We start from the raw sequence: 72,089 nt of genomic DNA, 5'->3' as shown, positions 1-72,089 counted from the left end.
AACATTGGATATATTGAAAGATATGTTTGAAAAAAAAATTAAGAATCTCTGCCTCTGTGGATAGACTATGCTTTAAAGATATTATGAAACAGAAACACATTTTAGCTGATAAGATTGATATTGATCAGAAAGTGGATTTAAAAGTGAGTGACTATAATACTACTATGGAAAATGATGCTACACTGAACACACAAAACAAACAACTTATATCTTAATAATTAAATGATATACAAATAAAAAGCTAAGAGAGTGACTTGGGTAATTTTCCTATATTGGATTTACAAATGAAGCTTGTTAAGCTTTGAAGAATTTTATGAGAAAAGACAAAAAATAACATTTTAGGATGTTATTTCAATGAACTAAAATCAAGACTGTTAAAAGTAAAAGGAAAATAAAATAGAATAGAATAGAATAGAATAGTTATTGCCGAAGTGTGATTGGACACACAAGGTTCATGGTCTCACAAGGTCTTGGTTCATATGCTCTCAGTATACATTTTTATTATTTATTTATTTATTGTTTATATTTATATACCGCCCTATCTCCCAAAGGACTCAGGGCGGTTTACAGGCATTTAAAAGCAATAAATACAATTCTAAAAACAATTAAAAAACTTATTCAAAAAAAGAAAAGATACATTCATCAAGAATTCTAAGTACAACACTTAATAATATTCATAGGGTACAAATAAGCAATCAGGAAACAATCAATATCAATATAAATCGTAAGGATACAAGCAACAAAGTTATAGTCATACCTTCATAAGTGGAAGGAGATGGGTGATGGGAACGATGAGAAGATTAATAGTAGTGCAGACTTAGTAAATAGTTTGACAGTATTGAGGGAATTATTAGTTTAGCAGAGTGATGGCGTTTGGGAAGAAACTGTTCTTGTTTTATTTTTTATTTTATTTCATTTATTTGTTTATTCACCACAACTACAAGTTCTTCTTGTAGTTAAAACACAGCAAATGTTCTTGTCATATCCCATCTCTTATCTAAACAAATCCTTATAGCCTCCTTGTTTCAGTCCTTATCAACAAAAGTCCATTATGGGTTGCCAAAGATAATAACATATCTATTTTAACTTTGATCAAATAAACCAATTAGAACTGGAGAAAAAAAATTGCTACCAATCTGCCTTCCATGGAGGACCTGTATACTGCACGAGTCAAAAAGAGGGCTGTGAAAATATTTACAGATCCCTGACATCCTGGACATAAACTGTTTCAACTCCTACCCTCAAAACTATGATACAGAGCACTGCATACCAGAACAACTAGACACAAGAACGAGCTCTGTGACCATATTATAAGTAATTGTGTTCTCTTCCCCGATGATGTTAAACTATTTAACACTACCAACAATACAGCTACCCTTCAAAAAGACCTTGACTTTGTGTCAGAATGGTCAAAAATTTGGCAACTCCAAATCTCAACCAGCAAATGCTCTGTCTTACACATTGGAAAAAAGAATCAGAACACTAAATACAAGCTTGATGGACACTACCTTATAGATGACCCTCACCCCATCAAAGACCTTGGAGTTTTCATATCAAACGATCTAAGTGCCAAAGCCCACTGCAACTACATCGCCAAAAAGGCTTTAAGAGTTGTAAACTTAATCTTGTGTAGCTTCTTCTCCAGAAAGATTACACTACTAACCATAGCATACAAAACATTTGCTAGACCAATTATTTATTTATTTATTATTTTATTTATTTATTTTGTCACAACAATATATGTAAGTATCATACAAAAAGATTATATAGTATATAAACATATATATGAGTAAATATTAGGAGGTATAAGCATATATATTTATATATAGGAAGAAGAAAAGAAAAACAATAGGACAGGAATGGTAGACACGTTTGTGCGCTTATGCACCCCCTTATGGTCCTCTTAGGAATGGGGTGAGGTCAATAGTAGAAAGTTTTTGGTTAAAGCTTTTAGGATTATGGGACGAGACCACAGAGTCAGGTAAAGTATTCCAAGCACTGATGATTCTGTTACAGAAGTCATATTTTCTGCAATCTAGATTAAAGCGGTTGACATTAAGTTTAAATCTATTGGTTGCTCTTGTATTATTGCAATTAAAGCTGAAATAGTCTTTAACAGGAAGGACATTACAATAGATGATTCTATGAGTTAAACTTAGGTCTTGTCTAAGGTGACGGAGTTCCAAGTTTTCTAAGCCTAGGATTTCAAGTCTGGTGGGATATTTTGTTGTTTTCAGAGGAATGGAGAACTCTTCTTGTAAAATATTCTCAAATACAGCTTGTCTGTCTGGAACCCACACCTCATTTCTGACATTAATACAATTGACCGTGTCCAGAAATATTTTACAAGAAGAGTTCTCCACTCCTCTGATCACAACAAAATACCTTATGCCACCAGACTTGAGATCCTGGGTTTAGAAAACTTAGAACTCCGCCGCCTTCAGCATGACCTGAGTTTAACTCATACATAACTCATAACTCATACTCAGCATGACCTGAGTTTAACTGCTACAATGTCCTTCCTGTTGAAGACTACTTCAGTTTCAATCGCAACAATACACGAGCACACAATAGATTTCAACTTAAAGTGAACCACTCCAATCTTGATTGTAGAAAATATGACTTCAATAACAGAGTTATTAATGCCTGGAATGCATTACCTGACTCCGTGGTCTCTTCCCAAAATCCCCAAATCTTTAACCAAAGACTATCTACTATTGACCTCACCCCATTCCTAAGAGGTCTGTAAGGGGCGTGCGTAAGAGCACCAGCGTGCCTACTGTTCCTGTCCTAATGTTCCCTTTGATTATATCCCATTCGTATAGTTATTTCATGCTTATACTTATATATACTGTTGTGACAAATAAATGATCTGTATCTTTTCTCTTGTTTTTCGACTCAGACTTCTTAAATACTCCAACCTCAGTGTTCAATTTACTTTTATTATTTCCATATGACATATTATTTGTTATGACATATTCAAGTCTCAATTCCTTGTAACAAAATGCAGGCTAACATATCAAGCTAAATTTTTTCAACAAACATTTATTCCTCAAAACAGGCCTCAAACTGCCCACCACTTTTCTACCAGAATTTGCACATTTAAAATGTTTCCATATATTTCCCTCTTTTAATAAATATTTTATTTCTTCTTTAAGATCTCTTTTAAAGGATACATTCATGTAGACAGATTATTATTACATCAAGATCAAGGAGAAATCTATTGCTCTGTCTTCTCATTTTTACAAGATATAGACATTGTATTATATTATTTAATAAAGAACACATATCTCAAATCTACTCTTTGACACCAGGAGCATAAATTTCCTTCCATATCAATAAATAATACACTTTGTCAAATCGCATACTCTTGCTTCTGCTGACACAATTTTTTGCTATGGAGGTATCTTGGCCTGCTTCATTAACCATTGCAGGCAGAGTTGGAGCATAAGCCCCTATCTTCTGATTGCTGAGAAACACCCTCAGACTCAATTTTGGTTTGGTCTGGTGACACATCAGAGATATGCTCCTGTAACGCCTGCCTAGTATTTTCCTTTTTTAGTATAATTTCATTGAATAAAATTTTAGCAAGATAAAACAATGTGAATAATAGGGGAACCCCCCCCCCAAAATATTGAATAAGAAAGAAAACAGGAAACAGAAAAGGAAAGAAGAAAAAGAAAAAACAGAGAAAAGATTATAAAAAGTGATTTCCAATCTTTTTGACAGCAGATATACATTCATTTATATTTTACCCTCTCTCTTTAAAGTTGCGTCATAATTTCCCATCTAGTATAGATAGTCCTCGGCTTACGACCACAATGGATCCAAAAATGTCTGTTGTTTTTTTTGTAAAAAAAATTTTTTTCTTTAAAACAAACATTTCATCGTTCATTAATCAGTGTGTCATCTGAGTACAGATTTTTTGTGTCATAATAGTTATAGCTTACCATCGAATTCTTTATATACATCTATTCTTATTTTGACATTACAACTTAACATATCTTCTAGTTTTCTAACCAATGATAAAAAAAACCTATATAGTAAAATAATCAAATTGTTCCTTCCTTTCCTTTAATTGCTAGTTAATGTACTCATTTCTGCACAATCTAATATTTTCTTAATCATCTTTTCATCTTTAGGGATTTCTTCAATTTTCCAATTTTGTGCAATACAATTCTAGCTGCAGTTATTACATGAATAATCAAATATGCATTTTCTTTACTATATTTCCCTGGTAAGATACCCAACAAGAACTAACCAAAATATTAAGTGAGACATCTGTTACATGAATTTTGCCTCATTTTACAAACTTTCTTGCCACAGTTGTTAAGTTAGTGAATATGACTTCCCCATTGTCTTTGTTCATCAGAAGATTAAAAAAGGTGATCATATGGCCCCAGGACCCTGCAACTGTTATAAATATGAATCCATTGCCAAGCATCTAAATTTTGATCACGTGACTATGGGGATGCTGCAATTGTTAAGTGGGAAAAATGGTCATAATTCACTTCAGTGCCGCTGCAGCCTTGGTCACTAAATGAATCGTTGGAAATCAAGGACTACTTGTACTTTCCACAATGCTTACACAGCGTCATTGTAAACACAGATTATCACTCAAAAGAAAACTAAATCATTTTTATAAAGAAGTTTAGGATTCTTTCAAAAGATACTGTACAGAGGGTTGATTTCAAGTGGAAAATATTGTAGAGCTGGATTCTGGTCCCATATACTGCTAATTCTGGTTGCATTAAGGCTTCTGCTGATTCTGTTGACAAGGGGGGTTGTGTGGCTGTATTTTATGGCTTCTATTGTTTTTACTGTCTTTGACAATTTATGCAAAAGGATTGCAACTCTCGCCCTCACTGGGCAATGCTCCCCTGACTACTTTCATGCAGTTGCAATTTCTCTGGCTGCTTCTGCAATGCAGCACAATAATTTATGTCCACATTGGTGGTGTCATGTTGGTCATTCCTTTCTGGCTGTGGAAGCAGTAAGGGACAACCTGATAGTGATTGTTTTTATCCACAGTGAAATCTCAATTGCAGGATTCTACAAGTCCACTCTCTAATGTCGATGTTTGCCACAGCCATTCCTGCCTATTCTTGGGTGCTGCTGCCCACAAGGTCAGAACTGGATATCCTGATCACTTATCACCAAAACTATCATTCCCCTGCAACACTAATAGAGGAAGGGAAATGCATGAAGCAGTAACACTTTCCTTGTGCTTTGTTCTGTAAACTCACCTCTCCCACCTACCCATGTTCTTTCAAAATAATGATATGTATTTGAAAATACAATAGCCTGGTGAAAGAAGGCCTGGGCATGTCTCTGTAAAGAGCACCAGGAAAACTCTCTCACACTTCATCTCATACCTCTCCTCAGTAGCTGCCATCTTGTCAGACAACTTGACAAGAAACTAAACCTTTATTCTATGCTTTGGTCGATTAAGGAGAATGATTGATGGTGGCTTTTGTTCCCAACAGGTGATGCTTGGTCGAAGGGGAAATGAAGCTAGCAAAAAAGGCATCATTCCCTTTCTCTAACTTGGCACAAATAAATAGGTAAGGACACTGTAGCAGAAGAGGGACAGCACAACTTAGGCTAACAGGCTTTTCTGCTAGCTCAAGGAGCAGTGGATATTAATTTAATGTAGCTAGGTAGAAGACCTCTCAGTCTAGCTTCTATCAGGATCCCAGCAAGAGTTAATATTTTCATAATGAAACTAGGAAGGCAACTCAATTAAAGGGTAGAGAAGCTGAAATACAGCTAGTGACAAATATACTACAGAGAGAGATTAAATACTCTTTCCAACAGTTTAGTAAAGAAATATACTTTCACAATTCAAGGCTCATTCTCTTAACCTCCATCAGTACTTTCATAAATTGCCTAATAGATAATGTTGAGATTTATAACATTATTGCTATCATCGTGGAGAACCAAACCCTTCAAACCCCTTGTCTCTAAGGGAAACTCTGATAACTCACCAAGTTCAAGTGAGTTCAAAACTGTTCTGCATGCAGCTCTTTATTCATGCAGAAATAAAATGCAATTATTGACTCAAAGGTTAATGTAAGATTGACTGAGTATTGCCTACAAATGGTGTACCTTATTAAAACTTCACTTTACAATGGATTTTACCTCTCTGATTCAGCCAGTAATATTTTGTTCATCAATTCTTTGTTTCTACCACTCTTACTTCAGGAATACAAAGAGGGAGTCACACTGACTACTTAATTGGCCAAATACATCAGTTGAAATGTTAGCTTTTAGAAGCAGCACTATTGTTGTTTTTTTTCCTTTCAATTTATTTACTCTTCAAGATGGAAAAATAGCAATGTTACTATAGGATTCAATTAAATTTTCTCAGGTTAATGGGTTCTGTGTCAAGAATGAATAATCACAAATGCGTAGGCAATGAATACAATTCTAAAGTTCATTATTTTCACAGTATATTCTACTTCAGATTTCTTTTTGTCTCTCAAAGGAAAAACAAAAAGGAAATACTCTTTGTTTTCACTCTTTCATAGAGCAAGTGCTCCTGTCATTCTCTGTACTGCAAATTCCTTAAAATTATATCACTCATTTTTCTTTTAAGTGCCAGAGGCCTCTAGGAAGGGAATAAAATCTTTCAGTTGGGTTAACTTTAGTGAGTATATTTAGCCAGTAAATTATATGCCTTTTGAACTAGGAGAACCAATATACATTTATGTTCCAAGAATGAGTTGTTTTACTTACTTTATGAGTGAAGGCTGCAATAGTAGCTAAGTCAAAGAACATTTAATTAAGTTATATTTGTTTTTTCATGATCTCTTAGCTCCAGATTATAAATCAAGAATCAATGAGTACTTAATTTCCTCTTACAGCATTAAAAGTAATTGCTTCATAAATTCACTTTAGTAATCCAAATATTTGCACAAAGTACTGCACAAAGAAGTTGTTTCACTGATGAGATGCCTAGCCTCTCTCTATTCATTAGCAGAAGATGTGATTGCAAATTACAGGTCCAGCCTGTGTCCTAAAAAAGATATCATATTTTCACAAATATTGAGCTTTGCTTCATTTTTTATTTTTTAAAAAAGCTTGAGATGATTCTTCTGGATTCCACTCCCCTCCCCGGGCCTGGTTCATCTCTGCAAAATGTACTTCTAAGATAGCACTTTCTGGTTTTTTTTGCTCTTGGGCACAATTTCAACAGATTCATTTTGTTTCTTTGTTTCCTGTATATATTAACATGCCCAAGGAGGCTAACAAAATATAGAGAAAAAAATGCAAAAGAAAACAACCCGAACTAAGAGAATAAAAGAAGGCAGATAAGAATTCATGGGTGAAATATGATGGAAATAAGAAATTTAATAACTTAACAGACCAGATGTCTGTTGTGAGACAGAGAGAATATCCAGCCCTTCAAAATAGGCCAAATCAGGAAACCAACTCCACAACTTGGAATGGAATCATTTATAATTAATGTTATAGTATAGTGACAGAATCTTGAAGGCATGATTCTATTTCCCCGCCATCCCCTCCTGAACCCTATGGCCTATAGGACAGATACAATCTGAGTTTCTTCCTAAAGATTTATTTGCTTCCTGGATTTAAAGCCTGTTTTGTATGTGTTGTTGTAACCATCTAAGCAGAGTTTCTCCAGGATCATTTCTGTGGTGCTTTAAAAAGTGAGATCATAATTGAGCAGCCTATAGAAAGCTCACAGAAAAAAATACAAGATAGAATCCCTTACCAAGAACGATATACAGCATGGATGTGGAAAGGGTTGCAATCCATGGGAAAAATCATATGCCTAAGATGCACAGGGTCATAGGTGTATTCTCTAGCTCAGGGCTGAAAAATTCACGGCCTACAGGCCAGATGCTTCATGTGTTGGCCATGCCCACGCCCCATTTAGTGAAGGGGAGGGAAAGTTGCAATATGTCACGTGATGCCATGTGACAATGTGAGTTTGACACCCTTGCTCTAGCATTTTCAAGAATGGCTAACATCATTTCTGCCCCAAACTTGAAGGACTATTGCTAGCTATTGGCTTGCTTTATACAATCTTCTAAGCTACAATTTGATTTATCTGTTTATTATCTGGCTATTGGTTTGCAAACAATAATTAATTCTTTTGTAGCTACACTGCAATGAAAATATACTGGTAGCAAGTGTCTAACAAGTCCAGTTCTGACCTGATGGCTGGAACCACCTGGAACTAGCTGATAAATAGCCACAGACAAAGCACAATTGTGACTGGCATGTATGTAGAGATGAAACTCATCACTATGGCACCCAGTGTCACCAAAAATAAAATAGATTAGGAAAAATGGTGCCCCTCACAGCAAAGACAGCATAAATAATAGTAGTCCTGGGAACACCATTGCATGATACTGGCCATAAAACCATAAAACAATTAACCACACATGATATTTGTTGTGCTCAGGTATAGGTCCTCAGATATTAATAAGAGCAGTAAAAACAGTACAGGAAATGGGACCATATAAAATTCTATTTCAGCAGAAGAAGCAGAAAACTGGAAAATCCACCCAGTGTCTAAAATTATGTTTAGAAAAAAACTTGCATAAATACCCGAGAAGAATTACAGAAAGCATCAGACACTGCAAAGTCTAACTGTCTGATTTCACTAGTAGCCCAAGCCAAATGGTTATGGAAGATCATGTCTAGTGACCAGAAGAGAGGGGCTATATAAGGCCCACCATATAGCAAACTCCAGAGAAGTGTGCTTTTATTAAGATGGACTATTATAACAGAATTTTGCAGGTCAGATGGGTATTTTTCACTTCCTTCTCCCTCTTACACTTCTGTTGGGGTTGAGTTGCATTTTTTTGTCTGATTGCTCTGGGAATGGGTGTAGCTTATCTCCATAAAGATCACCATTTTTACCTTCTTTACGGTATCCCTGCAACTGTCTCTAGTGGCCAATAGAAGCTGGACTGATCTCAACTCCTGCCCGTGTCACCAAAGAGTCACTCAAACCTGACATATCATGACAAAAAGTAGTTTGGGCGAGAAGAGGAAAAACATTACTTTAAAACTAGACCAGCTAAGGACAGCTTTAAAGGCTTCAGGTATAATTTAGGGATGAGACAAAGGGAATATAGGAAAAAGTGATTAAAGGGAATGTTTATACCATAACCTGGGCAAGTAAAAGAATGCATGAATTATCAAAAGCTAGCTGTATCCTGTGTAGATGAGTTATGAAAGTCAGAACAATTACTTTTTTTTTCAAAAATTGAGAGTAATATCAGTTGTTGGAGTTTAACAGTAACAGAATGGTCTGATTCTTAGAATGGTCTAAGGATGAACAGATATTATTAGTTCAAGAATTCATCTTATTAAGTTTTCAATGACGTGCAGAATCTAGGCACATCAAAAGAAACCAAGCAGAATGAAGAGAAAATACTGGAAATGGGAAGTAGGTAAAATGTCATGAAAAAGGGCATTTGAAGGTAACATATTTTAGAATTCACATTATTTGTATACCATAATTTCTACATGACTCCAAATAAGGCTCTTGCTCAATATTCCTTCTAATTTGTGTGTAACACGTTTCCTTTAGTGACTTTTTTTTTGATACGGAGTTCAAGTGTGTGCTCCATGAGGTAAGCAAACCTAAGTGAATATAATGAAAAGGATATACAGACATTTTAAACATTTGCCTTACTTTGCATAAAAATATATTTACTACGTGTTAATAAATGCACATGAAGCTACAATAAATTATACTGAATATGCTGAAGTCTGCTAGTCTGTTATACAGGGTATTTTGCAGATCTGAATCAGAGATGGCAAACAAAAATGATATATTATTGTTTCTCTCTGCAATCTTTGGCATTTGCTCACAAAGAATAAACTTTAGCCAGATCTGTTAATCCTCCCTAACGTGAAACTCTTAATGCACATTGCATGGTTAAATACAGATAGTCTTTGACTTACAACTAAACTGAGCCCAAAATATCTGTTGCTAAGTGAGACAGTTTTAAAATGAGTTTTGCCCCATTTTACGACCTTTCTGGCCATCACTGTTAAGTGAATCTCTGCAGTTGTTAAGTTACTAACACTGTTGTTAAGGGAACCTGGCCTCCCCATTGACTTTGCTTATGGGAAGGTCACAAATGTTGATCATATGATCCCAGGACATTGTAACTGTCATAAATATGATCCAGGGCCAAGGATCTGATTTTTGATCACATGACCATGGGGATGCTGCAACAGTCATAAGTGTGAAAAATGGCAGAAGTCATTTTTTTCAGTACCATTGTAACTTTGAACAGTCACTAAATGAATGGTTGTAAGTCAAGGACTACCTATAATGTAGTCATAAACAATTCCACATTTTTGTTTTTAAAGTGCTTAATCACCTGAAGTCACACACTGCATTGGGTGCTAGGAAAATTCTTTCTATATCCATTAATTTTCCTGCATCCTAAAACTGTTCATTCTAGTTTGTGGATATCACCAAGTTCAAGTACCTTGAGACCAAATTCAGTTTGGATTTTTTACTTACAGAACACCTAGAATAATTATATCAATTGATATAAAAACACTTGCTGAATTTTGTAGTTTTAAAAAAAGAAATTGTTCTGCTTGATAATGGGAAAATTTTTACTTTCATTAAATAAGTTTTTTTTAAAAAAAATCTTTAATTATAGAGAATACTAGAATAGCATCACAGTTTTACAACTGTAGTGGCTCACCGAAAGATGCCTTATAATCTGTAAAATATATAGGTCTAAATTTAAATTGGAAAATGAAGCATTTGTTGATGAATATGTCGTTACTTTAATCAACAAGTAAGTATAAAACACTGCCAATACTATTTCATCCGTGATATCATTTTGTAGGATGCTGTTGATAATTTTGAAAAATTGAAAAGCATTAAATCTTACTTCTCCAGCTTTCTGGTATGCGCACATGTGTTCATTCATTCACACTATTCATTTTAATAGCCAACAATGCGCAGTCAATAAAAACCTTGATTTCTTCTGGGATGAATGCTTGCATCCAAGATTAATTTGCTTTCTCTCCTCTCCAGCTTTTTCTCCTTTCCAGCTGGACTTTCAAGCGGCCTGTGAAGCAATCCTTACAAAGAACAATGTTTGTTTCTAAGTCTTTGTACTCTGCCTTTATGAGGCCGATTCAACAAAAGTGCTTTAAGAAATCCAGCTTCCATACACCTTCCCACACTTTTTCAGGAAATCTGGCATTTTGGCAAGTATATGCAAAAGCTTCCTGCTCCTCATTGTATATGAATATTTTACAAAGTTCAACATGCATCATATGATGGGATTTTGATAGAGCTGGAGACTCATCCAGCCATTTAGATTTAAATGAGGTCATCGTTCACTTCTGCTTCAGATTTTTAGGCTGTGATATTCCAAAGATTTTTTTTCTCCATCATTCCTCTTTAAAATGAGTTGGAAAAATAGTTTTATGATCCTAAGACAATATTTATGTCATGCCTTGTTTCAACAAAGGCAACTCTCCAATCCACCCCTGAGCACGAGTGACCTTTCCCTGCCTGTTTCCAATCTGACTAGCAGATCTAGAAGTTAATTAAGGGGCTCAGGATGGAGCCCCTTCCCCAGTTCCATTAAACAATCCCCTGCAACAAGAACCTAGGAGTCACAGAGAGTTTGGAGAAATATCCCAAGTACTGGAGCACTGGAAGACAGCTTTAATCACTGAAAAGCAGGCAATGACTAAGTTAGGAGAAAGTTCCTGTCCTATTTAAGCAAGGCTTCTAGAGGCTTCTATCTGAATTGTTCTCTTTCTAAGTAGGATTCTTATAGTTTCTGCATTGGCCGTCAAACTAAAGTGAAATTATTAAAAATTATTAGAAACATTTCATTGTTGGGCATGCAATGCTTTGCTCTGAGTACTGCATAATTTAGGGGATTATTGCTCTGTTTTGATCCCAGAAGCTTTGTTCATTGTTGTTGTCTTGAATGACTAGCATTAGGACATTTATCTGTTTTGCATTATGTGAACATAGGTTACTAGGAAAATTGTGCTGTCAATGGGCAGAGAATGAGTCCGGATGAATAATAGGTAACAAAAGTGGATGCAATTATGGAAACTCATTTTTATTACTATCGAGGGCAACATCTACAGAAAAATATAAGGTGCATAGCTAACATAAAATATATTTTCTAAAATCACACTCTGCATAGAAAACATAGGAATGCCCAAATAAGTAAACAAGAGGAGGTCTTTAAAAGTCTAGATGTATTTGTTTCTACTTAATCCGTAGAAAAAGTACAAATGTGTTGAACGATTAAACAGATGCTAAAAACACAAAGACATTCACCATATACAATAAAGCAAAATAAACACTAGAAAGGAAATGAGAAAGATTTGCAGACTTGGGGTGATAACAAATCATTCAGTATAGTAAGCAAAGTAAATTCCTTTAAAATATTCACTGATTCTTGAAAGCTAAAATCTGCTACCTCCCCCATCTCTGAATCGATGCTATGAATTGCATTCTTCTTTCTTTATTCTCTGAGCATGCCTGATTCCTTATTAATGGAAAGTCTCAAGGGAGCTGACATATTACAAATGTAAGAAAACAGACAAAATATATTATGAAGCAGCAATAGCCATCTACGATCTCTCCAAGCTATAGCCAGAGTTACAGAATTAGAAGCAATCACTAGACGGCAGTAATAAAAAAGAACTTAAGTCACAAAACTCTTTGCTACCATCCTATCATATTTGGGTTTTTACAGTTCATGCATGATAGCTTATATGGTATATACTGTAGAAATGCTGTGGTCAAATTACAGAGAAAGAGACTTGTTTTCTTGGGCAATTGTGCTCCTTTTTAGATTGAACTCCTGGCATCATCAGCTCTATTTTTAAGTGTTAAATTCAGACAAATATTTTGGATATTCCAAAAAAGACTTCAGATGATTAGTTATTGAATTTGGTATCATTATATTTTATTCCAAGAGGTGTCTACTTGCTCTTTTAGTATAGATTAGAATACAGTAAAAAGATTTGGGTGATTGCCAGCTCCTGATAACAAACCCAAGAGATAGAGAAGAGGCAGAACAGTGCTTATAAGACACTGCAATTATCAAATGTTCCATTTCCTGAACTTCTTGTTATTTGATTCTGGGAGAATGCCCGTCCTACAAATGGTAACAGGAGCCAGATATTAAATTTTGACAAGGAATAGTGTTTACTGTATTTATCAGCTAATATACAATCTATTCTTTTCTTTTTATCTACTTGCCTACTGTCAGTCAGAATTTCTACTTTTTTGCCTCTATACTATTCATTACTTTGATTGCTATTTTGGTACAAAAATCATCCTCTTATTGAGCTTTTCCCATCTTGCTCTGTTACCTCTCTTGAGTGTTTTCCTTCAATAAACTTCTCTTTCTTAAAAATTAAAGACTAACATAAGTGAACTTTTGCTTTTCCTCATTCATTTTAATCTCTTTTGGGCAAATGTGAGGAAAGCAGAAGAAAGGGGTTTATATATAATTAACACACTAGATTTATATAGCCACCCAATTTGTCAAGGGTCTCTGGGATGTCGTACAATTTGTTGGTTTGTTTTATTTGCACATAGGGTGGGATGGAGGCTTCCTGGCCACCTTCATTTGCCCTTTTCCTTTCCTCATTTGAATTCAGCTGGAACTATTGTTTAGTTCCTTTCTTCTTTCTCTAATAGACTTTTACTGGAAAGTGACATCTTTCTCTCTTTCTCTTATTGTCCAAGCATTGCATTAATTTCTTTAATTCCTTTAATTTCCAGTGAGAAAATTGGGGATTACATGCTAAAAATGAGGAATGCCCTATATAACTGTTGGCATATGCCACAATTTGTGTAGGCACACATGCATGGATTTCATACATACATAGGAGAGATGCTGGTTGAAAGAGTTTGAGAAAATTTTGGGCAAGGGGCTAGTAAATCAACATGGTTCATGGTTCCTGTGGATTGGGTCTTATCAAGTCTTCATTTACCTTGAGGCAAAAACAAGATACAAGTAAATCAGATTTTAGGAAGAAAGAGAACACCAGAATATTTGACAAAGCTAGAGGACGTCAGTGGAGGATCTACATGGGTTGGATGAAAAGACTAGTAGATTAAATTTGATCTGCATTCTAGCAACGTAGTCTTATTTTTGTTTTATTTCTGTCTTTCAGTTTATTCATTTCATTCATAATAATGATTATGCTTCCCTTCTGTTCATGTGAGCACCTCAAAAACTGATACATTTGTGCCATCTCGAAAACCAGCACATTTATTATGGTTTAGTTTTAATGGACTGTAATCAACTAAATCTAATATATAAGTGTTTCTGTTATAACAAATTTATTAATATTTAAAGTGCCATAAGGATCCTTGTTCCCATTTCTCATTTTCCATCTATTAATATTTAGATTTGTTTTCTCCTGAACTCCTGCTCACCCAGCAGTTTGAAAGCATGCAAATGTGAGTAGATAAATAGGTGGGAAAGTGACATTTCCTTGTGCTTTGGCATATAGTCATGCTGGCCACATGAACACAGAAGGATCTTCCTTGACTAAGAAACAAAGATGAGCACCGACCCTTAGAGTAGGACATGACTAGACAGGGAAACCTTTCGTTTATCTTTTCTCCTGAACAGGTTGGGCAAGACTGTTGTGATCCATAAAGCTAATGATAAATATTGCAACTGAAATATTCTAAATGTACATGCAAAATACTTGAAACATAACCAGCTGCTACTTCTTGCAAATTGTCATCATTCTATTGGTCTGGAATATATTTTCTGTTCATTTTAAAAAAAAACCAGGTTTACCTCCAATGTCTAGTGCAAAATTGTCTCTGGAGGGGCCTTTTTTACTTCAAAGGAACCTTTAAAGATTACTTGGCAATGAGAGCAACATTCCAACTGGTATTATGTGGCCCAGTGTAACTTTGTTGTAATTTCCTACAATTGATTGATTCACCCTGTTACACTTGGAGTGCTAGATCAGTTTTGTCTTTTGTTTTTAAAGATGAGGAATCTAAAGATCTTCCAGTAACAAAAACCCTACAGCACTTGCCAAAAGCACCAAATGCTGTTAGGTGCCTTAATTTATACCTTTCTGATTATGTACAGGTAGTCCTTGATTTACAAGCTGTCACTTAGTAATTGTTCAAAGCTCAATGTACCACCAAAAAGCTTTTAACAACCCCTTTTCAAAATTATGATTGCTGCAGCACTCCCATGGTTAAGTGAAAAAAATTCAGGAGCTTGGCAAGCTATCCACCCTTACGACTGATCACATGGATACTGTGGTGCCCCCCAACTATCTCTTCTCCATCCTGCCTAACTGGGTCATTGCTATCATCCCAAATTGGTGCCTGCTTCTGGGACAGTGCCATGCAAAATTCTATGTGTAGAAGCTCATGCAACACAAAGTCTGTTTCTAGAAGAAGATCTACAGTAAATGATAAATGACCAATCAGTGATGAGAAGTGTGGAGGAAGCTGCAGGACCAAGTCGGGTAGGATGCAGGCACAAGGCCTGAGGGGATCCAGTGAAGTGGGAAAGAAGCTGAAAGCCAGTGGAGACCCCAAAGAGTGAGAAGACAGTATAGAATGCTTCAGAGGATGGCAGGCCTGGGGCAGGCTACTTTTGAGCTGGGGAGGTACCGCAGTGTGAGCCTCTCTGAGGCCTCTCAGGGCCTCCCCCACACCTAAAGCATCCCATGCTTCGCTTAACAACCACATCAAGGAAAGCAGGGATGGGAGTTATTAAAAGAAAGGTGATCATGTGGACACCTTGCTTAATGACCTTAATAAGCAGGCTACATTATGCTCCTAGGTCAAGGGCTAACTGTATTTTAAAGTGTTCTGCCTTTTGAAAGACACTCACACAACTTATGTAGCAACCTTGGCTGCATAAGAAAGCGCTCACAAACTCAGTATGGGTATACATCCCCAATATATTGGAACTTATTGCCATACATACATTTTGAAGGAGAGCGTTAAGAGACATGTTTCACTGAAAAAAGTGCACAAATTCTACTTCAGATCCGGCTCTGATATTGAATTTAGAAATTCAAGAATGGACCCAATTTTTTTTTCCAAAAAAATATATATTATTTTAAAAAATAAATGTCAATTATGTCTATCAAACAAACAAAAACAGATTTGTACGTGTGAGTATATTTTATGATCTGTACAACCACAGATCCTCAACTTTCAAGACAGCTGAATTACTGTTATCCTTCTGAGTTTTGTGTGCTCACGTATGTTTGAATAAGCTGTCCATTAAACTGCACTTTAATATCTCCCCTGCTATTCTGCAACAAAAGATTTCTCCCAAAGATCCTTTGACAGCAACCAGAGGTTTGATTCCACATAAGAGTTCAAGGCTGAGGGTGAATCAGTGAAATAACAAGCAGTCATCTTAAGCAAGCTATCATCACATACGACTTGAGATCAATCTCAGTGATTCTTTGCATGACCATTTTGCCCAAGGGCAAGACAATGAAGAGTGCTCAGATGTGTTTGCTTACTGAAGTGAATCTGACATGGCAACAAGTGTGGGAGAAAAGGCTATCAATAGAAATAAGCTTCAGTGAAAGGAAGCCTCAGGATTATGTGCTCATAACAACAAAATCTCAGGCATCACACACAGAGTAACTATTTTGGTTGTTGCCAGTCAAAAACAGAACTCAAGGAAGACAGATTGACAACATATTTCACCACAAAAATGGTTCAGTTGCTGTTTTATTTATATATTATCTTAAAATTCATGACTGAACAAGGATGAAAGAGCAGATAATAATATATAAAAAGCAGACTTCAATGTACTAAGTTAAGATGCCCAATAATAAAATTTTCTGACTGTTAAAGCCTAAGCAATTAAATATACCTTTATCTTCACAGGCAGTTACTAAAATAAAAATATTGATATTATTTCTGAGGAACTCTATGCTTATAATGAAAATAGGGAGACTTATTATTTCAGATCAGCCTACTCATAGCCACTCACATTTGTCACCTGCATTTTTATATCAGAAATAAAAGTAACAAAAGCACACAAACTTGCAAAGCACACAAACTTGCAAGGTTGAATATGGTTACAATAAATACACTTACACACACATACACACACACACACACCTCCCACCCTTTCCAGAAGCCATTTATCTACTTTCCATCATATTCTAATTATTAGTCTAGTATGACCAAGAAAACAGGGACGTGGTGGCTCAGGGGCTAGGACGTTGAGCTTGTTGATCGAAAGGTCGGCAGCTCAGCGGTTTGAATCCCTAGTGCTGCTGTTACTTGTCCCAGCTTCTGCCAACCTAGCAGTTTCGAAAGCACATAAAAATGCAAGTAGAAAAAATAGGGACCAACTTGGTGGGAAGCTAACAGCGTTCTGTGCGCCTTTGGCATTGAGTCATGCCGGCCACATGACCACGGAGACATCTTCGGACAGCGCTGGCTCTTCGGCTTTGAAATGGAGATGAGCACTGCCCCCTAGAGTCGGCAACGACTAGCATGTATGTGCAAGGGGAACCTTTACTTTTACCTTATGACCAAGAAAACTTAGCAAGGTGGTATTACAAATTTTAAATGGTGACATCACCAGTTGGAAACAGATATGATTCTTAACAGCTCAACTCATGAGAGCTCAGGGCAAGAATGCTTAGCTCTTATGGTTAAAACATGTAAGTTTTAACTTTTTCCTCATACAGATGAGCTCGTCAAACAAGTAAATAGCATTTGAGGAAAATATTCTTGGTCACAATCATGAGTCAGCAGGATGCAATGCTCTTGAAGTAATTCAAGCCATCTTTTCTAGGGTGTTTCAAGTTTTTCAACTTTCAATTTCCAAACATTAGGGGCGCTCAAAAGTTGTAATATGTCTTGGGGATTGTAAATTTTTTTTTTTTTCCTCTTCTGCGCATGTCCAAGATGGCGCCGCCCTGCTGATCGGGGGCGCGGCGACGGGCCTTTCCGGGCTCTTTTTGGGTCGGGGGGGGGCCTTGATACCACCATAGGCCCCCCGCCCTGATGGAGGAAGATCCAGCCACCCGTAAATAGGGTGGCTGGGCGCTGTGCGACTCCGCGGGGCGTCGGGAGAAGCCCCGGAGTCACGGCGGAGCTACGGAGGTAATCCTGGCGGCCTAGCCTAGCCTAGCGGCCTGCCGAGCCACCGCCAGCCTTTTCGGCGGTTTGGCGGCGGCGGCGGCGGCGGCGGCGGGGGGTAGGGGGGCGTTGGCAGCGCCCCCTGGACCCCTGCCTGGAAGACCTGGCTAATGGAAGTTGGGTTTGGAGCTTTGGGCGTCTCCGGTGGCGATGGGAGGAGCCCCGGAGGGGCTGCGCCCCAATGAAGATCTGGAGGGCCGCCCGGGCTCCATCGGCCTCTTTGAACCTGCGGTGGCGAGGGCGGCGGCCTGGCCCTTCCCTCTCCGTCGGGCGTTGGCACCAGTGAGCCCTGGGTCTGCTGGCGGATTCGGCGACGGGTGTCCCCCTCTCATCTGGGGGAGCTCCAGTGGCCGGCTCGCGGTGGCGATGGGGGCGTTTCCGGTGGCGATGGACTGGCGGAGGCGGTGGGCGGCGGTGGCCTGCCCCGGTGCTTTGAAGTGGCGGATGGCCCGATAGGCCCAGGGTGGCTGAGACCTTGCCCTAGCGGCGCGGATATGTGGCAGCGCCGGAGGAAGGCCCGCGGGTCCAGCGGACACCCCTCCACTGTTTACCATCTTTATAACATCTTTACCATCGTTCCGCTCCCCTTCTTCCTTAGCCCACCCCAGGTCGTTTGTATGGGGTGGCGAACTGACTGAGTCAGCGGTTTTGTCATCTACCGCACATGGATTATCTCGAACTATTTCCCATCAGGACAGACTGGTCATGGTCATTTTATCATCTGTTATGACTTTTGCTGCCAACTTGACCAGCCCAGGATGGGCCTTGCCCGGACCGTCTCAGTGATGCGAACATTTACCGCGGCTGACCTTCTTGCCCTGCGAGATGCCCCTCTCTCGCGGGTCTGGCCCTCCAGATTATCGAGGGCCCACCTTGAGGACGGGCTTTGGAGTCCCGAGAGGTGGCATGCGAAAAATAGGAGGCTTAGGGGTTTTTTAATTGGCTGTTTTAATAGATTTTTTAAGGGGAATTTTAAAGGGGATTTTAAGGGGAGGAAACCGACGGGCTTGGGTTGGGGGCTGGGAGGGAAAGGGTGGGTGTTGGGGGTAACCCGTCGGGGAGTCCAGTTCCTGCACTTGCTCGTGGCGGGGTTGGTGGGTCCGAGGGTCATGGGGAGTCGGTGTTCCATTGGTCGAGGGTGGTGCTATTTCCACGGTAAGGGGAGGCAGATATGGCGGAAGTGGGGCTCATATCGCGTTAGGGGTGCGCGCCGATGCTTACAGGCGACCGCGCGCCCGAGCCCTCAAACTTCTCCTGCCCCGGATGGTCAGGATCCTCAGGGCCCTGGCCTCGCTGATGTTATGCAATGCACGGTCCGTGGCCAATAAGGCCCCTAATTCACGATCTCATTCAGGGGTGCCGGACCTTATGGGCGTTACGGAGACCTGGTTGGGCCCAGAAGGGGGCGTGCCCCTTGTTCAGATGTGCCCACCGGGTTTCCGAGCATTTCATCAGCCGAGGGGCCAGGGTAGGGGTGGTGGGGTGGCGGTTGTGATTAGAGAGAGTCTAGAGCCGAGGGAGACCACTGTACCTCAGATTGCCGGGTGCGAATCCCTCTTTGTGAGATGGGGTCATAGATGTCAGATGGGCTTGCTGGTCGCTGCACCTGGCTCCTTGCTACGTGACAGCTGCCCTGCCCGAGCTCCTGGAGGTGCTTGCTGAGGTGGCAGTTGAGACCCCCAGACTTTTAGTCGTGGGGGACTTTAACTTGCCATCGTCCGGCTCGTCATCGACGGTAGCTCGGGAGTTCATGGCTTCCATGACGGCCTTGGACCTGACCCAAGTAATTGATGGCCCTACTCACGTTGGGGTGGCACTCTGGACCTGATTTTTGTCTCTGGTCAGTGGTTGAGAGATCTGGACTTAAAGGAAATAGTCATTGAACCTTTGTCATGGTCAGATCACTCTTCTTCGCCTGGACTTTCTGACCGCCATTCACCACCGCAGGGAGACGGAGCCGACACGCTGGTTCCGGCCCCAGGCGCCTGATGGACCCGGAGGGGTTCCGGACGGAGCTTGGGCCATTTCCTGAGGGTCTGGCACACGGCTCGGCTGAGGAACTTGTTGCGGCCTGGGAACGGGCGGCGGGGGCCTTAGACCGGGTCGTGCCTTTGCGGCCTCTGACCCGGCGCAGGTCCCAACCAGCTCCTTGGTTCTCCGAGGAGCTGAGAGGGATGAAGCGCCGGAGAAGACGCCTAGAGAGTTCTTGGAGGTCTAGCCGTTCAGAAGCTGATCGGACACTAGTGAAGTCCTATACTAGGGCTTACCTAGTGGCAATGAGGGAAGCGAGGCGTACCTACGCCTCCTCCCTCATTGCATCGGCAGATAACCGCCCAGCCGCCCTGTTTCGGGTGACCCGCTCCCTTCTACACCAAGGGGAGCGGGATGACCCGTTGCAGGGACGTGCTGAGGAGTTTAACGGTTATCTATACGATAAAATCGTTCAGCTTCGGGATGGTTTGGACCAAGATTGCGGTGATACGGGTGAGACGGCTGAGGGTGGTCTTGGTGACATTGTATGGGATGAGTTTGACCCTGTCGCTCCCGAGGACATGGACAGGTTGTTGGGGAGGCTGAATGCCACCACATGTTTACTGGACCCGTGCCCCTCCTGGTTGGTGCTGGCCACGCAGGAGGTGACACGAGGCTGGCTCCAGGCGATTACGAGCGCCTCTTTGGTGGAGGGTGTCTTTCCGGCCGCCTTGAAAGAGGCGGTGGTGAGGCCCCTCCTCAAGAAGCCTTCCCTGGACCCGGCTGTTTTAGGTAATTATCGTCCGGTCTCCAACCTTCGCTCGCCGAGGTTGTAAAGAGTATGGTGGCATATCAGTTTCCTTGCACCTGGATGAAACTGTCTATCTAGACCTGCTCCAGTCCGGTTTCCGGCCCGGTTACAGCACGGAGACGGCTTTGGTCGCGTTGGTGGATGATCTCTGGAGGGCCAGGGATAGGGGTTGTTCCTCTGCCCTGGTCCTATTAGACCTCTCAGCGGCTTTCGATACCATCGACCATGGTATCCTGCTGCGCCGGTTGGGGGGTTTGGGAGTGGGAGGCACCGTTTATCGGTGGTCCCCCTCCTATCTCTCCGACCGGCCGCAGTCGGTGTTGACAGGGGGGCAGAGGTCGGCCCCGAGGCGCCTCACTTGTGGGGTGCCGAGGGTCGATTCTCTCGCCTTCTGTTTAACATCTACATGAAGCCGCTGGGTGAGATCATCAGTGGTTTCGTGTGAAGTACCAGCTGTATGTGGATGACACCCAGCTGTACTTTTCACACCGGACCACCCCAACGGTTATCAAGTGCTGTCCCGGTGTCTGGAGGCCGTCGGGTCTGGATGGGGAGAAACAGGCTCAAGCTCAATCCTCCAAGACAGAGTGGCTGTGGATGCCGGCATCCCGGTACAGTCAGCTAAATCCGGCTGACCATCGGTGGCGAGTCACTGGCCCCGATGGAGAGGGTGCGCAACTTAGGCGCCTCCTGGATGAACGGCTGTCTCTAGAAGATCATTTGACGGCCGTCTCCAGGAGAGCGTTCTACCAGGTTCGCCTGGTGCGCCAGTTGCGCCTTTCTGGACCGGGAGGCCCTATGCACGGTCACCACGCCCGTGACGCCTCGCCTGGATTACTGCAACGCCTCTACATGGGGCTCCCTTGAAGGGCATCCGGAGGCTACAGTTAGTCCAGAATGCGGCTGCGGGTGATAGATGGAGCCCTCGTGGCTCCCGTGATAACACCCATCCTGCGCAGGCTGCACTGGCTACCTGTGGCCTTCGGGTGCGCTTCAAGGTTTTGGTGACCACCTTTAAAGCGCCCATGGCATAGGGCCGGGTTATCACGGGACCGCCTACTGCGACCAGATACCTCTCACCGACCCGTGCGCCTCACAGAGAGGGACTCCTCAGGGTGCCGTCAGCTAGGCAGTGTCGTCTGGCGGCGCCCAGGGAAGGGCCTTCTCTGTGGGGCTCCCGCCTCTGGAACGAGCTCCCCAGGACTCCGCCAACTTCCGGACCTTCGAACCTTCCGTCGCGAGCTCAAGACACATTTATTCATCTGTGCAGGACTGGCTTAGATTTTAAATTTTATAGGGGTTTTAAATTGATTTTAATATTTATATTTCTATTTTAAATGATAGGGCACTGGAATAAGTTTTTTTTAAAGATTATTTTAATTTTGTATACTGATGTTTTATATGCCTGTAAACCGCCCTGAGTCCTTTTGGGAGATAGGGCGGTATATAAATTTAAATAATAAAATAAAATAAATAAAATAAATAAAGACATTTTGGTTATTTTAATATAAATTAAATATGCTTGGTAAATAACTACATAAATACCATACCTTTTTAACATTTTGTTTGTTTCACTCACACTTGCCATGTTTGTCATAAGCAGTATGTGTAAAGCACAACATTACAGGTTCTACTGCATCTATCCTAAAAAAAACATTTCCAAATTTATTTATTTTTTTACTGGCACCAGAAATTCCAAATGTTCCATCATAGGTTTCATATTGCAAACAAGGTAATAGGGCACCAAGCTTGGCAATCACTCTACATGAAGTCCACTTATTTTTGTCATGAATATGTAAAAGTGCTAAATCCATCATTTATGGCAAAATTGAATTTCTGATCAATATTTAAAGGGATTCTTTGACTCCATGTAAAAGAGCCCATGGCAGTAGGAATATAGGTAATCCTTGACTTACAATAGTTCATTTAGTGACTGTTCAAAGTTATAACAGCACTGAAAAAAGTGAGTTATGACTGTTTTTCACACGATTGATTGCAGCATCCTCATGGTCACATGATCAAAATTCAGATGCTTGGCAATTGACTCATATTTATGATGGTTGTATAGTTCCTAGGGTCATGTGATCACCTTCTGATAAGCAAAGCCACTGGGGAAGCCAGATTCATTTAAGAACTGTGTTGCTAACTTAACGACTGCAGTGATTTACTTAACAACTGTGGCAAGAAAGGTCATAAATGGAGTACAACTCAACAACTGTCTCATTTAGCAAATTTTGGACTTAATTGTGGTTTTAAGTCAAGGACTATCTGCAATGTGGATATAGAGAAACAGTATAAAAATCATAGTAATTGGCAATAACTAGTTGAGAAATAGACATGTTACTAAAGGTGTAATCTCAGAATGAGCCAGTACAATGCTCAGTAGTAGTGCTGAAGCTCCAAAGCTGGCAAATAAGATTTTATTATCTTCCAACACTGTAAATGCAGCAATCTTTCTTAGATCAATACCTTTGTCTCTACCAAGCTTTTCTACATGGGTTTTGTTACAAATGAAACATTCCTGTTGTACACAAATGGATTTAACCTGGGTAGTTTGTTATCGTAACATATCATGTGTTTAAAAAAGACAGAAAATATATTGATCATGCCTAGTCTAAACATTTATCTGCTATTCAATCAATTTATTTTACTTAAACAACAGGAAGCTGTTTATTCCGTTACTTGTGTAGAAGCCTCTTGTAGGCTACTAGAAATGCAGAAGAGAAACTGAAGGTGATGCAAGTGAAATGAGACCAATAAGAAAAAACACTTTATCATGTTTCGTAGAAATGAAAAAAGCTAGAAAATTCTGAATCCAACTATATACATTGATTCAGAAGACTTTAAAAATTAATATACAATTGACATTGCCCCCACTAATAAACTGACTTCAAATAGCAACTACTTAAAGTAGGTTGAGTGTAATGATTTTAACTGAAATTCTATTGTGCAAGAAGGAAATAAAATCAGGCCTCCTGAAGCATTGTAGTCTTTAATTATTCTAAAATCTCTTGAGAAACAAAATCTGCCAGGCATGATTGCTTCCAGGAAGTATTGTTAACTTTATCCTTCAGAGAGCAGAGACGCAAAATGATGAGGGCTTATTCTCAAGAGACACCTTACCAACAGAGAAAACTTAATTGATATAGTGGAAATCAACAATAATGCCAGGAAAGTATAGATCAAAGGCTTGTTTTTTAAAATTTTTCACGAATGAAGGCAAAATTAAATTTTTTATTTTAGTCAGCTGGATAATCATCTGAAAGTCCATACTGAATTGATGTATTAAATGGATACTGAAATTGGTGGTATGGCCACTGGAGACTTTAAGAGACTTTAGATATTGCTAGGTATTTGTGTAGTAGTTTTGAGTGTTGTTAGATCATTTCCAATGGCACTTACATAAAGGGTAAACCGTATTCAAAGAGAGAGCAAAGTAATACCTTTACTTGTCTTGTCAGCTTCTCCCAGTCTTACCTTCATCTTTTCCAAGAACATCTTGCAGCGGGAAAGTCTTCATATGTATAATTCAGTACTTGGAGTCTTCCCCAAGTGTTTCATGATCTAAAGACATTATTTTAATTTTTTATACTTTAAGTTTTCCTCACCTCAAGACATCTACAGGACTGTGTGTTTGGCATGTCAAGGATGCTATACTGTTATGGTATATTATTCCATTATCACCTGTGCAGCATTCCTAAGTATCCTGACATCTTCCTAATGTCAATGGGAAGAAATGGGCCATCTTATCGTGAATACGAAAATGCCAAAGCACTGAACTGTACTATGATATTTGAGGCTTTATGTCTGTCAGTGATTAATTAAGATATTCACTTCAGAAGCATTAGACATATGTATTCCAAGAAACTAGAAAGAAAGAGATGAGCAAGAGGGACAGACTTGCTTATAATGCCAGTATGTGCACCATTGTAAGGACTAGGTTAGAATAGAATAGAATAACAGAGTTGGAAGGGACCTTGGAGGTTTTCTAGTCCAACCCGCCCCCCCCCCCCCAGTTAGGCATATACCATATACCATTTTAAACAAATGGTTAGAAACAGATCATCTACCTACCTATGTGGTCACTATGATTCAACACAGCACACAATCAACTGATTAATCAATTAAAAATAATAATAAGCAAATATATTTATTCCAATTTAAGCCAGAGATTTCAGCCAATAGAAATTCCTGAAAAATTCTTGAAAGAACAAGATATGAATTTGTGCATTGGGTACAGAATTTTAATAGTTTTCCTTCAATTTCTTTTGGTCTACTGTTCTCAATCCAATATACTGCTACACTAATTTCAAGACACAGTGGATTGTCTCACAAACAATAGTAAGTGCTGTAAAGAGACAATGTTATCAATATGTTTAGAATAGCAGAAATACATCTCTTGTTCCCATGATCAATAATAGCTTTCCACCCAATAATTGTGAGGCTTCTATACAATCCTTAGTCATTTGGAAGAAAAGTTAGTATGTATTATTACTGTGGAGGGGGGACGAACTACCTGGGTATGGTTGAACATGACAGGATTCTTAGGATGATAAATGCATTGCTATTGCAATATTACAACCTTCTGTTTCTTGTAGACATTCCTGTAGTAATTGATTTTATGGTTGTGAAGGAGTAATGATGTTCAAACTTCTGATATACCTATGGACAATTTTGAGGCTCCTGTATTTCTATAAACCATCTTTTCGTAACAATATATTTTTATGATCAAATGAAATGGCAAATTATTCCAATGTCTACCATTGACAAAAATATCAAAATCCCGGAATGTGTGGAGTCAAACTGAGATGTTTGTTTGTTTGTTTGATTGTTTGTGGGCATTTTTTCTTCAATAAAATGCATTTCTGTTCAATGATCAGCTCTTTTCTGTAGCTTCTTGACAAAGGGATACTGATATTAGTGTCCTAATTGAATAGACATTGCCCCCCAAAATGTTTTTTTTCTGTCTCCTTTTGTGGAGATTTATTATTCTATCAATGCACCTGAAAGAGTATTTGTAAGGACAGATAAATCATATCCATATATTATTCATTATATCTATGCACCTAAAATAGGTAAATATACCTGCACATATCTATGAGAAATATTGTGCCTTTTCTACACAATTGTGCAGTTTTTTTCTAGAGCAATTGTTCTCACTCTCATTCTCGTCTTTTATCCCTTGGAAGTTCAATTTATTCCCATGGTTTCATTCAATGAGGGAAGATTATTGGGGAGGATTGCTGGTAAAATTGCATTAACCTATAAGCAATATTAGGGCTCCTACAATCTTTTGCGGTACTTTGCTCAGTAATTCAACACTTTCCTTTGGACATCTGAAAGAACAGTTGATTCCTATGGCTTTTTGCAAGAAAGAATAGGTGTTGTGGAATAGTAATGAATTCCAAGGCTATTAGAGTACACACTCAAATTTACTTGTGAGCAGTATTGTAATTCTTTGTAGGTTGCTATTATTCCTTTGGGCATTTGAAAACATAACAGATTCCTAGGTTTAATAGGAGGAAGTGAACATGGCTGTGATTCAGTGGTGGGATTCAGCCGGTTCTAGGCGGTTCGGCCGAACCGTTTGTTAAATTGCCGGTTCGCCTCGCCCCTTGCCCCTCCCCTCCCCACCATTACTTACCGGTGTTGCAGCACCATGTGTGCGACCTTATGTGCATAGGGACTACCCAGATGGCTGAAAAAAGAGATTTCTGACAGGTTCTCACACTTTTGACCAGTCCTCACACTTATGACCGGTCATCATTTATGTCTGTTGCAGCATTTTGTGCATAGGGACTACTCAGAGGGCTGAAAAAGTTATTTTTGACCTGTCCTCACACTTTTGACCGGTCCTCACACTTACAACTGTCCTCACATTTTATATTTTGCACCCTATCTTGTAACCGTGGTGAAGAGAAGCAGTTGTGAAATGAGTGACATGTTTGTTAAAAATGCTGCAATGGGCATAAATGTGAGGATGGTCATAAGTGCGAGGACCGGTCAGAAATGACTTTTTTTAGCCCTCTGAGTAGTTTCTATACCCATAGCCAGGGCCACCCGGTCACATGAGCAGCTAGGCTCGCCCACCCAGTCACATGAGCAGCTAGCCACGCCCACCCAGTCACATGACCACCAAGCCACACCCCAAAATAAGCCACACCCACAGAACCGGTTGTTAAAAAATTTGAATCCCACCACTGTTGTGATTGATTGAGATATATGAACCATCCAATCCATCCATCCATCCATCCATTCATCCATCCATCCATCCATCCATCCATCCATCCATCCATCCATCCATCCATTTTTTTAAATTTCTTTTTGTCACAACAGTATACACAAACAATTGTCATAGATAAAACAACATATTTTGAAGAAAATATATACATATATGTAAAAAAATATATGCATCAACTATATCAATTTGATATGATGAAGGGAACAATAGGACAGGAACGGTAGGCACTTTTGTGCTCTTATGCACGCCCCTTTGTTGTTAAAGAATGGCAGAAATGTTATGATCTTTAGGAATTGAGGCTATTCCATCTGATATCAAGGAACATGACAAGGGTTCTTCCTTATTTTATGTGGTTTCTCTTATGCCCAATATATTTTGTCACATTGATTCTCTACTTGTCATGCTGGTATTCTCATCTCAATGCATACTTAATGCATCTTGATACTCAATGCATCTTGAGAAGGAATAGAAGGAATTTTTAGAGGATGGTAATAATGTTAGTACTTTGAAGAGTTTGAAGCTAACACCTCAGAGTTTATTTTATTTATTTATTTAATTTATATACCGCCCTTCTCCCAAGGGACTCAGGGCAGTTTACAGCCAAATAAAACAGAGTTACAAAAATTAAAAAACATTTTAAAAATCTAAATTCAGATTAGGCCAGAACGGATAAAACAATAATAAAACCATAAAAAACCCACATTTAAAATATGTTAGGCCAGCCCTGCACAATAGAACAAGAAGGTCTTCAGCTCGCGTCAAAAGAGTATTTTTGAGTCACACTGGAGTATTCAACTACCACTCAATATCATCTGGTTAGTTTGACCATTTGGAAGGAGTAGCAATACTGCAGAATGGTAGTGATATTGGATCCATGGATGTTGCTATAACCTTTCAGAGGATGCTTGAGCCAAATTGGGGCTCCACTTATGTTCCTCTATTGTTTACGATTGTATTCCAATAGATTTCTGTGCCTTAATTTGACACCTGTTTGTTTTGTTTCCATTCAGTGGAAGTCATTACCACTGAAGAATGGGCCCATTTCCTGTATTACAATATTGCTGGGCTAGCTTTAGATGCATGTTCTTACCATTTTTGTTAAGGCTGATTCTTAATAAAGTTTTGGAGATTTTTAATCCATGTCCTGACTCAGGGGAGGAACAGACCTGACCCTTACCACCTATGTGGCAGAAAAGAAAGAAAGGTGCTGTGTACTTTTCCAACAAAGCCTAGACAAAGGACACCAAATTGGCCTAAGCATAAGCTCCAAATCTCTGCTTTCAGACTTCTTGCTCACATGGAAGCTAAAATATATGCCATTGAATAGTTTTTCCTGAAAAAAATGTGTTCCACATGCATGGACAATACTTGACGGAGAATGTTTTTGTATGCATGATAACGAAGGAAGGAGGAACTACAAAACTTCAAAATTGGAATTTGGGACTTATAAAACTTGAATGGAGCTCATAAGAGCAATTAGGTGAAATCCCAATGGACAGTCTAGTTCTCTATTTTAGCACAAGTTCTAGCACAAGCCAAGTTCTTAAGTTTTGTAGTATTATGATCTTTTAAAATTAGATTTGAGTATATGTGATTTCCCTCAAACAATAAAACTTAAGATTTAATTAGGGTTAGATTGAGCAAAAATATAAAGATACAATATACTTTTAATAGTTAAATTTTAATCTGTGTACTAGAGATATCCTCAAAATTTGAAGTATCACAATTGCCCACTGCAGGTTTATCCAGACAGAATTTGAGCAAGTTTTGCTCCACTCTTGCATTTGCAAACTTAATGAGCTTTTAAAAAGTTTCATAGTCAATCTCTGTGTCCAAATCACAGCAGGCATCCATGCCAATTAGCTCACCTAGCAAAGAATGCAGTTTGATGTTTATTAAACATCAGAAACCATCAACAACAATTAACTGGCAAAACAGGACAAAAGGTTGGTAAAAAAGAAAAGGAAAAACATGAAAAAGGCAATAATTTTGTATTATCTAACGTAGCTTTATTGAATGGAAACAGTACTGTGGGTAATTAGCATGGATAATCCCAAAGAGAAACTTTTGGTTACTGAAGTTTTAACTTTCATTTATATAACAGCAAAACAGAGATGGAAAGTCAGACATGGAAAGAGATGGAAAGCCAGGTGATCCTCTATTCTGCCCCATTCAAGGAAACTGTTTGGGGATGATATGCCTGTTACTAAAGTTTGACCTTATAAACAAAAAAAGAGATTGAGATGCACTATAATAACATTGCTCTACAAACTTTCAAGAAAGGTGACTAGGTCAGCGGTTACCAAACAGTGGTCCGCAGACCACTGGTGGTCCGTGAGAAAATGGTGATCCGCAGCACACCCGGGTGGAGGAGCTGCTCCCGGATAAGCAATGGACAGTCCTGTGACTAGAGCTCTGGAAGATGGGCCACGCAGCTCATGGTGGGGCTGTAAATCTCCGCTGTTGAGGGAGGTTTGGGCAATTTGTAACTTTGCAGCAGAGCCCTCGCCATCTGGAATGAGGTAATGGTGCAAAGGGGGGAAGAATGGTGGTGCAGGCAGGCCAAAGCAATGGGTGGCGGAAATCATAACATAACATAACATAACATCAGAGTTGGAAGGGACCTTGGAGGCCTTCTAGTCCAACCCCCTGCCCAGGCAGGAAACCCTACACCATCTCAGTCAGATCCCGGGCTGTTTTTTTCCCCTGCTTTAGTTTCCTATCGGCTGAACCCACCAGTGGCTGTCCCCGCCCCTTGCCCTCCCTTCCCAGTCACTCCTCCCTTGGCAAGGGAAGGGGAGGGGGGGAAATGGAGATTTGCTCCATATTCCAGAGCGGGAGCTGGATCTCACGGCTGTTTCTTCCAGCCCTTGTTGGTGCTCCTGCATGTTGGTCTCTCGGGGAGACATTTAACTTCCTCTCAGCCCCAAGACACTGGCTGGCCCATGAGATGACAGAGAGAAAGAGAACGAGAGAGAAAGAGAGAGAAAGAAAGAAAGAAAGAGGGAGAGAGAAAGAGAGAAAGAGAGAAAGAGAGAGAGAGAAAGAGGGGGGAGAGAGAGAATGAGAGTCATAGAAAGAGAATGAGAGAGAATGAGAGCACCGCCTTCTTGGAAGAAGTGCGGGGGTGGAGCCAAAGGGGGGTGTCTTGCATTAAGTATCAACCCCCCCACATCAATTTCACAAGGTCGGCGCAGCAGGCAGCAGTCCTTCCCGGCACGCCTTGTTTCTCCGCAGCACTCCGCCCCCTCCCACTTCTGCCCGCCTCCTCCTCCCAGAGTCTCTGGGCTGCTTACTCAGCCAGAGGGAAAACTAAAAGGGCGCTCTGTCGCCCGGCTTGCCCACCTCCCCGGGGATGTTGCACAGGGGGGTGCTCTCTTCACAGCTCTTGCTCGAAGCTACCTGGCTCTGAAAGGGACCCGTGGAGAATCAGAATCAGAGAGAGAGAGAGAGAGAGAAAGAGAGTGGGGAGAGAGAGAGAGAGGAAGAAAGAGAGAAAGGGGGAGACAAAAAGACAATGAGAGAGAAAGAGGGGGGAGAGACAAAGAGTGTGGGGAGAGAGAGGGGGGAGAGAGGTGGAGAAAGAGAGAGAGCAGGAAAGAGAGAATGAGAGAAAGAGAATGAGAGAGAGAAGGGGAGAGAAAGAGAGTGGGAGAGAGAGAAAGAGAGAGGGAGGAGGGAGACAGAAATGAGAGAAAGAGGGGAAGAGAGGGGAGAAAGAGAAAGAGAGGAGAGAGGAAGAAAGAGAAAGGGGAGAGAGAAAGAGAGTGGGAGAGAGAGAGAGGAGAGGGGAGAAAGAGATATAGAAAGAGAGAAAGGAGAGAGAGAGAAAGGGGGGAGAGAGAGTTGAGAGAGAGAGTGGGGGAAGAGAGAGGGGGGAGAAAGAGAGAGGGAGAAGGAGAGAGAAAAGAGAGAGAGAAAGGGGGAGAGAGAAAGAGATGAGAGAATGAGTGGGAGAGAGAGAAAGAGAGAGGGGGAGAGAATGAGAGAATGAGAAAGAGTGGAAGAGAGAGGGGAGGGGGGGAGAAAGAGAGAAAGAGAGAGGAGGGACAGTGCCTGAAGGACCCCATCCCATCACTGGGAATCCAGGCACTTCAGTAAGCGGCGCTCTGGATACGTATTAGTGGTCCCTGGGATTTCAAATTATGAACTTGGTGGTTCCTGAGGTCCAGGACTAAGGTGACCCCCCCCCCAGCACTCCATTTTCACCCAATCTACTCTACTGTTGAAAAGATAAAGTGGAAACTGAAGAATTTAACTCTTAAAAATATATATACTGTACAGTTAAAAAATAGAAAAATAATAGCTAAGGCTGGCTCTAGAGAGTTTTCCCAGTCACATCAATGAGTAAGGAGCACAATGCGTAAGTAATGGCTCCTGGGAACACCACTTTTTCATAATATAGCAAGGGAGGGAGGGAACAGTTCAATCACACTGGGTTCATCCCTTTTCTACTCTTTGCAAGCTTTAAATTAAGAACAAAACCAAACCTTGATTTGGGGACAAACAAATGTTTAACATCAGACATAATTAAATTAAATAAATAAATAAATAAATAATAAAGTATCATAAACTATTAGCTCAGCTTGCTCTTGTTACATTCCTTGGAGTCCTATGGGACTCCAATGCAGCTAAAAGACATCCCCTCCAGTCTGTTTTGCCAAGTGTTAGGGCAAATCAGGTGATCAGGTGCCAGGCAATTGGTTCTTTTGGATCCAGAGACAATAAGCACTTTAGTAAATAAAGGGATTTTAAGCTTTATTATTAGTTCAAGCAAACAGATTTAAAAGCAAAACATAAATAGCATCATACCAAGCAAGATGATATTCAAATCTCTTGCTGCCAGGAGCTTGTTAATAATGGCAGCAGAGATACCCCGAGGATATCCAATTTCCAATGCTAGGTTTCATGCAGAAGTTCCCAAACAAAACAACAACCACCCCAAGGTTTTTATCAAAATCTGGCACCATGACTTCATGGCCCTGTTATGGTCACGCAACTAAGATCTGACCTTGATTTGATGGCACATGACTTTGGGATGGGAATCAAAAATTGAGATTTTTCAGAAGTTTGTTACTATGTAAAGATTTCCCCCCCTTCTCCTTTATTCGGTAAACAAGAGTAAAAAAAAGCAAGCAGGTTAAACTTCTAGACCACGGGTGTCAAACTCACTGTGTCACATTGCTGTCACGTGACATATCATGATGTTTCTTCCCTTTGCGGAGCTGGGGTAGGCGGGGCCTGTGCATGATACATCCAGGCTACGGGCCGCCAGTTTGACACCCCTGTTCTAGACTTTTCTTAATATGACAGAGAAATCAAAAGATGTCACTAAACTCCTTATAATAAACAATGGTCTTCCGGATTGCCACATCTTCCCAATATTAAATTATAATATTTATGCATTTGCACAAATTGTATTGTTTTCATTTATGTGGCTTTATAAAATACGTGTACGTGTATTAATTCCTATGGATACTCATTGCACACAATTTGGATGTGCAATGGTGGTACTGGTTAATATGTGGAAATGGACATTTCTTGAATGCTTAAATATTCAGGGCAAACTAATACTTGAAGACATTAAGCTGAAAATATACTTGATCCTTCATCAGAAATTTCTGTTACACTGATGTTGTTGAAGAGGTTTGCTTATATTCATGAACTTAGTCAAAGACCAGATGCATAGCCTTCACCCTCTTTCCATACATTTGTGAAGCTAAATAAGACTTTTACCAGCTACAATAACCCCATCAGTTATCTGTGCAGTACTGTAAACAATGAAATTCTTATTATGTACTTAGAATTCACAGTGCTATTTCCATGGTAACTCTGTTTTCATGTCATATCTTTAATGAATAGGTAATGAAAGAAATGCTGCATTTACAACTTCATTACCAGATTTTTTTAAAAAAAGAAACACATCACCAGTAAATTTGAATGATATAAGCTGTCATTTTTAGAACATGACAAAGTTCACATTCAGATGCCAAGGTTGTCATTTACAAATGTGTATGTGTGTGTGTGTGTGTGTGTGTGTGTGTGTGTATAGAATGCGTGTGTGTGGTCTTGTATGTATATGCCTCTGTTTTTCTGAATGCATCGTATATTGATATGTACACAAAGACAGAAATTCAAATTACTACATTTTGCTTTTAAAAGTATGTGCATAAAAACTTACAGAAGTGACAGGGAGGGGCCCCAATGGTTTGCAATGTCCCATGGCATATGACTGTGAATCTTAATACAGGTTGTGTAATTTAATGGATAAATTACACAAGTACTGACTCATAAAAATATTGTTTATGGTAAGGTGGAAAGATATCAGAAGTGTATTGTACTGTAGACACCACTTTTCTTCAGGAGAGAACAGACAAAAACAATTCTAGTCACTCAGGTGAATCAGTTGAAGTGAAGCTGCCAGCTAATATAAAAAAAGGATATAATCATGGCATCTAACTACAACACCAAATGAATCGCTGAGCCATCAAATAGGAATGCTTGCTGCCCTGACAGATTCATCCTACCGAATGTGTCTCCTGGAAAAAAAGATCTACTTGTCAGAAAGGAAAAATCCAATTCAGGCTAAAAGGGAGGACCCATTGATGGCATCTTCCTAAGAGGAAATGAAATGAAAAGAAATCTGGAAGAAGATGAGTTTCAAAATAGAATTCTAACTCTGTTACGCAAGTTCGGACCAAATGTGACATGGCGTCAAAGTACATCTGATATTTATCTGCTTGGTTTCCAGATGCAAATGGCATTAATCAGTAAACTTTTAGTTAGCAGGCAGAGGACAATTTCTTGTGCTTTTCCTTCAGACTTGAGAAAAACCTTTCCTCTGAAGCCTGATCATTGAGGAAATCCTTTATTGGCACCTGCTTGAGCACCTGCTAACCTAGAGACGGGAGGTTATAGATTCTCCCACAGCTGGAGCATGGCAGGGAGAGGTCCTCTCCACACCTGATGCCATCCTATTAATCCTCTCCACTCGCAATCCCTAGTTGCAATTGAAAACACTCTGCTTGTTAATGTATTAGTCATCCCACTACTTTTGACCTTCCAAAGTGTAGCAGCCATCTCTGCTCCCTAGATCTCAGGCCAGGCATGCATAACATTGTACAAGGCATTGCTGCCCCATATTTTGTTTTTCTCTCTCTCACATTCCTACCAAGCTGGTAAATCAACCCTAATGCCATTTCCCTGCATTTACAGTAGTACAGAGGAAGATTCATTCTTAAAACTGCTGTGCTTGTAGGTGACAAGTTCACTTGTCCCTTCTACAAATTATGGTATGTCAATTCTTAGTTTATGGTAACCTGGACTGTCTGAATCATTTTCCTTCATCATTTTATATACTTCCATGGCGGCATATTTCCCAATTCTGGAGATGAGCAGTAGCAGAAATGTGTCTAGACAGCTAGATTACCACGAGCATAAAATCAGGAGGAAGAGAATGATTTCAGGAGGCAACATAGACTTGTCTTTTAGGTTAAGCTTCAGTTTGGTTGAGGTGTGATGATCAGTTGATAAATGTACTTCATCACAACTGTTATTTGTGTCTTTTGGTCAGTATTTGACTCCAGGAAATTGCCTGGACTAATTCCTGCAGTTTTCTTGGTAAGATTTTCAGAAGAGGTTAGCCACTGCCTTCTTCCTAGGGCTGAAAGACAGTGACTGGCACAAACTCATTCCACTAGCTTTTTTCCCAGACCTACAATCCATGGTTTCCTGATTTCTAGTCTGGTGCCTTTGACCATGACATCAAACTGGCTCTCCTTCTGTCACAATCAGACGGCATTAAACGTTTCAACCAAGTTCTCTAAATTCCAGATGAGCTGTAACATACCATGAAAGTATGCTAAGAAATAATCAAGGGATTTGTCATTAGATTTCTTTTGCCTTTATTATCTAACACTGCCTTAGTTGGGGAGATCCATTACTATGAATAAATACCTGTATTTAAGAAAGAGAATGACAGTCCTTCCGACTGTCTATTTCTGAACCTGACAACACTCCAATACAATCTAATGAAGCTGTATAGGATTTCTTACCTGAAACATGACAAGGATCAGAGAGTATCACTACCTTTTGAAGTTGAATTTGAGAAGAATATCTATTCCCCATTCTGGTTTTTTTGTTTTTGTTTTTACTCATCATTGGTTTGCTTGTTCACATGCCCTCTTCAGGCAGAACTAGGAGAAGGAGCAAAACCTACCTTGTTCTGTCCTTCTAGGCAATGGAATTTGGATGGGAACTTATATCTGCCTGATGTTACTAGACTTCAAAGCTCCATCAACAAAGCCAACGGATGTGGGTACATAGGTTCATACAACAATCAAGAACTACCATTGCCTAGAAAATGCCTATGTATGGTTTTTGCTATTTTATACCCCCATATATGAATTAATGAAAACATTTATGTAGGAAGGCAATCATATTTCACACAGATATCAGTAAGGGGACCTAGAGCTCCAAAAGGAAGAATTCTTCTCCTTAACAAGAATTAATATTACAGAAAACATGGATTCTACATTGCTGAAAACAGACTAATGAGCAGAAGCCGGTGCCCAGCTACAAAAGCTTTCATTCTCTAATTGTCAAAAAGCATTAAACATCAAGTATTTATTCTGTAGCAGAAGAAGAGGGAACAGACTTCAGTGCCTCCCTCACCAGAGGTTGTCTCTAATTGTCATGCATAGATTGCAATAGAGGCTATGGAGAGAAATTTGTTTGCATTTATTAATCAAAAGGAGTCAAAAGCGCACAAAGATATCATCAAGGCTCCCTTGTGTTAGGGGAGGCTGACAACTAAAATTTCTGATGAAGTGTTTGCAGAATGTTTGCAATCTGTTCAAAGCCTTTTTACTTCACAGGTGCAAACCTTTCTATCTGTTACATCAAAGAAACAATTGAAAAATTAAACATAGTCAACATTGCCATACAAGTTTTAATCTTCTGTTTTGAAAGGACAATGGGGGAGAGAGAATTAATTTCAAAGCAACATCCTTGGTTCTCTCATGATTCATGTGTATGCATTAGTATTTCATTTGGATTTTTAAAATGGATGTTTGGGTTTAGCCCAATTTCATCCTTGCTCTTTTATGATAGGCTAAGAATAAGAAAATACACTTTATTCTTCTAATGCTAATATATCCATAGACTTATTATGGATTGCAAATGTCACAGACAGGTTAAGTAAAGGCATACCACAGAAAATAGATTATTAATTATTTTCCTGTGTTGCTAGAAAATTGAAATACTGTAAGAGTAATTATGCTTATTTTAACCACCAGAATGGCACTTTATAATGGGCTATGTAACAACATTGTTTCCCTTTTTATCTTTAATTTATTCTGAACTTAATGAGATATGGGGATATAGCCTATGAAGCAATATGATAGTTTTAACTCCTGTCTAAATTTTTAGATTTGAGCAGGATGCTCAGGATAATCTAACAATTCCATCACAGCATTTCCTACGGTATTAATAAATTTTGGTCTTTAGGTATATTTTTATGTATCCCGAACAATTGATTGAGAAGTTACATTAGACTGCTGACATTAACAAAAATAGACATTTTCTTTGTGCTCTTATCGAAATGTGTTATACATTCACCCATGCAGGCCTGAATAGTCAAGATGTTTGGGAGGAAAAAAAAGGTTTAATATACAGTTGTTTGGGTGCTGTGCTCAGTTTATATTGACACAATATTAGTTTGGAGACAATGAACCCTTTCAGATGTTTTGGCTGCCTTTCAGCTAATACATATAATTCAGATGTTTGGAGAGAAAAATGAATTGTATGGTAAATGCATGCAAGCTGTCAGTCACAATGGGGGGAAAACGCGAAACATATCATATACCGACAGAATTTGCAAGAAAAGCGCCTTTTGAATGCTGCTATTTTCAAGAATCTAAATGAAGCAAAACAGATTAGAATGGACTTCAAAAAGTAAGTGGGTCAAACACTGAGAATCAAGCCCCGTGATAGAAACTTTAATGTCCTAACTAGGGGAAGGGAAATAAGCTATTAGGAGAGAGGGGAAACAGGTTTTGTAGAAAAAGAATAAATACGTTTCTTCACAGTTATAGCAAAGCCATATCCAATCAACCTATTCATTCTCTCTCTCTCTCTCTCTCTCTCTCTCTCTCTTTTTTTTTAACAAATTAGAAAAAAGGAAAACTCAGTCATCAATCTCCTGCCATCTAGCTGCTGAAGCAATCTGGTGGATTTGACATCCTTTGCCAACCATTAAACAGTTCTCTTACAGCTACTTAGAGAACAAGAACACCACCTCGATTTGGTTGCAAGACAAAAAAATCTCTTTCAACTTTGCCTAGATAAATTCAGAAAGCGCACTGCAATCTCACCAGAAGTCTTACATCTGCCTATCCCTTCAACTAATCAGTTAATTATTTTTCCTTTGTACAGTACATTGCCATCCCCCCAAGTCTAGTCCATTCACATGAATTCAATATATATTAAATACAGGGGTGGGTTCTACTTACCTTTACTACCGGTTCACAGCCGGATCACACACGTGTGATTGCTTTGCTCGCGCTAGCTTGCTTTTGCGCATGCGTAGAAGCTTCCTGATCATGTTGGGGTAAGTGGGCGGAGCCTCCCCCCAATTTTACTTCTAGTTCGCAAGAACCAGTCTGAACCAGGGGCAACCCATCACTGATTAAACATAGCTAACATTCATAGAAGTACACATTAAAATTGCACACTTTCCTTTTTGCTGTGGAAAGGAAATTAGTGACAGGAATACAAATAAATAAATAAATAAAGATAAAAGCTTGGATGAGGATGTTTTATCTGATGGGTACAAAAAGGTTCTTTCTGTTGTGATTAGAATTGAAGTTCCAAAGGTTAGGAAATATTGTAAAATTTTATAATAGTTTTTCCTCAGTTTGGTGCTCTGCAAATCTGTTGGGGCAGCTGCTCCCAGAATTAATCATGTATTTCTTCTTTCTTTTTAATCATAACTTTGGATAAAACTAAAAGAACAATATATGCAGAAATAGTATCTTAGACAAGATTAATTAATTTCATAATCATAAAAATATTAAATATACTTCTGCTATTGAGGTTAGTCCAGATAAAAATAGACATTTTTCAATTAATGATCAAGAACTACCTTGTGATTCTTCTGTACTAGAAGATTGAGGATTGACTAAGCAATATCCTTCTCAATGGGACAGTCAGTGAACAATTCAGGATATAGTATATCCTCCTTCACGCTAGCTGACATGTGATTTCCAAGCATTACATTACAAGATAATGAAATATTTTAAATTTTCAAACTACTTTTGTCATTATTACAAAACTGCCTAGTGTTTGCAGACCAAAATAAATCTGTATAGAGGCATTATGAGATAAGATCATTTGATTTAAATGTGTAAGAATGGATACTCAAGGTCTGGAACTTTAACTGAACTATGAATAGCAAGCAATTAATTTCTGACAACTAATAATGCTTTTTAAAAAAAATTCAACTATAGTTTTGCATAAATCAGGACTGATCTGTGACATCACCATCACTGAACCTTGGATTGCATTTACATACCACTAGATATGTTCATTACTCTCAGGGCAATCTAGCTGAATCACTGAATAATATGTTTGAGTCCAATACTTGCCACATCATGTTTCATGCTTTGTTCCAAGGACATTTGATTATAAGCGTATTTAATGGTTACCAAAATAATTCCTGTCCTTTCAAAAAGATGCTTCAGTCATTAGGTCTACTATTCTTTAATTTCTCTGAATTGTATTCATTATTACAATGTTACAATATCACTTTTACTTTATACTTTTATCATTGTATTCATCAGGATAGTATTGATAGCGAAATAGTATTTGGGCTCATAGTACAGTTAATCCTCAACTTACGACCACAATTGAGCCCAAAATTTATGTTGCTAAGTGAAACATTTGTTAAATGAGTTTTGCCCCATTTTACAATTTTTTTTGCCACAGTTGTTTAGTGAATCACTACAGTTAGTAAATTAGTAACATAGTTATTAAGTGAATCCAACTTCCTTATTGAGTTGGCTTGTCAGAAGGTCACAAAAGGGAATCACATTATCCCGGGACCCTGCAACTGTCATAAATATGAGTCAGTTGCCAAGTGTCTGAATTTTGATCATGTAACCATGGGATGCTGCAATGGTCATAAGTGTGAAAAATAGCCTTAACTCACTTTTTTCAGTGTTGTAACTTTAAATGGTCACTAAATGAACTGTTGCAAGTTGAGAACCACCTGTATCCATCCCTAAACAGACAGTCAGTCAGACTTCTGAGTCAATGTCCTAGACCAGGGGTCTCCAACTTTGGTCCCTTTAAGACTTGTGGACTTCAACTCTGAGAGTTGAAGTCCACAAGTCTTAAAGGGACCAAGGTTGGAGACCCCTGTCCTAGACAACCTGGCTTCTCCATAGAATATAACCAGAAATTCTGTGATAATGAGATGGTTGCTGATTACCAGGTAGCATTGGTTATCACTATTCATTTGATGAATATTTTATGGAATAGATATACATTACTGAAGACAATGTAGAATATTGCAATGCGTATAATGTTGTATTTTTTAAAAAAATATTTTTTATTTAAAAAGTTTTACAGAATTAAAAGATAACACAAAATGAAATCGGAAGAAAGGGAAAAAACCCCACAAAGTACAAAAAAGAAAGCATGAAAAAAGAAAAACAAAAGAAAAAAAGAAGTATAGAAAAAATATTTTAAAAAGCTACTCCCAATCTTCCTTGAAATAACTACAGGCAAATTCATAGTCTCTCCCCCACCCCCAAGATTAAATACATGGTTCCGTTCCTCCATGTTGGTCAGTCCATCTGACTACTTTCTGCTCATTGAAGATTTATTGTTTTGCTTCTAGCACTTCTACGCTTTTTGCCTTTCAGAGAGATTTCTCCCTTTCTACACATCAGAAAGATTCCTTTAGCTTAACATGAATCTCAGTTGCCCAAAAGATAGCAGAGCTAATTGAGGGCTAATCAAGCCCTGAGGAAAAAAAGATTTCCTGAAATACAGCACAGGCTAATACAGAGTCTTAGAAGTATGCTCCTTTTTCCATGCAAGGAAGCATCTGTCTCTTTCCAAAGCACTCCCAACTCTGTTCTTCCGACTGCCTCCTGGAAACAAACTGATAAATAGTGCAAATTGTTCTAAATGTGCTGAACCACACATACTCCAAATTTCCAATAGTGGTGAAACCTGAACCAGTTTACTACCAGTTTGCTGGCTGTGCATCGTGCTGCACGTGCGCATGCGCAGTGCGCACCATGCACCAAATGCAAGATGCGCGCGCGCAGTGCATGCCAAAAAGAGGCATGGGGTAAGTAGAACAGCGCACGGGTGTGTGTGTGTGTGATCAGCTGCGGCACGCAATCTTTTTTTTTTTTTACTTTTAAAAGCATTTTTTTTACAACCTATTCGGCCGAATAGGTTGTAAAAAAATGCTTTTAAAAGTGAAAAAAAGGCTCTGAGGATCAGGCAGGTCAGCTGGGATCATCAGAGCCTTTTTTTTTTACTTAAAAAGAAGGCTGAATAGGTTGTAAAAAATGCTTTTAGAAGTAAAAAAAAGGTTCTGACAATCAGGCAGCTCAGCTGGGATTTTTTTTTACAACCTATTAGGCAGAAGAGGTTGTAAAAAACGCTTTTAAAAGATAAAAAATAGGCTCTGACGATCCCAGCTGAGTCACGCAATCATCTGGAATATTCAACTGATATTAACTTATTTGTTTCTAAAGAAATGCGATATTTGTTAAATATTTTCTTTACTAACACCTAATGATTAATATAACTTCATTCATTTCACTCTGAATTAACTTTTAAATTCAGCTTCAATGCACATTTTGTAAAATTGTCTTAATGTGGTGGTGGGGTTTTGTTGAAAACTTAATTACAGAACCTCAATTAGTTTTCATTTTCATACAGAGCTGAGGCAAATGCATTTCCCCTTTTTTTGTCAGTAGGGTGGTTTCTATAATACAACAAAATTAAATATGACAGAATGTGAGGAGAAACAGTTAATTCACAAAGGAATTGTTTTAGGCTTATAGTTTTAATTACATGCATTTGTGAACAAACATTCTATGAAACTACTCACTTCTAAAACATTTTTAACAAGGTGTTTTCCCCACACATTGTTTTATTTTAAAAAGTGAAGACATGTTGATAGGTATAGATTGCAGAAAAGCAAAAGCGATGCCTTACGATAAAGTTCTGGGCTTCGTTGTAATCTACTGCTTTTGTTCCATCCAAAACGTGATACATACACACACACACACATACACACACACAGAGAGAGAGAGAGAGAGAGAGAGAGAGAGAGAGAGAGAGAGAGAGAGAGAGAGAGAGAGAGAGAGATGAATATCTTACCAGGTATAAAATTATATGAAACAAAACTATCCATCCTTCAGCTCTATGGCATAGCAAAACACTTCCGTTCCAGAGGTTTCACTAGATAGAAACACCTCAAGAAATCAACTGCATAGGAGAGTGACACTACTTTTATTGAGATTGGCTATAATAACAGAAACTTGCAAGTTTAATTATGCTGCCCTTGTCCTTCTTCTTGTATGTATGTATGTATGTATGTATGTATGTATGTATGTATGTATGTATGTATCAATGGTGGGTTTTACTTACCTACCGGTTCACTCATAGGAAGCTATTCTTAAGGGGTTCAAGCAGCTACAGAGAAGGTTTACATCTCAGGTCCCATCAAATGACAACATTTAAGGGAGGGAACCTGGAGCTCACACACACAGTATCAAATGTAGTAGGAGAGGCAGATATCTTCAAGGACAGACCATAAATAACATGGACTAGTCATGTAGAGCTTTAAAAGTACCTTTTAAAAGGTAATAACTAGCCCTTCGAATTGTACCCAGAAAACAACTGGGAGTCAGTGCCGTTCATGCACCAGTAGTGTAACTTGGGTGAACTTTAGGGCACCAAAAACTACATATGCTGCTACATTTAGGACATTCTGGATAATCTGCAGCCTCTAGATGGACTTGAAAGACAAGCACTAGTACTGATTATGTTACCTAGCTTGGGTAATGAAACATCTTCAAGAAAACAGCCAAACTCAGAGACCACCAAGGACCCCTCATCTCAACCCTGAGCTATAAATATACTCCTTTATTGGTATTTCAAGGTCAGCCTCACACAGAGGTTGTTGCAGTAAGGAAACTGGAGGTGGATATAAGACAATTAAGTTAAAAGTTCCAGAAAAATGGCAAAGGATTTTTGAGAAGAACTGATGATTTGTCTACACTTCAACAAAAGAAAAGTTAAATTACTCTGTGGTGGAGGAGGGAGGAGAGGCCTCTGAGAAAATATAGATGCCATTGACTTTTAGCAGCAAGAAACAGATGGACTACCTTGTATAATCAATATACGAATTTGTCAAGGTGTCTGATAGTCTCAAATTTTAATAAATAAATAATTTGTGATTTTTGCTAGATGACATGGAGGACTATAACAGAATGTACAATTTCATGGCCTACTCAAACAGTAAAAAGAGTATTTGCAACCCACTGACTGGCTAACATAGCTTTAGAATTCAATTTCAAGGGAATGATACTGAAAGGATCTACACATTCTTCTAGGCTAATCAGCAAAGAAGAGGCCAGTCTTTCTGGTAAGATTTTATAGTTTACATCTGAACTAATTCGTTTATATATTTACTGTTCTTAATTGCTGATTAAATAAAGCCTCCAAAATTCCAAGTTTATCAAGCTGTATTCCCAGGGAGATTATCTAGATAGTTGGAATTATAAGGGGCGTGCATAAGAGCACAAAAGTGCCTACCGTTCCTTTCCTATTGTTCCCTTCATTATATCAAATTAATATAGTTGATGCATATTTTTTTACTTATATATTTTTTCTTCTTCTTCAAGATATGTTGTTTTATCTATGACAATTGTTTGTGTATACTGTTGTGACAAAAAGAAATTAAAAAAAATTTAAACTATATACAACCCATTTATGAAATATTCTATTTGTATCTTATAAATATGAGATTACTCCTTTAAAATTAAAGTTCAGTGGAAATGTCCTGGTCGCAGCAAATAGTAAAGGTAAAGGTAAAGGTTTCCCTTGCATATACGTGCTAGTTGCTCCCAACTTTAGGGGGCGGTGCTCATATCTGTTTCAAAGCCAAAGAGCCAGCGCTGTCTGAAGACGTTTCCATGGTCATGTGGTCGGCATGACTAAACACCAAAGACACACGGAACGCTGTTACCTTCCCACCAAAGGTGGTCCCTATTTTTCTACTTGAATTTTTTACATGCTTTTGAACGCTAGGCTGGCAGAAGCTGGGACAAGTAACAGGAGCTTACCCCGTTACACGGCACTAGGGATTTGACCCTCTGAACTGCCGACCTTTCGATCGACAAGCTCACGTCTTAGCCACTGAGCTACCACATCCCTTGCAGCAAATAGTAATCAAACTAAAAAACTATTAAGAATCCTCATCTTCCAACTCCCAAATGCAGAATGGAGAAGATAACTGGAGAGGTAGCAGATACTTCTCTGAAATATCTTGAGCTCAACACAAGAAAAAGCCTCAGTCAGAAGAACAATAATTGTGGGATGAATACTGAAGCTTTGTAGTTTACCTGGAAGAAGGACAATGGATCTGCAATTATTAAAGGAACCATCTTTCTTAGTTATCTGTTCTTTTTCACAGATATCACTTTATAACTGGAAAGGAGGGGGAAGTGACGATTAGATACATTTGTACATCACTGTTTTTAATTAATTAGTGTAACTCTGATTTATGTAACTTCCAATGGAGACTATTATAATGGGAATTGTAAGCTCAATAGATTTTACTATTCTTTCCCCTTGTTTGTAGATAAATGCATTCAGCTTTTTAAACATTCACTTCTTTCTACTAATATTTGGATCTGTGTTTTGTTATTTTTGTTGTGATTAGAATATTTTCTACAGTTCTTTTCATTTTTATTCCTTCACAAATATAACCTTCACAAATTACATTGTATATTTTTAGATAGATCTTAATATAAAACCTTAGGCCTTCTGCTTATGCTTAATATGCAGTGAGGTCAGCTGAAGATTCTTGCCATAAATATAATTGGTATGTAACTCTTAGCAACTCTGAAAATGCATTCATCTAATTATTATTTCAAAGAAACTAAGTCCAAATTGGTAGGAAAATGAGGATTGGGAAATGTCCACATGATTATTCCAGCATTTTCTAAACTTGTGTTCCTTGTAAACAATAGTGTTGTTTTCATGAAATGTCTACCTTACAAGTTCCACAAGATCAGCTTTTCTGCAGGCTGATTAACAATGGCAAATATTTATAAGCCTCATATATAGTTATTTTTATTGTTACATTGATAAATTTAAAAGTTCAGTTTATGTAAGAGGAACAAAGTATTAAAAGATTTAGTTATATGGCTGACACATATAGAATGGGGCAAATATCCATATCTTCCCCAGTTAAATGAGGGCATTTGCGTTTATGTGTGTCTCATAATATTCTTGGATAGACAGAGAAAACTTCTGATCAGTACAAAGAACCTTTTCTTTTTAAAAAAAAAAAAACATAATCAAACCTTTTCTGGTTGGAGGTATAGCAAACTGCAGAAAAAAAAGAAAAGTGAAGCAGATGACTGTGGAAAATACTGAAGAACCAGTGAGAAGACTGGTTGTTGGAGCCTCTCCTGAATAAGGAGTTGATGATAGATCACCCGTGTTTATTCTGTACAGTTTCTCCTCATAAGGAGTGTAGGACAGCTGGGGTTTGATGCCCAGGAGATGAGAGGATTCCATCTTACAATCACAGCATTTGTTAACCTACTGTATTCTGTATAAATAAGCCCCAAATTACATTATAGTTGTCAACACAAACTTTTTATCTGTAGGCAATGTATAGTGGCAGGTGCAATTGAGTCTTCAACCTTTAAATAAATGGAGTCATATATTTATCTTTACAGTTCTGCATTATCAGTCTTTTAGTCACAATAAGGGCATAGAGAATCCATTTACATTCTCTGATGGTCAAATACCAAATACTAGGCATATAGTTCTTAGAAAATTTTAGAGTTTTTACACAATTGTTTTCATATGATCCACTACTTTCTGCCAAAACTTGCTAAATATAAGATATTGTAGAAACGTATGTTTAAAGAAGCATTATCCTTAGTACATCTCCAACAAAGTGTTTTTTTGACAGTCCTTTTCTATACCAATGTAATGGAGTCCAATAAATTCTAAATATCATTTTTTTTGTATAAGTTGTAATTTGAGGATCATTGACACTCTTGCTATAGAAGTTAAAATAGCCTTGCATTGTTTAGACAATATAAGAATCTCTGGATCTTTACTTCATTATTTTCTTAACATCTGCTTATCAAATTCATTTATTGATAATACATACCTATTAAAACTTATAGTAGATTTTTTTTCCATTTTAAAGGAGTTAACAAGTGGTACTGGTATCTAAGGTATTTCAGAAGCTGAAAATGTACTGGTTCTAACAGTGTTGTTAATAAATGTAATTGTAAATATTGCACAGAGTACGTTAAAGCCTCATTTTCACTTCTATTGTCCAAAATTAATATCTCTGCTTTCATCCAATTTTTTCCATATCACTCTCCTTTTTCCAATTTGGAAAGTTGGGTTTCCCCATAAAGTCCATTTAGCAGGGGAAAAGAGTCATTTTTAGGACATAATTTCCTAACTGACATAATTGTTTCCAAAGATACTAAAGAATAGAATAGAATAGAATTTTATTGGCCAAGTGTGATTGGACACACAAGGAATTTGTCTTGGTGCATATGCTCTCAGTGTACATAAAAGAAAAGATACGTTCATCAAGGTACAACATTTACAACACAATTGATGATCAATATATCAATATAAATCATAAGAATTGCCAGCAACAAGTTATAGTCATACAGTCATAAGTGGAAAGAGATTGGTGATGGGAACTATGAAACGATTAATAGTAGTGCAGATTCAGTAAATAGTCTGACAGTGTTGAGGGAATTATTTGTTTAGCAGAGTGATGGCCTTCGGGAAAAAACTGTTCTTGTGTCTAGTTGTTCTGGTGTGCAGTGCTCTATAGCGTCGTTTTGAGGGTAGGAGTTGAAACAGTTTATGTCCAGGATGCGAGAGATCTGCAAAGCTTTAATATATTTAGACTCTAATACTCTCCATCCAACCAAAGGGGCAATGCATGCATATTCCAAAGTTGCTCAGATGAGAAAATTAACACCAATAGTTTACTTCCAGTATTTAATACTTAATAATAGATAAGTATGATTATATAGCTCCACATTCAGAAAAATGAATTATCCTTCATTAATTAGAAATTGTATTTTCTGTAAAGATATTCTCAGAATTGAAGAATTCTCCAGCAGGGTGGGACCGGTAGCCAGGCATGTGTATAACTCCGTCTGAACCAATGGGATCGAGTCATTTACATGCGGTTCAAGATGCAGTCTCTCCAGACCATCTTGGAGAGCATCAGGGAGGGTGACTTCCTCACATTGGTGGACCTGATGGAGGTGGTACCTCCACGTCCCGATTCTTCTGGCCCACAGTTCCTCCGCTTCTGCCACAGGGGTCATCACTATTAATATTGCGCCCTTCCATTCGGACTCTCAGCCCCCAGCGTCTTCTCTAAATTGATGGCCTCTCTCACGGCCCATCTCCCGGCAATTCCAATAAGGATCAAGTTTTATCTAGATGACCTACTTATCCACTCCTGGTCGGAGACTCTGGCAAGGGCGGACCTGTCCACTACACTTCATGTATTGAGAGCCCACAGATTCTCCATCAACAGGGCCAAAAGTCACTTACATCTGACTTCTCGGATCCAGCATTTAGAGGCTATCATAGATACAGTCGAGAGCCGGGTCTATCTCTCCCAGGAGCGCCTCTCTAGTTTACATGTTCTGGTGTCAGAGGTCAGGACGGGTCATCCAGTTCCCTTGAAGGTACTTTCCCAGCTCCTGGGAAAAATGGTCTCCTATATCAGCATCGTGCCTTGGGCATGCCTCCACTGCAGGGCTCTGCAGTGGTTTCTGCACCTGTATCAAAAAGCCCACCAATCCACAACATCCTTGCTCATTCAACTTTCCCATCAGGTTCAGTGCTCCCTCCAGTGGTGGATCTCTCCAGCTTTGACAAAAGGCCGGGAGTTCAGGGAACCCCATTGCTTGGTCCTGACGACGGACGCCAGCCTTCACGGCTGGGGCACTCATTTGGAGTCACATATGGCCCAAGGTCAGCAGTTCAGCAGTTCAAATCCCTAGTGCCATGTAATGGGGTGAGCTCCTGTTACTTGTCCCAGCTTCTGCCAACCTAGCAGTTCAAAAGCATGTAAAAAATGCAAGTAGAAAAATAGGGACAATCTTTGGTGGGAAGGTAACAGTGTTCCGTGTGCCTTTGACGTTGAGTCACAGCCACATGACCATGGAGATGTCTTCGGACAGCGCTGGCTCTTCGGCTTTGAAACAGAGATGAGCACCGCACCCTAGAGTCGGGAACGACTAGCCCGTATATGTGAGGGGAACCCTTACCTTTACTTTTATGGTCCAAGGACAATGGTCCCTCGAGGACCTGACCCACAACATCAATTGGCTAGAACTACAGGCAATCCACCTGGCCCTCTAATCATTTCAGGACATAGTCCAAAACCGAGACATTCTAATCCTGACGGACAATGGGGCCGCAAAGGCCCACATAAACCGCCTCGGGGGGACCCACTCATGGCACCTGATCTAGGAGGCCATTTGATTGGGCCTCTGGCCGGAGGCTCATCTGAGGTCCATCCGGACCTCACACATATCAGGGGTGGCAAACGTGCAGGCGGACTGGCTCAGCAGAGTGTCAGTCGACCACGGGGAGTGGAGCCTGCACTCGGACCTGTTCAGTGAGCTTACGAGCCGCTTCAGGATCCTGACAGTAGATCTGTTTGCCATTCAAGACAATCGCCAGGTGGAAAGATTCTTTGCCAGGTTTCCAACACCGGGAGCAGAGGGCATGGATGCTCCCCGCAGCCCTTGGCCTCTGGGCTTAATTTATGCCTTCCCTTCCCTTCCGATACTTCCCAAGGTCATCAGGAAGATGTTGCAGGAATGGGCAGAACTTCTCCTGTTGGCTCCTCATTAGCCCCAGCATTCCTGGTTTACGGACCTAGTAGCCCTCTCAGTGGCACCACCATGGAGGCTTCCCCAGTCCAGGTTATTGCTCAGCTAGGGCAGTTGGTCCACCCAGACCCTAAATGGTTCCAACTGACCTCCTGGTGCTTGAGCTGTGCCTCCCTAGGAAATGCCACCTGCCACCCAGGGTCATCGACACCATCCAGGCATCACGCTGTAGTTCCACCACCTGTATCTACGACTCTACCTGGCGGACATTCTGCACCTGGTGCTCAGAGTGGGACGTATGACCAACAGATGCCTCCATGAGGCACATTCTGGCATTTCTACAGGACGGCTTTGACCAGGGACTGGCGCCTAATACTCTGTGTAGACAGGTAGCTGCCCTTTTCTCTATTTTGTTTTGTGGGTCACGGAGTTGTTCGCCAATTCTTTAAAGGGGCAGCTAACCTTTGCCCACCTCTCTAAGATGGCGCCGACGAAGGCTGCCTCGGTGAAATGCTCTCTAATTGTTTCTTTATTTCTAATTGTTCTCTGTGACTCACTACGGATTTCCTACTCACGAGACCATCTGCTAAAAATTAAGGAACATTTCTTTAAGGAGCAGCTTTCTTTAATCTCACCCCCACCTGTCTTTACAAACATGGAGGAGATTCTAACACAGGAGGAGGCGGCAATTCCCACGGAGCCATGGATTACTAAAAAAACCAAACGATGGAAACGAAGGAAAAGAGGTAAGCGATCTGGGATCTTAATCAAGCTAAGAAGTCGCATTAAAACTCCTCTGCCTTCAATTTTCCTAACAAATATACGCTCACTTGCAAATAAGATGGATGAAATACTCCTCTTAAACAAATACTATTCTGATTTTCGCAATTCAGCAGTCCTATGCTTCTCTGAAACCTGGTTAAATGAATCAATTGAAAATAGCAGCCTGAACATTCCAGGATTTCAAATTGAACGATCAGACAGGATTCCAGAAACATCTGGTAAAAAGAAAGGAGGAGGCTTATGCCTATATATTAATTCAACCTGGTGTCAAGATTTTAACATAATTTACAAATTCTGTGACAACAATTTAGAGACTCTAATTATCAACTGCAAACCTTACTATTCGCCTCGTGAATTTTCCTCATTTCTTCTAATTGCTGTTTATGTCCCACCACAAGCCTGTGTAAACAAGGCATTACGAACTCTAGCTGACCAAATCATGGAGGCTGAAGCCAAACACCCTGATTCACTGGCCATTGTTTTGGGAGATCTAAACAAGGCAAACTTAAGGAAAGAACTACCAAAATACTTTCAGCATGTCAATTGTCCCACCAGAGGCAAGAATACTCTAGACCACTGCTACACAACACTAAAAGATGCCTATCGGTCTTTACCACGTGCAGCTGTAGGACACTCTGATCATTGCATGATTCACCTTGTACCTGCTTACAGGCAAAGACTTAAAGCCATAAAACCAATAATTAAATCAGTGAAAACCTGGACGGAGGAATCAGAATTAAAGCTACAGGCATGTTTTGACTGCACTGATTGGAATATTTTTAAAGATACCTCTGCAGACCTGGATGAACTCACAGATACTGTAACATCATATGTCAGCTTCTGTGAAGACCTATGTGTACCTACAAGGAACTTGCGAATACACAGTAACAACAAACCTTGGTTTACACCTAAACTTAAGCAGCTACGACATTCCAAAGAGGAAGCCTACAGAAAAGGTGATAAAATGCTGTACAATCAGGCCAGAAATGCACTAACAAGGAGATAAGAGCAGCAAAAGAAGCTACTCTGAAAAGCTAAAGAATCAGTTTTCAGCAAATGAACCAGCAAACATGTGGAAAACTCTTAAAAATATCACCGCTATGGCAAACCTCCTTCCCAGGCAGAAGGTAATCAACAACTGGCAGATGACCTGAATGAGTTTTACTGCAGGTTTGAAAGGAAACTACAGCCACCTATCTCCACAACCCCCATCTCAGACACACCAACAACAGCCAAGCCTCCTACAACTGACCCCATTTCATTGGGTTCACAACCCCTAGTGATCACAGAAAAGGAAGTGCAGGACCTATTTCACAGACAAAAGCCAGGAAAAGCTCCAGGCCCAGACAAGATAACTCCTTCTTGCTTAAAAGTCTGTGCTGACCAATTGGCCCCATCTTCACCCATATTTTCAATAAATCACTAGAGATGTGCTATGTTCCTTCTTGCTTCAAAGCTCTACCATCATCCCAGTGCCGAAGAAGCCCACCATCAAGGAACTGAATGACTACAGACCAGTTGCTCTAACATCTGTAGTCATGAAAACCTTTGAAAGGCTAGTGCTTTCCTACCTGAAAACCATCACGAATCCGCTCTTAGACCCTTGCAATTTGCATACCGAGCAAATAGATCAACAGATGATGCTGTTAATATGGCTCTGCACTACATCCTACAACATCTTGAGTCTCCAAAGACCTATGCAAGGGTCCTTTTGTAGACTTTAGTTCAGCATTCAATACCATCATTCCAGACATTCTTCTAACTAAGCTAAACCAGCTACAGGTACGGAACAGACTTGTAAGTGGATCACAAGCTTCCTAACAAACAGGAAGCAGCAGGTGAAGCTAAGCAAGATCACATCAAATACCCGTACAATTAGCACAGGGGCCCCCAAGGCTGTGTGCTCTCCCCACTTCTCTTCTCTCTGTATACCAATGACTGCATCTCCAATGATCCATTTGTTAAGCTACTGAAGTTCGCAGATGACACAACAGTGATTGGTCTCATTCGAGACAATGACGAATCCGCATATAGGCGAGAGGTCGAGCGACTAGCCTTGTGGTGCAACCAAAACAATCTGGAACTGAACACACTCAAAACCGTAGAAATGGTGGTAGACTTTGGAAAAACCCTTCCATACTTCCACCTCTCACAATACTTGACAACACAGTATCAACAGTAGAAACCTTCAAATTTCTGGGTTCTATCATATCGCAAGATCTCAAATGGACAGCTAACATCAAAACATCATTAAAAAGGACAACAAAGAATGTTCTTTCTGCCCCAACTCAGTAAGCTCAAACTGCCCAAGGAGCTGCTGATCCAATTCTACAGAGGAATTATTGAGTCTGTCATTTGCACCTCTATAACTGTCTGGTTCGGTTCTGTAACCCAACAAGAAAAACACAGACTTCAGAGGATAATTAGAACTGCAGAAAAATAATTGCTACCAACCTGCCTTCCATTGAGGACCTGTATACTGCACGAATCAAGTAGAGGGCCGTGAAAATATCTGCAGATCCCTCGCATCCTGGACATAAACTGTTTCAACTCCTACCCTCAAAAGCGGCTATAGAGCACTGCACCAGAACAACTAGACACAAGAACAGTTTTTTCCCGAAGGCCATCACTCTGCTAAACAAATAATTCCCTCAACACTGTCAGACTATTTACTGAATCTGCACTACTATTAATCGTTTCATAGTTCCCATCACCAATCTCTTTCCATTTATGACTGTATGACTATAACTTGTTGCTGGCAATCCTTATGATTTATATTGATATATTGATCATCAATTGTGTTGTAAATGTTGTACCTTGATGAACGTATCTTTTCTTTTATGTACACTGAGAGCATATGCACCAAGACAAATTCCTTGTGTGTCCAATCACACTTGGCCAATAAAAATTCTATTTTATTCTATTCTATTCTAGTTGTACACCGATACCCTACATAGGACCTTAGAAGTTGTTAAATGTCCTTACCAAAGGCCTCTTTGAACCACTGTGGGAATGTAGTCTAAAACTTTTGACTAATAAGGTGGCCTTCCTGGTAGCAGTTACATCAGCTCACCAGATTTCGAAGTTGGCAGCCCTCTCAATCAGGGACCTTTGTATCTTTCACACTGACAGGGATCATCCTCCAAATAAGATCTCACCTTTCTTCTAACTCTTAACTCCCTGTTCCATAGATCGCAAGAATTGGTCCTTCCCAATTTTTGCCCCAGCCCAGTACACTGGCTGGATCATTTGTGGCACACTCTAGATGTCCGGAGAGCCCTCCGAATTTACCTTAAATGAATCTCCTCGCTCAGGAGGACGGAGGGTCTCTTCTTGTCCTTTCAACCTACCACCATGGGACTCAGGATCTCCACCTCTACCATCGGTAGATGGCTTAAGGCATGCGTTGCTAAAGCCTACCAGGCCCAGGAATTACCCCTCCCGTGGCGCATTACCACCCATTCAACCAGGAGTTCGGCCACTTTGGCTGCTTGGGCTACTCAGGCCTCCTTGGAAGAGATTTGTAGGGCTGCCACATGGAAATCACCAACCCCCTTCATCCGCCATTATAAATTGGACACCTATGCGTAAGCGGAAGCGGCCTTTAGCCGCAGGGTTCTCCAATGGGTTAATGCGAATCACGGGACCCCAGACCGGGCGGATCCCTCCCAATAGGACTTAGCTTTGGTATGTCCCATGCCTGGCTGCCGGTCCCACCCTGCTGGAGAATGAGCATTGGAACTACCTGAATGTCCTTTCTCTGTCTGGTGGGACCAGCAGCCAGCCCCACCCTTAGCTCGGCTCCTGAGCGATTGTCATGGGGTGGTTGCCCTGGGGTGGTTGGTGTTCCCATTTCCTGGGGTGGGGCGTAACCTTGTTTTTGCAGCTCAGAGCGTCGGTCTGCTGCATCATCCTCTTTGGAAAGCTGGGAAGCAACAGGAGGAAGAGGTGCTTAACAACTAGCAGACTCAATTCCATTGGTTCAGACGGAGTTATATCCATGCCTGGCTGCAGTCCCACCAGACAGAGAAAGGGCATTCAGGTAGGACCAATGCCCATTCCATAGAAATTTTATAAGCAAAGAGTTTTTTCCCTGATAATATTTTCCAGATATATAAACTGGAATTCCTCTCAGAGTATAAATTAATCAGGAAATAATATTCATTTTGAGAGAGTTCACCTTTAAGAGGAAGAGTAAAGAACACCCCCAATCTTTCAACAATTGAAGAAACCTCTCTCTATATTTCATTCCTATGACATATTACTGAATTATATCTTTTGATATATACATACCTGAATATGTAATGGATTGGATTGATATTCCTTAAATCGATGGGTAAAACCATTTTCACCTATTGGCAGCAATTCTATTTTGGACCAGTTAATAGAGTATATTGCTAGTTTACTAAAGAGATCTGGTTTTTGCATCAACACTGGAATAATAGTAAAGGTTTCAAAATAAACAAAAGAATGTCAAATGAAACCATTTTGTGTTCAGCTGAATTATTTACTACTCCTACTCCAGTAAAGTATATTATAAACTTCATTTACTATAGTATTTACTTAATTTTAGTCTCACAGCGAAGGCAAAGGCTGTAGCAGAAAGTTCCATAAACAAAACATAAAGCAACAATCTATTTCTGATTCCTGGGGACTGATAAGACATGGGAAAAAGAAAGAAACGCCAATGTACTAGCCCGGGATCTCTCCCACCCTTGAATTCAGCAAAACAACTAAGAATTGAGGAGCATTTTGCCAGAAAGAGAAACTGTAAGTAAAATTAACACCCCGCCTCCACCTGTAAAAAATCTGAGATGTTAGAATGAGACCTGCAAAGAGGCTTGACAAACAACAATCTAAAGCTATTAGAATTTCCCATACTCGTTGTGGGGGGGAGCAAAACGACAGTTATTTTCACAAACAGCTAGCCCAGTTACATCCGGTAATGAATCGGAGATAAAGGCTAAGAACAACAAGCTAATTCAGCAAACGGAGAGATTACCATGGGAAAATACATGAGTTTATGGCAAAGCAATGCCTTCTTACACCGCAAACTGTTGTTTCAATACTTACTTAATTTTTGATTGTATACTATAGTATATACTATAATACTACTATTCAACTGAATTATTTATGTATTATGTACTACTCAGTAGGTCTCTCTGTTGCGCAATAGCACAAAATGAGGGCTCCACGCAGATATTAAAAATTAAGGGTGAAAATGGACATCCTTGTCTAGTTCCTCTGAATAGTGGAAAGGTAGGAGAAATAAAATACCATTAATTTTTACTTTAGGTTGGTAGATTAATATAATATATTAATTCACTGTATGAATTCCAAAGGAAATCCAAATCAATTTAGTACTGCAAACATGTACTGTTTATTATTTTGTCAGACTTTTTCAGCGCCTAATGATAAAATTACAAATTGATCTTTATTTTTATTCAGATCTATTAATTCTACGACTAACCTAATGTTATTTGCTGCTTGATGATTCTTAATAACAAACAATATCACCTGCTGTAATTTATTTTCCAACACTGCTGTTAAACACTTGTATCAACATTAATCAATGAGATTGGACAATAATTAGCACATTGAATGTGACCTTTACCTGCTTTTGGTATAACTATAATATAAGCCTGATTAAAGACCGGTGATGTTAAATATCTCTTCATATACACGACAAAGATTTGGCATCCAAAGATCTATAAATGTTTTATACTTCTCAGTAGAGAACCTATTTAATCCTGGAATTTTATTACTTGCCATTTTTAAAATTATATGTTTAATCTACTTCAGAGAGTGGAACAAATAAAAGTTGTTTTTGTGTTTCATCTAAATTATTTTAGATAAAAAGCCTCTATATTTTCATTTGTAACACTCTGTCTCATGAATGGGTATTCAATTTTATGTATTGCTATTCAATAGTTCTGTTTTATTCTTAGTGTCCAGTAAATATTAGGGTTACAGGTTTATTAATATTTTTAGTTATCAGTTTCTGTTGCTACTAATCTCATCTTCATCTGTCTGAATTTAAAAATTATAAACAACGTTAACAAATATTTTCATAATACTTAAAACGATGCTGCAAGAAAAAGAGATGAAATCTTGACCTGCTGCATTGTGATTAATGAAAACAAAGCATTATTTTTAATGGAAAGTGATGTTTGACTTCTGTGTTAAACAGATTTCTGACTGCTAAAAAAGTTTGTTTAATTGCTTTCCCCATTTTTAAAGCACACTTTACAATCTCATGGTTATTAAAAAAGAGTATTTTTTTTTACTCAATTTCTGCTGCAGCCCCATAACATTGCAAGAATCCAGTTAATTCTGGCAAAAGATAATAAATACTTTTTTTGTCGTTGGAGAGGTCCTGGTTTATTTATTTATTTATTTATTTATTTGATTTCTATACCGCCCTTCTCCCGAAGGACTCAGGGCGGTGTACAGGCAAGAATAAAACAGACGGTACAATATACAAATTTAAAATGCAGTTAAAAAACTTATTTTAAAATTGGCCTGAGAAGTAAAATATATAATAAGCTAAAAAACCCCATTTAAAATTAATTTCTAAGAATTTAAAAATTTGTTAAAATCAATTTAAGCCAGCCCCGCGCGAATAAAAAGATGTGTCTTCAGTTCACGACGGAATGTCCGAAGGTCAGGTATTTGGCGTAAACCTGGGGAAAGTTCGTTCCAGAGGGTGGGAGCCCCCACAGAGAAGGACCTTCCCCTGGGGGCCGCCAGCCGACATTGCTTGGTGGACGGCACCCTGACAAGTCCCTCTCTGTGAGAGCGTATGGGTCGGTGGGAGGCATGTGGTAACAGCAGGCGGTCCCGTAAGTACCCAGGCCCTAAGCCATGGAGCGCTTTAAAGGTAGTAACCAACACCTTAAAGTGCACTCGAAAGGCCACAGGTAGCCAGTGCAGTCTGCGCAGGAGCGGTGTTATATGGGAGCTACGCGGAGCTCCTTCTATCACCCGCGCAGCTGCATTCTGGACTAACTGAAGCCTCCGAGTGCACTTCAAGGGGAGCCCCATGTAGAGAGTTTCCTCGAGGCGAGCGAACTGCAAGGAGTTCAGACAACAGAAAAAGGGCATATTTCCTGAGCCACTGCGGTCCGAGGTCATCGACATCATGAAGCCCTGGCAGAGCCAGCGCCGGTACAATCGGTATCGTGGCAAACTCTGCAGAACCTATTGAAGAACCATTTCGCCAACACCGTCCAAATCGTGCAGCGTTTTGAATTTGGAGGCGCAGACAGCAGAGGCGAATCCATCAGCGTACATGGCGCCCTGAGGAAAGCCTCAAATATTGTGGGTACCGAGATTTGGATGAGGAACTGTTGGAGCAACTCATCCGTGGGGTCAGACATTGTTTGCGGGCGGCTGCTATCAAAAAGCAACCTAACGCTGGCAAGCGCTCTGGGCGAAGCCAGAGCTCATGAGATGTCCACCCAAGCAGCGGAAACCCTACAAAAGCCGCTCACACCAATGGCGGCGCAAAATCAACTCCGGTCCTAGCAGAAAATCAGACCGAATCAGGCGGCGAGGATGAGGAAGGAGTTTTCACACGGGAGACCGAGAAAAGACCGGGATGACTGCGGAAGTTGCGGAGGGCAACACCAGCGTCAACAATGCAAGTTCAAGGGCGCTACATGTCGGTGGTGCGAGAAGAAGGGCACCTGGCTCAAGTCTGTGAGCACCCCAACCTTCCGCCGAAAATTCAAACCAACCAATCAGGCAGGATCGGCAAGGCGACCGTGATTGGTCAAAAAAAAGGCGCGAAGTCAAATCGAGCGACCGTGATAGTGGGTCGTGCAGCAACCGGGTTGAGAAGAAAATCTTCACAAAACCGAAAATCGAAGGAGTGCCGTGCCGACTGGAGTGGACACAGGGTCAGCGATCACAATCATGTCCTGGGACACTTTTGCAGCCTTGCGAACATCGCCAAGCGCAAACTGCAAACACAGCGGCTAAAGTTCAAGACTACCAAGGAATCGCATCCCTGTTGAGGACAACATCCGTCCGCGTCGTACGGACCACACAAGAAGACCCTGCCCATCACGATAGTCGAGGACCCTGCCAAGCTTGTTGGGACTAGACTGGTTCCGTGAGCATTGGGCATGGGAGTGACTGGCATCTACAGAAGTGACTTTAACCTAAAGGACACACTCATGGAAGAATTTGAAGATGTTTTCAAGGACTGCCTGGGCAAGTACAAGGGACCCCTATTTCTTTCAACTTAGATCCTCAGGTAGCCCCATACGGTTAAAAGCAAGGAGGGTCCTTTGCCCTTAAACCCAAGATTGACAGGAGATAGACAAACTAGTCAGTCAGGGATACTAGTGCCAGTCGATCATGCAAAATGGGAGGCAATCGTCACCCCAGTGAAACCAGATGGGTCAGTTAGAATCTGCGCTGACTACAAGGCAACTTTAAACAAAGCCTTGCAAAAAGCGCTTACCGGTCCCAGTGGTGCAACACTTGCTGCACTCGCTGGGGCAAGGGCACGTTTTGCCAAATTAGATTTGGCCCAAGCCTATCAACAACTGCCCGTGAGCGCCAACACAGCGAAGCCCAGACAATTGTGACTCACAGAGGTGCTTTCAAGTGTACCGGTTACAGTTTGGGGTGAGTGTGGCACCTGGCCTATTTCAAAATTTAATGGGCGACTTCTGCAAGGGCTCCCGGGGTGGTCCCCTATTTTGATGATGTATTGGTATCAGCGAAAATTTAGAAGAATTGGGGAGCGTTTGAGAAAAGTTTTGGGCAGTTTCCGGTCAGCCGGTCTAAAAGTTAAAGTGAACAAATGCCAAATAGGGGTAGAATCCGTAGAGTTCTTGGGCTACAGAATAGACAAGGAAGGAATTCACCCCACTGAGAGCAAGGTCAAGGCAATAAGAAAGGCTCCAGCGCCTAAAAACAAAACAGAGCTACAGGCATTCCTGGGTCTAGTGAATTTTTACGCGGTCTTTTTAAAGAATAAGGCAACCGTTGCCGAGCCGCTACATAAGTTGCTGGGAAAGAATACTGTTTGGTCTTGGGGAAAGATGGAAGCTAGGGCTTTCGAGGCAGTAAAAAACCTACTCTCGAGCGATAGTTTACTGATCCAGTATCATAGCAAAATGCCATTGGTATTAGTTTGCGATGCTTCCCCCTACGGGGTGGGTGCTGTGCTCAGCCACAGGCTTCCAAATGGCACAGAAGCCCCAATAGCCTTCTACTCCAGAACAATGTCCTCGGCAGAGAGGAACTATAGCCAGTTGGATAGGGAAGCCCTAGCTATAGTTTCAGGAGTAAAAAAGTTTCACGAATACGTCTTTGGTAGAGATTTTGAAATTGTTACAGACCACAGACCACTGTTAGGGTTACTGGCTGGCGACCGCCCAACTCCTGTGGCACTCTCGCCCCGATTGACCCGATGGACTATCTTTCTAGCTGCCTACTCCTATAAACTGCGGCATCGGCCTGGAAAGGAGTTGGGGCATGCGGACGCATTAAGCAGATGCCCACTGCCAGGGGCGATCGAGGACCCCACTCCGGGGACACCCATACTGTTAATTGACTCTCTGGACTCTGGCCCAGTCACGTCTAAGGAGGTGGCTCGGGCTTCATACCGGGACATTACTTTGAGAACTGTAATTGGTTGGGTTCAAAGAGGGTGGCCCGCTGCGCCGGGCGAGCGTTTCAAAGAATTTGTTAAGAAAAGCGGGGAATTATCAGTGCAAGGGGGTTGCCTGCTCTGGGGGGATAGGGTGGTTGTTCCAGAGAAACTGAGGGGAAAAGTTCTGGAACTTCTGCACGAAGGTCACCCTGGGATCGTGAGAATGAAGGGGTTAGCTAGGAGCTATGTGTGGTGGCCCCTAATGGACAAAGAGATTAGCGACAAGGTTGGCAGATGCCAAGTGTGCCAGGAGTCCAGACCACTACCACCTACGGCCCCAATCCGGGAGTGGGAGAAACCCCAAGGCCCATGGTCCCGTATACATATAGACTTCGCCGGCCCCTTCCACGGCCAAACGTTTCTAATAGTGGTGGATGCATTCTCCAAAATGGTTGGAGATCATCCTAATGAAATCCACAACCGCTGAAGCTGTCATTTCAGCACTAAGGCACCTTTCGCAACGCACGGGTTACCGGACACTCTAGTGTCAGACAATGAGCCACAGTTCACTGCGACACGTTTGAGGGTACTTGGCGAAGAGGGCATCCGACATGCCCTCTCGGCGCCTTTCCACCCTGCGACGACGGCCTTGCTGAGCGTTTCGTCCGGGCGCGAAGAGGCATTGTCCAGAAGTGGCCCAGGCGGTGGCAATCACAAATTGATGCATTCCTAACGGTACAACACAGAACCCCTTGTGTGGCCACTGGCGCAGCCCAGCAGAACTACTGATGGGACGAAAACTAAGATGCCCCTTAGACCGTTTAAACCCGAGTTACCGCCAGACGGGTACAAAACAACAACAGGCAAAACAAGAGAACTGGCCGTAGGAAGCTATGTATGGGCACACAATTACGGTGATGGCCCAAGCTGGCTAAAGGGAACAATCTTAGACACCACGGGCCCCAAGTCGTACCTCGTGGAAATAGAGGGCGGCGGGTGTGGAGGCATACATAGATCAGCTAAGAAATAGAATTAACACTCGACCAGAGATAGATGGGACGGGCCCTGACTACTCATTGATTGAACCCACAGCTGACTCAAGCCGAGAAAAGCGGGGACTTATCTGGTTCAGACGAGGTCCAGCGACACCATCCGGTCCTTCCTGAGGACAGCAGGCACGACTCGGCAAGTAATCCAAGGCCGGATGGCCTGGAGGAGGAGCTGAGAGGAACGAGCAGTCCCTCCCGTCAGCTCGACTCACTCCCAGAGAATGAACTGCGCAGGTCCGGGAGAGTTAGGAAACGCCCAGCGTACCTGTGCGACTACGTAGAGAAATAATATGCTAAATGTATGCAAATATGAGTAAAGTGTTTTCTGGGAGGGAAGGAGTGTAATGTATCTTTAAGAGTTTTGGCGGGAATTAGCACGTTGCTGATTGGTTGAGGCCACTGGCCAAACTGTATATAAAGAGAGGTTTGCCCCAGCACTGGCTGCTGGGTTCACTGTATATTAAAGAGCTGTTGTCACTACCCTGGTCTCCTGCCTCGTTACTGCCCAAACGTAACAATTAGGGTTACAGGTTTATTAATATTTTTAGTTATCAGTTTCTGTTGCTACTAATCTCATCTTCATCTGTCTGAATTTAAAAATTATAAACAACGTTAACAAATATTTTCATAATACTTAAAACGATGCTGCAAGAAAAAGAGATGAAATCTTGACCTGCTGCACTGTGATTAATGAAAACAAAGCATTATTTTTAATGGAAAGTGATGTTTGACTTCTGTGTTAAACAGATTTCTGACTGCTAAAAAAGTTTGTTTAATTGCTTTCCCCATTTTTAAAGCACACTTTACAATCTCATGGTTATTAAAAAAGAGTATTTTTTTTTACTCAATTTCTGCTGCAGCCCCATAACATTGCAAGAATCCAGTTAATTCTGGCAAAAGATAATAAATACTTTTTTTGTCGTTGGAGAGGTCCTGGTTGTCCCCAAGGTGTTTTTTAAACAACTGGACTTTGTGGGGGTTTTTTTGAAGATGTTTCACTTCTCATCCAAGAAGCTTCAGCTTCAAAGAAAAACCAGAAAGTCCAGTTATTTAAAAAACACTTTTGGGATAATGCGTTTTTCTTCTCAGATCTGATTAGAACAAAGTGTTTTCTATACCTCTATCTAAAGTGTATAACAAATTTTGGACAGGTAAGTCAGTACCTCATGAAACCACAGGATTCTGTAAAATGGTAGGGAAAGGTGAATCAGGCAAACTACCTGAGAGGCTCACTTACAAACATACCTTGGCTACAGAAACATGCAGCTATAAGGACATTTGCTTGCTTGTTCAAGTCATAGTTCCTTTATGCTTTTCTTCTCTTTAATTCACTTCATTATACCATATTGAGCAGACTCTGAATTTTATATTGGAAAAAAAATCAGTCCAATAGTACAGATTTATACAAAATAAACAAATTTGATTTCATTATTTTAATTTCCAGGCTTTTGAAAGCACATAGCTTTCTTTTCTCCCTCTTACATATCTATTTCTCTCACCTTATATAATATTATGTCCTTAATAAGATTTGACAATGAACTATTGACCTTATTTAGGAAACTGATTGATTTTAAATGGATGCTGAAATTGGAAAGTAAAAAAAAAAGGCAGCTATTGGGATACTAAGATTTTGTTCTTTGAGGTAAGGACTGGAAGACTGCAGGGAATTCCATGTAGCAAAAGGTAACATGAATTTCTAATCTACATTTTAATGCCAATACAAGTACCTTATTATAATATTATAATATTAGAAATGTGTGATACCCCCAAGGGATAGTGCTTTTCTTATTAGAGAATATCTTCCTCACTGTTGGAGCTAGATAGTTCTTGTGCTAAACTGTTCACAGTCTTAACTTATTATACAAAATGAGATGCCCTCTGGGTATGTTTGAGATGTATATGGAAGGAACAATCAAGTGCCAAAAATACTAGATAAAACTAGGTAGGTGGCAGAAGACAGAAAACCAGAAAAAGTGGTTTAAGTTGTGGAAGATAGTTTACCTTGCAGCCTGTTTCATTCGGAAAAAAGATTTCCACAGCTATACAGTATCTGGAAGCCATTCTTGCCTACCATTTGCATAATTGTCATCACCATCTTTAAACTAAGACCTTTCTCTTTCTCTATCTCCCTCCCCACCTCCCCATCCTCTCTCTCCACAAATTAGAAAGAAAAAATAGAAAAAGTGAAAAAAATATAACTCCCTTGCTTTTAACATATAGTTTATATCTGGACTGTTGAAAACATAATTTTTCCATTATTCTATTTTTTTGCCAATCTTTTTCTTATTCCTGAGCAGTAGCCTTGAGAACCTCATTCGTGTATTTTGAATTTGGATGTCAAATAGATTGGTTTATGTATTTGTTAACTTAATTACTATGAAATTCAAGGCAGCATTTTTTGGAAGACCGACTGCTTAAAATACAGTTTATACCAAAGAATACTAATGTTTATTTTAAAATATATGCCCTGATTAATATGGTCCACAGGAAGACCATGTAACACTGAACATACAGGCAAATATGACAGCCACTTTTAGAAACTCTATATGGGTTATATTCACATACTGAGGAAAGTATGTTCCAAAGATGCTTTTTCAAGAGGCAATTAGACCTTCTGGTTTTTCTTTGAAGATGTTTCGCTTCTCATCCAAAAAGGTTCTTCAGCTCTGGGGAAGTCTGAAAACATTATCAAAATGTGCCATTGTCTCAGATCCCCCATTAAGCACTAAGAGCTAAACATCAAAGCCTATTTGTGATCAGGTGCTTGCATGTTGGGCATACAACTAATACTTGGTGTCCAAAACACTTGGCAACTGCTCTCCAACATTCTCTCCCCATTCCTAAGAGGTCTGTAAGGGGCGTGCATAAGAACACAAATGTGCCTACCATTCCTGTCCTATTGTTTTCCTTCGTTATATCCAATTAATATAGTTATTACAACTCATACTCATATATATGCTTATATAGTGTATAATTATTTCATGCTTATGCTTATATATACTGTGTAACAAAAATAAATAAATAAATAAAATTCTACTTTAATTTGTGCACTTAGCACGTTAAGTTAAGGGACCAATCTAATGCAAGAGCATAACTCTGTGACAGGCAAGTTTTGGAGCTGATCTCATTTCTGCTGGTACCCATGGGAGCTCTATATGTATATAGCATATAGATAATGCTTCAAATAAAAATATGAGAAAACCCTTATTTAGCTACCCATGAATGAATCTAGAATTTAAATGCACAAAAGGACATTTTAGCCTGGAGCTATTTAGAGCAGCAGTCCCGAACCGATGGTTCATGGACCAGCACCAGTTAGTGGCATGCCAGCAACCAGTCTTCATAAACAAGCAAAGCCCCATCCATGGGATGCAGGCAGCACGTAAAACTACATCCCCTCTGGTCCACAGAAAACCTGGTGCCCAAAATGTTGGGGGCCGCTGATATTCATTTTAGATATTAGATTTAAAATTTTCTAGATTCTTCCTCCTTGGATGGTAATGTGTATTAGCATGTGATTGTTTTGTTGTTGTAGTATTAGAATAAGCAAAATAAATTGTTGACTTTAAAGAAATTATTGGAATAACTGACCTATAATAACTAACCTATTGGAATAACTGACCTATAATAGCAATAGCAATTAGACTTATATACTGCTAAGGGACAGAGTCAGCATATTGTCCCCAACAATTTGGGTCCTCATTTTACCCACCTTGGAAGGCTGAGTCAACTTTGAGCCTGGTGAAATTTGAACTGCCAAATTGCAGGCAGCTGGCAGTCATCAGAAGCAGCCTGTAGTACTGTACTCTAACCACTGTGTCACCATGGCTCATAATATAAAATATCATCTCTTAATTACTATCTACCCATTATGGATAGCTTCCCCTTAAACTTCCCCTAATTGTTAAGTGCAACTCCTACCTACCAAAAGGTTGTCCACCCCAGTTTCATATTTTTTCCACTGGTAATTCCTTTATTCTGAACTTGCCTCTTGATCTGTTCAACATTTCTTAACATCTGTATCACTCCTATGGTTAAGGATAATACCAGTACAAATTATATCTTCCTCAGGTTTGGCATTCTGCACTCAGTACAGCTTTAAAGAGAAGACCCTGTGTTTGATAACAACATAATCTATTACTTACATTCATGGTAAGTTGAGAAAGGCTTCTTTAAAGTCCTTCATGCAAGATGAAATGGAAGTTCTATTTTGGATAGTAATTGTCTCTTTTCTACTCTAAATGTCACCAAAATAAGGGTTCTGCACTTAAAGAGCACTGACAAACCAAATGTCAAAGAAAGAGCATCCCTCATACATGATGACAGCTTCCTTATCTTAGATGGATTTGAAGCATCAGAGTACCATTTATTGTGAATGCAACTCATCTCCAAAGATTTTTAAAGCATGCTGACTTATAAACATTGCTAAAAGCCTTGCAACATATGAGCAAAAAGGCATTAAAAGATGTTTCAGTTAATTCTAACTTTGCCCTATCTTTCCTCTACTACAGTTTGGTCCTTCTTTGGGTATATAAGATTTTCGACAGAAACAATCACCCCCAGACATGGTACAGAAAGCATATGGCTGGTCAGATTTAGTTTTTGAAAACCATACGTGCTCATGTATCAGTCAGTTGTGATATTACCACAAAGCTCCATTGACTGCAGCGAAGTTTGCAGAGGAGATGTGTTTGATATTTTGTCTCTTAAACATTAAGGAATTTGTTGACAGGTAAGGTGACATTTTTATGTCATAATCAAATCTAGATGGAATGCAGGGAGATTGCTAAAAATATACCAGGAAAGGGAAGAAAACTTGCAGATAGAAAGAAAAATTAACATTTTGATAGAATACAGTTCATCTCAGCATAGGAGAGGGCATGGATGGAGAGGCAAGATGGGAGCATCGGGAAAATTAACGAATAGGGAGCACAGTTGATATAGCCATAATGAATTATTATGAAAGACAATAAAATATCCTATTAGAAATCCAGTAAAAGACTGTAGTCCAGAGCATTAATTGAAAACACTGGAGCCATATATCAAGAGGTTAAAATTCATCACTGCAAGAAAAGCATAACTAAAATTTGTTCAATCGTATCAATTGCTGTGAATTTAGGCCAAACAAGCAATGAAAACCAAGCTAATAAAAAGATACATATGATTCGGTAGTAAAAAACAAGATCGAAAAACAATAGAGAATACATTGCCAGACATTTATCCCTTGTATACTGAATTCATTAATTGTAGTATACTAAGCACACAGTCCTGATGAGAATAGCAGTATATCTCAAGGAAGGTGATTTAACCAACCTTAGCAGAAATAATAATCTCATTTAGGGACATTATGAAAACATCCTTATGCTGATGTGATGCAAGCCTCACTCTTTTTGTATAACTTACAAAAGAGGCAGAAGTTTGCATTGCAACAGCACAGCACTTTGGACAAAAATGATGGATTCTGCAGATACTTTAAGTTTTATGCTAAAACACAAAGAATATAGGAAGTCCTTGAGTTATGACTGTAATGGAGCTTGCCTATTAGGGATGAATGTTGAGATAATGTTAAATGAAATGCCTTAAGCAACGACCAGCCATTTCTGCTCTCCCCAAAATATTCATTAAATGAATGCAAGGATCATTAAGTGGAGATCAGGGATGGGGGATATCCAGAGAGGCCTAGTTCCTGGCATAAGCCTACCTGCTTCAGGCTTCTCAAGGCCTTCCCCACTCCAATGTAGCCCATATTCTGCTTCCTGCCCTTTGGGTGCCTCACATGCCAGTCCACTGCACAGTTGACTGTCTTACCAGCAAGAAATAGTAGGAAGAAAAACTCTGGCTGTGTCTGCCTTTCCCAATTCTGCCCTTGCTCTTCCTCCTGCCATGATGCCCTGGTTTTCTGGGGGGAAAAGAAGGATCAATTCCCTAGCCTTTCAGAGCTTTCTTTGGCTATTGATCAGCTAGCCATTTGGAAGCTGCAAAGCACTCCTGCTTCCTGCCAGGCTCTGGGATTCTGCATAAAAGGCAGCAACTTCAAGACAACCTTCCCAAAACTTTTCCCTTGCTTACTGTAATGTATTTGAATTTCAGGAGGGAAATTTGGGCGGGAAATTGCACGTTGCTGATTGGCTGATGCCTCAGCCAAAATACTATTTAAAGAGGGGTTTTGCCTGTTGGCTTTTGCTGGGATCACAATAAACCAAAGAGCTGTTGTCACTTGTATCGTCTCCTGCCTCTTCATTGCCCGAACATAACATTGGCGACGAAGGTGGGATGTTGAAGGCAGTGAGACTAGAAAAAGAGCTGAAGGAGCAAAGTAACTTCAAACCCAGCCAGTATCAAGGGCGGATACATAGCGATGTCTAGCTATATGCTGCCAGCGCCATTCGACCCAGCCAAGGAGAAATGGGGGGCGTACATGGCTCGTTTCGAGTGTTTCCTCGAAGCTAATGAACTGCAAAGAGTATCGGATAATCGGAAGCGAGCCTACTTCCTGAGCCACTGTGGGCCAGAAGTCTTCGATACCGCCGAATCGCTGTCGGAACCAACGGCGGTACAGTCGGTGCCATGGCAAATGCTACAGACGACACTACGAGCACACTATGCGCCGGTGCCATCGAAGTTTGTACAACGGTTCGAGTTGAGGCAAAGAGTTCAGCGAGAGGGCGAATCTATAAGCGTGTACATGGCCGCATTAAGGAAAGCCGCAAACCACTGTGAGTATAGAGACTTGGAGGACTCTTTATTAGAACAACTCATTTGTGGGGTCAGGGACATCCGACTACAGAGGCGGCTGCTGTCGAAAAGCAACCTAACCCTGCCGATAGCCCTGCCGATAGCCCACCAAAGCGGCGGAAACCTTACAGAAGCTGAACACGCCAAATGCCGCGGCGAAAGCAACGCCAGTCCACAGTGAAGAAATCCAGGCCGAATCGGACGGTGAAGAAGAGGAAGAGGTCTTCCACACCGGGAGGCCAGAGAGAGGCGACCGGGACGAGTGCATGAGTTGCGGAAGCCAACACCAATGACAGAATTGCAGGTTCAAAGACGCAATTTGTTGGCGGTGTGAAAAGAAAGGACACATAGCTCAGGCCTGCCGAGCCTCTCAACCTTCCCGCCCAAAATTCAAACCGGCCAATCAACAGGGCGTCGGATCTGTGAAGTGGCCAGGGATTGGTCAGTTCAAAAAGGGCGCAAAGTTGAATCAGACCACTGTGAGAGTGGGCCATGCATCGACACGGCTAGAGAAGAAAATATTCACCAAGACACACATCAAAGGAGTGCAGTGTAAAATGGAGGTGGATACCGGTTCATCAATCACGATTATGTCTTGGGACACAATCGCAAGGGACCTGCCAGACGTCGCGAAACACCAGCTGCAACCCCAAAAGCTGAGAGTGCAAGACTACCAGGGGAACCGAATCCCTGTTCGAGGAGTCACGTCCGTCAGAGTGAAATATGGACAATTCAAGAAAACCCTGCCGATCACCATCGTAGATGGAAACCTGCCCAGTTTGCTAGGTCTGGACTGGTTCAGAGCCTTGGGCATGGAAGTAACCGGGGTTCACAGAAGTGGAGTCAATCTGAAGGACGAATTGTTGAGAGAATTCGAAGACGTTTTCCTAGACTGCCTGGGCAAGTACGTGGGGACTCCCATTTCATTCAATTTGGACCCCCAGGTGGCTCCCATTAGATTAAAAGCTAGGAGGGTCCTGTTCACCCTAAAACCCAAGATTGACAGGGAACTAGACAAATTAGTACGCCAGGGAATACTAGTCCCCGTCGACCATGCAAAATGGGAGACACCAGTAGTGACCCCAGTCAAACTGGATGGATCAGTCTGGATTTGCGCTGACTATAAGGCAATGCTTAACAAAGCATTGCAAAAGAGTGCTTACCCCGTTCCCGTAGTGCAACATTTGTTGCACTCGTTAGGACAAGGACGGGTTTTTGCCAAACTCGATCTGGCCCAAGCCTACCAACAATTACCAGTTGATGGCGAAAGCGGCGAGCGCGAGCGATTGTCACACATCGGGGCGCTTTTAAATGCACTCGACTTCAATTCGGAGTTAGTGTAGCCCCCGGGTTATTCCAAAACCTAATGGAACGACTCCTACAAGGTCTACCGGGAGTAGTTCCCTATTTCGACGATGTACTGGTATCAGCAGAAAACTTGGAAGAATTAAGGGTCAAATTGCGGAACGTTTTGGGCATTTTCAGGTCTGCGGGACTTAAGGTTAAACTCAACAAATGCCAGATAGGAGTTGAATCTGTAGAATTCTTGGGTTACCGAATAGATAAGGAAGGCATCCACCCAATTGAGAGCAAAGTGCGAGCCATTAGAAAGGCCCCAACCCCAAAAAGCAAAATAGAATTACAAGCATTTTTGGGGCTTGTAAACGTCTATGCTGTATTTTTAAAAAATAAGGCAATGGTAGCCGAACCGCAACATAAACTGCTAGCAAAAAAATCTGTTTGGACTTGGGGCAGGGTTGAGGCTAAGGCATTCGAAGGCGTTAAGAATCTCTTATCTAGCGATAGCCTTCTAATTCAGTACAATGGGACGTTGCCATTAGTACTAGTTTGTGATGCATCACCCTACGGGGTAGGGGCTGTCCTCAGCCACAGGTTACCGAACAGTTCAGAAGCCCCTATCGCATATTTTTCCCGCACGATGTCCGCAGCGGAAAGGAACTATAGCCAACTAGACCGGGAAGCCCTGGCTATAGTTTCTGGGGTTAAAAAATTCCACGAGTACCTGTTTGGGCGGCAATTTGAAATAATCACAGACCACAGACCTTTATTGGGACTCTTGGCGGGGGACCGTCCAACACCGGTTGCATTATCACCCAGGCTGACCCGTTGGACTATTTTCCTGGCAGCATATTCGTACAAACTGTCTCACCGACCGGGCAAAGATTTGGGACATGCGGACGCTTCAAGTAGATGCCCGTTGCCAGAGACTATCGAAGACCCGACCCCAGGGACGCCTGTCTTGTTAATTGACTCTTTGGACTCTGGCCCAGTCACATCTATGGAAGTGAGTAGGGCATCTTACAAAGACATTGTCGTAAGAACTGTGATCGGTTGGGTGCAGAGGGGATGGCCCACTGCACCGGGGGATCGTTTCAAAGAATTTACAAAAAAGCGTTCGGAACTGTCGGTACAAGGGGGTTGTCTGTTATGGGGGGATAGGGTGGTTATTCCGGAGAAATTACGAGGGCATGTGTTGGAACTATTGCATGTGGGCCACCCGGGGATTGTGAGGATGAAGAGCCTAGCGAGAAGTTACGTGTGGTGGCCACAAATGGATAAAGACATTAGCGACCGGGTAGGGAAATGCCAAGCATGTCAAGAATCAAGGCCACTACCCCCAACAGCCCCCAGAAGGGATTGGGAGAAACCCCAGGGTCCTTGGTCCAGGATCCATATAGATTTTGCCGGGCCGTTACATGGGCAGACCTTCTTAATTGTGGTAGATGCCTACTCGAAATGGTTAGAAATTTTACTCATGAAAACCACAACAGCGGAAGCTGTAATCACAGTATTGAGGCATCTATTTGTGACACACGGGTTGCCCGACACTCTAGTGTCCGATAATGGCCCACAATTCACAGCCACCCAGTTTGAGGGGTACTTGGCAGAAGAGGGCATCCGACATGTCCTCTCGGCGCCTTTCCACCCGGCGACGAACGGACTTGCAGAACGTTTCGTACGCAGTGCCAAGGAAGCGCTATCTAGAATTAGCCCAGGAGATTGGCAATCCAAAATTGATACTTTCCTGGCAGTCCAACATAGAACTCCCTGTGTGACCACTGGCCGCAGCCCATCGGAGTTACTAATGGGTAGAAGACTCTGGTGCCCCCTAGATCGGTTAAACCCAACATACTCCCCTGATGGGTACCAAAACACAAAGGGAAGAACCAGAACAATGTCAACAGGTGACCCGGTATGGGTACATAACTATAGTGAGGGCCCAGCGTGGCTTAAGGGAACAATTGTAGGAGTGATGGGCCCAAAGTCATACATAGTGGACATGGGGGATGGCCGAGTGTGGAGACGCCACATAGATCAATTACGAAAAAGAATAGAAAACAATCCAGAAACCAAACAGCCAGACCCTGACTACCCAATATTTGAACCAACAGTTAACTCAACCCCGAGGCGATCGGAGGACTTAGCTGAGTCTGAAGAAGTCCAGCGACGCCAACCGGCTCCTCCAGAGGACAGCAGGGATGACTCTGCCAATAATCCAGGGCCGGATGGCCCAGAGGAGGAGCTGGGAGGAACAAACAGTCCCTCCGACCAGCTCGACTCACTCCCAGGGAATGAATTGCACAGGTCAGAAAGAGTTAGGAGACGCCCTGTCTACCTGCATGACTACGTGGAAAAATAACATGCAAATGTTATGCAAAAAACTATGTAAATATGGTACAATATGTTCTTGGAGGGGAAGAATGTAATGTATTTGAATTTCAGGAGGGAAATTTGGGCGGGAAATTGCACGTTGCTGATTGGCTGATGCCTCAGCCAAAATATTATTTAAAGAGGGGTTTTGCCTGTTGGCTTTTGCTGGGATCACAATAAACCAAAGAGCTGTTGTCACTTGTATCGTTTCCTGCCTCTTCATTGCCCGAACGTAACACTTACCTCCCTCCCTTGACAGATTTACTCAGGTTTGGCTTCATCATTAGGCAAAATGACAAAGGAAGTGGCACCAAATCTTACATTTTATACAGTAGAAGATGAACCGGTGTTCCCATAAGAATTACTTGAGAATCAGAAAGATTGATTTACACTCACTGAGAAGAGTAACAAATATTGTGTAAAACAAACAAATGGGCAGAAGTCAACGGGTGACAAGTCTGTTTTCTGAAAATCAAGAAGGCCTCTGAATATTAGCTCTTGCTTCAGAGTGGCCGCTTGCTTAGTGAATTTGACTCTTTTGGTAACAGAGCTTTTCTCTGTTTTTTTTCCTTTGTGTTTGTGATTTGAGATTCAAGATTTTATGACAAGCCAATTCAGTTCAAGACACTTGGAAAACTGACTTTATATTATAATGGGAAAACTTTAAACAAAATGTGAAAGGCTTCACTATTTGGCATAATGTATTAAAATTGCACTGATGGTACACCATTAACCCTATCAAGATTCAGCTACATGTCTTCAAGAGCTTCAGTGAGATAAATTGTGGAACTATTTCCCCTAATCTCTTTCAGACAGAGAAGGACTAAGAAATGTCACCAAATTGTCTAATTTGTACCAAAGAACCTTACAGAAATAAAACTTCACTCGCCAGATAATTCCTGCTTCTGTTCTTTTTTGTCATATTGGTTCTGCATGCTGCTTTTCGCTGATTAGGATCACTTTTTATTAACCATCTTATCAATAGAGGATTTATCTTCTTCCTGTTGTTGAAATCATGTTTGTTTTGCAGATTATTAAGGGTAAAGGTAACCTGACCATGGTAAATTAACAAAGTTATTTCTTATTTGTAGTTTAAACCTGGCTAATTTCTTTGCATTCAGGACCTTGGGAATTTATTATTTGCTTGAGTAGAGATTTGAATCTTGATCTATCTTTAATAAAGTTGTGATGAGAATGTTATTAACATAAGCCAGAATTATATATATTTTTTAGGATATTTATCTTGCTTTGAACCAAATAATGGTTGATGCTTCCTTTGAAGCAAAAAAAAAAAAAAAAGCAAACAAGCGTACTTTGGGCTGATGGATGTGACATGAGTACTGTAGATCAGGGGTCTCCAACCTTGGCCACTTTAAGACTTGTGGACTTCAACTCCCAGAATCCCTCAGCCAGCAAAGCTGGCTGAGGAATTTTGGGAGTTGAAGTCCTCAAGTCTTAAAGTGGCCAAGGTTGGAGACCCCTGCTGTAGATGATGGGTTAGAAAACACGATTAACTTTAGAAAGCATGAGGAAAGGAGAAGAGGAAAGAGAACATTCAAGGTGATGGTTAAGATCAAAAAGATTTATTTATTTATTTATTTTTGTCACACAGTATATATAAGCATAAGCATGAAATAATTATACAATATATAAGCATATATATGAGTATGAGTTGTACTAACTATATTAATTGGATATAACAAAGGAAAACAATAGGACAGGAACGGTAAGCATGTTTGTGCTCTTATGCACGCCCCTTACAGACCTCTTAGAAATGGGGTGAGGTCAATGGTAGATAGTTTTTGGTTGAAGCTTTTGAGATTTTGGGAAGAGACCACAGAGTCAGGTAGCGTATTCCAAGCATTAACAATTCTGTTACTGAAGTCATAT

Source organism: Ahaetulla prasina, chromosome 6, assembly GCF_028640845.1.
Source record: "Ahaetulla prasina isolate Xishuangbanna chromosome 6, ASM2864084v1, whole genome shotgun sequence".
In the NCBI taxonomy this organism is placed as follows: domain Eukaryota; kingdom Metazoa; phylum Chordata; class Lepidosauria; order Squamata; family Colubridae; genus Ahaetulla; species Ahaetulla prasina.
Note: the sequence above shows the minus strand (reverse complement) of the source record.